The sequence below is a fragment of the Trichoplusia ni genome, chromosome 6 (assembly GCF_003590095.1).
Source record: "Trichoplusia ni isolate ovarian cell line Hi5 chromosome 6, tn1, whole genome shotgun sequence".
Classification (NCBI taxonomy): Eukaryota; Metazoa; Arthropoda; class Insecta; order Lepidoptera; family Noctuidae; genus Trichoplusia; species Trichoplusia ni.
In genome coordinates, this window is record NC_039483.1 from 16,317,801 (window position 1) to 16,382,388 (window position 64,588).

Below are 64,588 nucleotides of genomic sequence, written 5' to 3' on the forward strand. Positions count from 1 at the left end.
ATCATCATAAATAAGCTTTTTCTACTTACTTTTCTTCTGTTGAATAAGGATCCAGATCAATGACTCTTTCAAACATCATGAAGCGTCTTATAACTCTATAATCTTACAAAGACGAATATCTAACACACCATCATAAGGAAGCTTGGGTATCACACGTCCGGGATACTAACGATATGACACTGGTATATGACCTCTGCGGAGAAAGGGCTAGAGATCGTTATGTAGTTGCTAATGTTAGTAAAGATGTTACGGAAAGTATCCGGTCTTTTGCTCGGATTGGCCCGAGCTAGTTCCATCCTACTGCAGCACCCAGTTCTCTCTACTATATTTTAATGTAGTTTTTTCCTGGATATTTGGATCATGTAAATGGTCATGTTGTGATGAAGTATTCTAAAGGTCTAACGGCGTTTGTAATGGCTTTTGGCCGCACGAAGCGCAACAAAAAAGGTTTTTTTTTTGTTGGTGGCATTGCAACGCGTGTTCGGTGCAGTTAGTCTGTTGTAGTAATAGTACGTAGTATTTTTTGTTTGGAATAGAAAAACAGTGAAGTGTTTTTTTCGACTTCCTGCATTTAAAAGTGAAACTTTTTAATGCTGGATTTGGTTTATATTGATAATCTTAATAGTAGCAGAAGTCTTTTGTATCACAGATTTTATGCCATTTTGTGGGATCAAATTGCTTACTACTATATTTTTCTGTCTGTATAAACAGTAGCAAATAGCAGCGAAGATCAAATGTAATCAGAAACCGAACAGAGATATCAAAGTAATAAAGCTTAAAGTATTTAAATAATTGGTAGTTGGGAACTTGAACCTGCAAATTAACGGAGAATGCTCTGCTTCAGTCATTAGGTCAAGTTTTTATGTTGCTGAACTCGTAAAACTCGTTCGATACAATTTGGACTATATACTAACAAGTTTCTCCAAAGTGAAGGGTTCCCGTTAACTACTGTTGCATTCTTTAAACATGCTCCACAGTTTTTTGTTTCATGTCTAAAACTAATTGAGCTATGTCATACTCGTCGTCAATTGTTTTCCTTTCACTTTCTTATCCTAACACATACAAAACGTTTAAATTTCTAGCTCAAATTGTTCTCAAAATAATACCTAGTAACATAAAAAATGAAAACGTACAATTTGACAACATGAAAGAACTCAATCATTGTAACAGATGAGACCGTATCAATTGCGATATCAAAATCAAAATCGCATTAAGAACGCATAAAACAAGCACTTATCATTCGAAGAGTGAGAGCAAGGGATTTCCGAACGGCAATCTTTGGACCGAAGTATTTAGGACAACCAGCCGAGCGAAACACTTGCGACACAGTCTGGACAACACAGATGCAGCTTTCACACACAATTTTCACCTTTATTAACGTGTCATCAAGATCTTTTGCAACCGCACGTGCTAAACCTGTTGGTAAAGTCACAACCAGTTTGAAAGAGCTATGCAAATAGATGCGACACCCTGAAATGCTCTACGTAAGTGCGGTGCAAGGGGGAGAGGGATGTCAAATTGTTGTGGTCGGTGCTTGTAAGGCGTTTTACGATGTCGAGTATGAATGACTAGTTCCGTTGCAAAATTATATATGTGTAGTATGATGCAAAGGTTTGTTTTGGTTGTCGCGATCGCTGTTTCATCAAACAATCATGTCTTTAGCTTATTGATGTGAGGGCTATGTAACTCAATGCATTTTAGTCGACTCGGAACACTCCGCATATTTACTGCGGTGAGGAGATTTCAAAACCGTTTTACGTGGATACTTTACACCTGTTTGCTAGCCTACTGTTGCGGCATAGGTGCACTAAGTATGGTCAACACTAACAGTGAGTATTTCTGCATGTGCAAGGAACATTTCAATGACGTTCAAATACACGATCGAATAGAATCACTGTGGAATCGAATGAAAGCTGATTTGCCTTTTTATGGTCATCACAAAGTAATCATCTTAATGGACGGTGGTCTGTCTAAAAATTAAGGTTACGAAGTGTCTTTGCCAGTGTGGCATTTGCTCTACATTTTGTGTCTGTTAAAATGATGCGGTATGGTTAATACTTCGAGATGTCAGGTTGAATAGTCATCATTGGGTACATATTAGGTACGAAACTAGTAAACAGTTGTATCTTATAAGTAGCTTAAATGGGGTTATTCCTTGAAGCGAACTTACCAATATTTCAATAGCTAAGTAATCCTAATTAATGTTGACTAAAATAGCGAAATTTATACTAGAAAAATAGTTAAATCGAACAATTTGTTTGAAATCGATCGATTACTTTTCATTTTTACGCAAAGCCATACGCAACGTGGTTTATAAATTTTACATCAATTCATAAAGGCAATCGGAGGATGTTAGCACTTATTTGTTGCATTTCATCCGTTTGACTCCTTCGCGTTTAGGACTATTTGCTAACGTACTGTGTAATGAAAATATTAGTAACATATCGTTGGTCAATGAAAAAATATTCATATTATTGTCTGTTTTCTTTGCCAATAGCCTTTAACCATATTCATTTGTACATGAATATATTTGTATGACCTAAATAACTTTTGTTTGTCGGAGATTTGTGTGTATGTTAAACATTGTTTTCTGGGTCAACACTTTTGGTTTATTTCTTTGTTTATCTTTCTTGTTAATATTTGATGGAATTTCTTTTGAGACTTTTATGTGGAAATTGATAGTTTCCGTATGAAGTTTCGTTTCTTTTCTTTTCAATCTTCATTAACACTTTGGATTTCTTTAATGATTTTGCATACTTCCAACGTTTGGAATTCTTGAAAATGATTACCTACGGTCGTGTTCATAGCTCTGATTACTGGGTCAAATTATAATGCTCATTAAAAACACGTATGAATGGGCCGGATGGCTGCGGCAGGCAAATGGTCGGCGGTAACACCCCCGTACACAGGGGTAGTTCTATATCTACAATAATTATTATTTGTTTGATCGAGAGGACGTGACAATTGAGTAGGTTAAAAGGTGCTTCTTTGTAGATATTTGGAATCGACTTGTTTAATTTTTGGGTGCCGATATAACGTTATTCAACGCCAATGGCATTAGGCATAGAGTACTTGCTGAATTAATAACATTTGAAAATTTTTGAGAAAAAATAAGAATTCTGAATGACATTATGTTTGAACCGTCGCTATTATCAGTAGAGGAAGCGAGAGAACTGACACTTTTAACAAAAAAAAAAATATATGTTAAAATCAAACAAACAGCTGAAGCAACCCCTTTACAAAAGCAAACACCCTGTCGAAAACTTCACCCTTCGAATTTAACCCACCTCTTTATAAAGCAACACCCTCTGGCGGGTGGAGGGGGAAAAGCTCAGTCGCGCTACCGATTCCAAAGCGGACGCACGTCGCGCGCACGTCGTTAAGACAAAACAAATAGAAATAATATCATTTTAACATCATGACGTTGTGAAGATAACGAAGATAGTGCTTCCTGAAATGTCTTCCTTTAGTGATTCTTGGGTGAATAGAAATGTAGTGTCGTAGTATTTACTTAATATGCGTTAATAGATAGGCCTGCGGCGTTTCATCAGGTAAATGGGATCAATTTTGGCTATTGTTCCGCAGTGGACATAGATATAGATATTCCAATAGGATCGTTCCTATTTGCCATTTTGTTTGCGTATAAACAGCACAATGACGTCATATTTCTATGGCATATGTGATACTTACGTATTCTCTGATTATTTTCAGAATAATTTTATGGTTTTTATTTACTAAACTGTAAAAAGCATTGGCATATGAAATATAGTAATCGTAAGATTTATAGAGCGTAGAATGATAAGCCCGCCCGTTTGTAGATTAGGGAGAGAAATCAAAAGGTCAAAGGTCTTTGTACCGCGCAAGCGAAAGTAGAGGCTGTACGTCAGATGAGATCTATACTGAATATATCGTGTTACCGCCTTTTCAACCAATAAAATACAACTGGTAACATCTGCAACTATAAAAATTAGATAAATCACCAAAACGGAAATGAAAGCTTGCCTGAGTATAATATTTTTTGGTTTATCTTATTCGCTCTTAGTGGAACGTAGGAGACACTAAAATATGAATACGTATGGAATAATAACCAGTAGGGAATTCTCTAAAAAATATTATTACTAGATTTTTTTCTAGGTCATAAAGGCCGGACTAGACTGGACTGAACATTTTCTTTTGGCCAAGACTGCCGCCAAGCAAAATGAGTTTACCATAAGTCTGACGCTTTACGACATCATTTACTTTTAACGACTATGTCAATTAATTTATGTATTCATCGACATTGCATAAAAGCTATGTTTTTAAAGCATTTTTATAGTTTTCTCATTACCTTACATCATTTACAACTACTGTAATGGATTTAGTCTTTATTCATTAGTTTTTTTACACCAATAATAATATGTATCTAACAAATTGTTTTCTTTGTTTCAGATAAAACGGATATATTCAACTATAAAATGCGGGGGAGTCTCTCATGACAAGCGAATAGAAGCTTAGTAAACATTATTAGTACCTGAACCCTCACGAGATGGCGCTGTTCAACAATTCCTTCTCCAGAACCTACCATCACTTATTCGTTGAATTAGCAGGTAAGAACAGTATAGTTTTTGAGTTTTAGAATTGCAGTTGCGCTTCCATGACTTTAAAACCTCATTTAAAAGCAATTTTTATTGAGTCTTATTGAGAGTTGAGTTAGAGAGTAAATAGTAGGTATTATTTCTTTATTCAAAAAGGAAATAAATAACTGTAATGACTACTAATTAATGCCTACTTCAATAAGAATACTTTTAAATAAGAGTAAACTTTTAAATTAAAAAGATAAGTGGAACACCCCAAAACTGGCGAGCGATAAGCGCTGATAGGTTTTAAAAAGACCCTAAACAAGTTAATTGAATGAATTGGTTTTAATGGGTATGAAAATCAATTTTCAAACTTGTGATTTCCATTAAGACCTATTAGCTTACCACCGAGTTTTAAATAATCTATGTAAGCAAACATAATACTACCTCATTAATATTCCTGGCACTTTAAAATATACACACACATCGACCAAGACTAATGAATTGCAAAATATTTACAAAGGAGGAATACGCATAATTTTGGCAAATAAAACTTATTGGAAATACTTTCGAAACGGATCCCATGTGACATAATAGTAGGTGCGTTAATATTGCCCAAGAGTATTTCTATGAAAATAATATTTATTACTTGGAAGGGTCATGACATAAATGAGTAATTCGTTGAAGCAAACGGTTGACAAAATATCATCAATATTGTGTATTCTAATGAATGGGCTAGAGTTGATGAAAAAATTAATCAGGTTTTTTGTATTAGTCAGTCCATTTAGAAGATTAATAATAAAAGAAGAGAGATGTTGTTTTACATCAGAGTCAAATTAAAAACGTATCGAAATGAAAGGCTTAAAAATGACGTTATTGACTTTTAGTTATGCTAAATACAGTTCTAATTTTGGTTTTTATGGTATTGTAATTATATTTCTGTAGATTTGTTACGTGAAATTTATAGCTCTCAAAACAATATGCGAATTTTGCTTTTTTTAATTATTTCAAATTTTCGAATATGACGTGAAGTCTCTCGTTCCTCATATTCTTCTGTATATGGTTATAATTGAATACGTTACAATATGTTAGAATTGAATCGAATAGCTTGATATCGTCAAACACAGATTGTTTGAAATCATCCCTATTGTCAGTAGTACAATGTTTATTTTGGAATAATGTCACTTATTTCTCCTATTTTCCAGATCCGAGAACAAACGACTGGTTCCTGATAAAGAGCCCGGTCCCCGGACTGACGATCATCGGCCTGTACCTGTACTTCTCATTGAAATGGGGACCACGGTACATGACTGACAAGAAACCATTCCAACTACAGAAGACATTAATTATTTATAATTTCATACAAGTCGTCGTAAGCTGCTGGTTGTTCCATGAGGTTTGTTGAAACATAATATATTATAGCTTCTTAGATATTTTAAGTCCAAGGTTCGTAGTGACTATGGCGCTTGCTATGTACTCTTTAAGACATGCTCGCTTTGACTAGACTTTTTCCGACTGGAATAGTACAAGTCGCTAAACCGGCTATGCGACGCGCCACGCGGGTTAGATTCCCGGATAGAACAAGCATTTGTGTCATCTATGACAGCTTGTTATGAATCTGATTGTATCACAAATATAACACACTACATACAATAATAAAATTCGCAAGTGTGGGAATCGTTTATTAAAAAGATAAAAAGAAGAGCCGTTGCCATCGTTGAAGCGCAACGCTGTGACGCATAGTTTCAACGACATCTCACTTATACAATGCCAATATTCTTAATATAAGAATTTTCATAGCAGTGTTAAATCTATCCTCCATTTATGAAAGCTACGGCAAAATACTAAAGCAAGAGTCATTATGAATTGGCGGAAAATTGATATTTAATATGAAGATGGTGCTCATTGAGTCTAAATAATGGACAAAAACTCTGCAAAATGTCTTTTGGAATATTAGGACTTTAGTTATTGTGGTTTTTTTATGGTCATTAATGGATTCCTTTGTGTTTCAATTGCAGGGCCTCGCCGCTGGCTGGTTGAGGACTTACAGTTGGAAATGTCAACCTGTTGACTTCTCAAAAACGCCAGAAGCTATGAGAGTAAGTATTAAAAGACAGAAATTCTTGTATTTGCAAGTTGTGACTATAAAATTAATTTATCCATGCAAGGTGTAACCAGGAAGAGAATAAATAAGCGTCGCATGACGGATAATAGGAATAATAAAATCCTTCAGATATTATATGATCATATTATTTTCGCAATTAATTATTATGAATAAGAGGTATATATGATAAGCAGCATACTTACCTACCATACATAAATATAAACATAAATATATTGTTAATTACAGTCTAGTCTCCAGTTTGATTTACTGTCTATCAATAAAAACTGAAAACACATGTTCCACAAATTATAAAAAGCAATCAATTAACTTGTGACCCAGACACCCAGTCCCACAAACATGGTTATTTTAATTGCAAATATGAATAGAAAAAGTATGTCGCAATATAATTGTAGACAGTCTTTATTTTGGTTTTGCGGTAGTATCATATTAGATGCATGCTCCCTCGGCAGACGACGCGGGAAGTTTCAGACTCTTCGGCTTAAATTGAACTGTTGTGTTACGTCATCTATTTTTTTAGCGATGTATAGCGTTGCTATATCTTGACTGCATGTAGCCACTGAGCGGGTTGGATCCCCGCGTAGGACAAGCATTTGTGTGATTCTCAAATGCTAGTCTTGAGTCTGGGTGTCTTTGTGCATGTGACTTGAATGTTTGTGAAGGCCTCCGCGACTAGGATTAAGTTAGTTGGTGGTTAAGGTAGTGGAGTCGTAATTTTCGCGGTAGACTGTGAAAGCGTTCCCGCTTGGCCCCCGACTAAAGGAAGCGGGAAGCATTCCAGTGGTTTTAGCCGGTAGGAGTCCGGCACACCCCTTCGCCTTCCCCAGGGCGAAGGATGTCCATGAGGATTTCCACTGGACAAAAAAAAAAAGTGGAGTCGTAATTAGAAAATCTTTATGTAAAAACTAAACATCCTACGATCAACGGAAAGCCACGAACATCAATTACTTCATTGTCGTGATAATCGGTCATAGTCCCTTCCTATTACGCCGTATTTATTCCTATCAAGATGCATACGCAATTAAAAACAATGTTGTATAGTCTAAATAATACAGTAAGACAATGCGGCGCTGATACAATCACAGTATATGTATAATTTTGAAAGACTTTTAGGCTTTATCGTGGTTTATTCTCTATGTGGTTATGTGGAACATTTGCATTACGGAACAACTGAGAATTTTACTTCGTTCTTTTTCGAGGGAAATAATGAATGGTATCATAACACTGTTGGTAGCAAACTAGACACACTATATTTTCTTCTGAAAAATATTTATTCGGAGATAATTCAATACCTAACAAACATGAACAGGTTTTGCTACTTTCCCGATACTTAAAACAGGTTTTTGTTTCGGTCTAAAATTTAGAATGTTAACTTAGCGCTTGCTGTTGTCTAGATTTAGAGACGCCTAGATTTTAATAAATACCAGTTAACCAAAACTTGTCCTTAAAAAAATCTGTTGGTATACTGTAACCTGTACTCTGTGGCAAAAACATCCAGTTAGTTGAATATATCATTAGGCAAGATACTTGTAGCGATGAGCAGTGTAATTACAGTGTTCTCTTATTAGATGTTACGGTTGAGGTAAAAATTATGGTGATTTGTACACTACAAGGTAATATTTACGAGTAGGTAGTAAAAGGTACTGAATTTGTATGACTTACTTTAAATTAGGCCGATACGTCGATTGCATTATAATTGGCCGGTAACACTACATAATTATGCTAGAAAATAAATATCTCAATGTAATGAATGGGTTTATTTGAGGAATTTGATAATTGTTTTCATTGGATATTTGACTAAAACATCAGAAAAGTGATATTATTAGCCAAAATTCCATACATTTTTAATTCTAGATCTCATTGACCGTGATACCAAGACTCTTTCACGTCCACTTACCTCTCACTCTTTTTTAAAAGCACAAAATACCTCATGCCAATTTACCTCTATACCAATCTTAATTCACAGGTAGCACGAGGCGTCTACATATACTTCCTGGCGAAAATATCTGAACTACTCGACACGGTGTTCTTCGTGATCAGGAAAAAGGATAGGCAGATAACCTTCCTACACATGTACCACCATACAGTGATGCCCATGATATCATGGGGCGCTACCAAGTATTACCCCGGGGGGCACGGGACCCTGATCGGAGTGATAAACTCCTTCGTCCACATCATCATGTACACGTACTACATGTTCTCAGCTCTTGGACCCCAGTACCAGAAGTATCTGTTCTGGAAGAAGTACATCACTACACTTCAAATGGTGAGTTTATTAAATCTGTAATACTGTGTTGGTGATTAATTTTTTATGACTTTTCAAAGCAAATTAAGTCATGTAAATACAAATTTTACTTTTTGAAAAAATGATATATATTTAATATCATTATTTTCTTATTTTTATTCCAGCTCCAGTTCTGCATCGCCTTCCTCCATTCCTCTCAACTTCTGTTCTACGACTGCGGATACCCTCGCTGGTCCGTCGTCTTCACTCTTCCTAACTCAATCTTCTTCTACTACCTCTTCTACGACTTTTACTACAAGGCCTACGGCAAACCTGAAAAGAAGGGAGCGAAGGAAAAGACAACTGAAGTAAAAGAACTGAGCAATGGTTACGCAAATGGAAAGGTTAAATCCAATGGAGTTTCTAATGGAGTTTCCAACGGAGTTTCCAATGGAGTTTCCAACGGAATATCTAACGGCAATGGCATAAAGGTTGATTAAGCAAAACTGATCAAATCTTGTAAATATTTTCGTTATATAAGATCCAATACCAATTTTAGTTTAAGCTAATTTTGAATATTGATTAATTGTAAAAATCAATGCTGAACAAATTTTGCTTTATTTCCTTAGCTTTACTGAATGTCTGAATCTCATCTGTGGGATTTTCTTTTCTAATTTTGAAACTTCTGTTGGATTTTTGTTTCTCCTAATGTTAATGCCTTCTTTTAGAGTAAAAAATGTTACGGTGTATATAATATAGATTGTTATACCATGTATTTAAGGAATAACTGTTTAAAGTTAAGAAAATATGCCTGAGTGTATTGCCATGAAGTCGGAAATGCTGTGCTTTCAAAATATTTTTTGTACGCATCGTTTGTCTCAAAATTATATGGCACAAAAATCTTTGCCTCCAGAGGTTAAAACTTCATTTGATTTCAAGAGCTATATAAGAAAAATATTTTTTCAACATCTACAATCGGAGAGCAAAGAAAAAAAAATACTGTCAATTTAACAACTGTCGAAATCGTGATAAATATATAAATTGTCTTCCATTTTATTGATATTTCTTCCATGTATAATCTTGATTGCAGGTTAGCTGTCATTTAATTGATCATATTCGAGTTTCATTCGAACTATATTATTTAACTTAGGTAAGCCTCTTGACAAGACTCATTCCTACAAACGTCACTGATGGAATCGATCAATCATTTGAAAGTGTCGAGTCATTGAAAATCATCGGTAACGCTTGCAGAAATGAAACTTGTGTCGGGGAAAGTGTAGATACTTAAAAGGCGAACAATATTATTTAAGGTTGCGCCCCAAGATTGTTGGAAAAGTTATATATAGATACCCGTTTTTGAAATTTGCTAGAAATTACGTTTTCTTTTGTCAGAAACAACAAAGGTTCAAAATGTTCAAGAAATTTCGTTGTTTATGCAGATTTGGAAAGTAATAGAATTTGTCACACATTTGACTATCGCTAAAGCTATTTCTAGTTACCAATATAACATGTTAAACGAATTTAAAATAAGACTACTTACTTAATATTTTATACAATTAGCGAATGAATTAGCAATTTAGATTTCTTTACGCTTCATACCAAAATGTGACTATGAATATTCTAATGCACACATATTTGCTTGTAATGATGACGTCAATCATCAAATTCCAAAATTCAGAGGTACTTGTATTATGTCAGACTTCAACGGTTTGAAAACAGACTGTTTTGAATTAGGAACAAATTCAGATACACCGTGGAGTTACAGCTGAGTGTGCATTCTCTTCAACAAGTGCTTCTATTCAAGCATCTTTTTTAACTGTAGTTGCACGTTATACACTAAATAATTGTACATTTGCGTAATCGGGTTTGTAATGTTTAAAAATATATGTGACTACAATATTTTCGTCTTGTTTTTGTTTTCTTTCCTTTATACCTGGTTCCACTCGAAACATGAAATCCATCATTATTCTATTTGGTATTTTTCTTCTCTGTTTTGTGTCGATGGTAGAATTTTGACAGATCTTGAGCCAAGCCAAGTCCAAGCCAATGGGAGTGACACTGGATAATCCAATATGGCATTAGGATAAACTCAGCCATTTTTAAGAGTTAATTCAAACTGCTATTGAAAACTATCTATAATTTCCCATTCAAATAAATTATGTTAGGTCTAAATGACAAGCAATAATACAACTGATAAAAATATTTATTTTACGCTATAATGTATTGTTTTAAATAGTTTATTACAAATAATTTTGGTCCACATTCCAAATTTATCAAATCAAGTTTAATTATGATCATTAACAGTCGTCTGTTATTAGGTAATTAAATATTTACAATCGAAATGGCTACAAATTATATCGTCATAATTGAAAAAATAAGAGCTAAATCAAGAATTTTAGAAAATATTAGCAGGCTACTATGTATTGGTGTATGAAGGATTGTAATGCATTGCGATACACTGACACAAAAACACGGATGACATAGCACGGCGGTTCAGGTCTAGCCGGTAAGAGTCTGACACTATCCATTCACTCCCCCGAGGGAGTGGATGTCCATGAGGATTCTCCCACCGTACCAAAATATTAAATGTTACTATGTATTGGTACGAATGGTTATGCATCATCTATAAATTAATCAATCAACTCAGCGTATTGGGAGATCCTTGTTCTAGTTGTACCTGCACTTGCGTGGGTCCTCGCCCACACAAGTTACTCCAAGATACCGAGTCCATACCTTCCGCATTCAGTACATTCATAAAAATGCAAAATGAATTAGAACGTTACATCAAAGATGAATTACTTTTTCTTATTACTACAGGTACTATAAATATATTTTAATGAGTAGTTGGCAGCTTGCGACATCCTATTGGGTTTAAAGTGTAAGAATTCTTTAACAATTTTCAGACAACATTCTGTAGCCCGCAACAAATTCCAAAACCTTACATCATTTAAAGGTATGACAAAAAACCCAGTTACTCAATTCAGTTTTTATTCACCAATATCCTATCGTAGTCATTTCAGGGTATCCTTTTCTCAAATGCATTTTGAATACTAAGTTACAAAAGAAATGTATGAAGTACGTCTATAGGACCACAATATACAATATTCACAGCCTCGAAACACTTACCACACTAGTTTCCAATAATTTGTGTTCTGACAATAATTAATAGTCAACGAATATTTTTTGCTTTTCATTTAAATATTTAAAACACTGTACAACGTTCGTGATCTAACCTGATGTTAGTGAACCATGATCCAATTCAGTGCTGTATTAAGTACACTGTTTTTTTTGCAAATACAACCCTGTTCTTGCAAATAGTCTCTTTTCCGCACTCAATTTGCTAACCGTACACTAGTCCTCCTTTTGTAGGCATAATGATGGGAGAGCTTTCTTGACGGCTTGTCCTGATCTTCTCTTGTTGTAGTTCTGCCGGTAGAAGTTTAAAAAAAGAAGGAGAATGACTCCAGTGTTGCATGACACAAATATGGCCACGCCTTTCGCAGGAGGACAGTCTGACGTTCTTACAGTCGCAACGTATTGAATGATGATTGAGACGAATTGGATCTGGAAATTTAAATGAAAGTTTTATTAGACAACGGTTTTGTAGGATATAACACAAAGTAATTTGTAATTCATTCATAAGATAATGTTATTTTGGCATATTTCTTAAAAGACGAAACACGTGTGTTTCTCTGTGTTAATAGGTTAGCATCGAAAGTATAGTGTCGTTTGTAACTAGGTCATTTGGCTATCACGTTTTGGCTAAAAGCCAAACAAAATGAGAACTCACCAGTTGAAACTTTGTCATGTACTTTTTCCACCACAAATATTTGGCGACATTTGGCCCCAATGCTGACAGTCCATAATACGTGTACATGAACACATGCACCAACGAGTTGAGGAACCCGATGAATATGAGAGTATGTGACGGCCAATATTTGAGCAAAGCCCATGTCCCAATCACCATGACAGTATGATGATATAGGTGGAGGAATGTTATCTGGCTGTTCTTCTTCCTTAAGACGAAGAAGACTGTGTCTAATAGTTCTGAGAGCTTCGCTGCTAAGTACAGATACGTGTTCGTCAGGATCTGAAATGTTAAACAAGCATGATTAATATGAATAAAAGGCAAATGGAATAGTATACTGCCAATTGGAAAATTTATTCAGAATATTGGGCATCTAAAAGGTAGGGTTGTCGTGACAAAGTGCCTTACAAGATTCTCATAAACTTGAGGTTCGTCTCGCGTTGCAATAAAGTTTTTGGCAGGCGTTTTACGAATATTGACGGTTCCATATTGAATGTTGACAATTGAATGAATATATCATTCGTTCGATCTGAGCTTTGTATTCTGCCCGAAAAAACGGTTTATAGGCATTGATTTAGTCCAAGTGCGTATAAAAAATATACTTTACTATGTTAATAAAATTGTGGATCATACGTACTCTACTCCTCGAACTGGCTTCATTCATGTAACACTCTTTTGGCACTAAGCCCATGTGTATGAGATCTGACAAAAACTGTAAGAAAGGAAAAACATCTGCTTAGCACAAAATGCAAAACTATCAATGCCTGACCAAAATCAAACTATTACTAGCAATAAAATGTGTTGCTAACTCAAATGTAAAAGGCGCTGATATATTTTAATGGTAGACTCACCCTAAACACCATATAAATTGATAATCCGACTTGTATAGCATTGTATATTAGAAGTGAATGTGTTAGTTTGTAACCCTCTCGTTTTCTCATGAATACTGGTCCAATCTTTAGTACAAACACCAAATATACGGCTAAGATTGTTAAGACTGGTCCCAGCGATGCCATAAATGGTAGCTCGTCGATTTCCTCATCTGAAAAAATGGAAAAAGTATTTGATTTAGATGGAACTGAAAATAAGTGTATTCGTTTCGGTACGACTACTTATAGTTATTTTTCTATGCAGTTCTCACTTAAGTAAATTAATATTTTTGCGTGTGTGAAAAATGATTTACCTAAGAATCCGAAAAACAAATTGACTCAAAAATGGGTATACGGAAAAACATTTGATAAATTTAATGAAAAAATAAAATCTAAAGCAAAAAGCCAACGACACGCGGTATTCCCAGGCGGTCACCCATCCAAGTACTAACCGCGCCCGATGCTGCTTAACTTCGGTGATCGGACGAGAACCGGTGTATTCAACGTGGTATGGACGTTGGCGAATGTTTTATCGAAATAGACGTACAATATGTGTTAGTAGATGATGATGAGAAGTAAAACTTATGAGAAATATTAAAATCGGATTAAACACAAGAACAACACCTATGTACAGGCCTATGTCTAGAAATGGACAGCTATGGGCTAAGATGTTGATGATGATGAAAATCAAGAATACTTTTATCAGAAAAAATAAATAGAGAACTTGGAATTTCTGAATTATATTAAAACATCTCATTACATCTGAATGTCACATAAGATTCAATTTCGGGATGAAGTGCAGATGACACCACCGATGCACCGTGTCTGTAGTATAATATATGTATAACATGCAATATTAGCCACTACTTCAAAAAGCAGACTATTGTAATGTTCTACAAATACTTTTTACTGTAATTCCTAATAAAGATAATAACGTAATAGTACTTGATATTCCTAAGGGTCTTAATTGTTCTAATGTACTCACATTTGCTTTTGTTCAAATCCCAGCTGGGATTCTTTGGATTCAGACCAATGACGGAGTTCATGCTGATTTAGTTCCAACACGTCACCAACTTCGGGCTAGAACAATACAAAACGACTAGTTATTAGTAATAGTAAAATTCAATGTAAAGTATCAAAAAGACGAGTGGAAATTTGTTACAGCATACAAAAGTGATTAAATTCGAATGGAGACAGCGGTACAATGCAAGTATAATAATGTGTCCCACTTAGTTGGAGATAGCATTAACGTTGGAAAAAATAATGAAGAACAGACTTTCTATACAATACAAGTTAGTTGTCATCGTCGACCAATGTCTTTAATTTCGTGTGTATTACAAAGTATTTATCATATGTTGAAAACGGTAGAAGAAATTAACTTGGGGTAATAATCATCACATTGAAAAAAAAACTATGGGTTTATTAGAAATGTCAGAGGAATATTGGCGGTTTAAACTCTAAAATCATTTTGTACATCAAACTTATGAAAAGTAATCAATCATCAACCGTGATACAACGACTTAAACCGAACGGACAGATAATTTGAAAATTTCTAAAATTACCATAAAAATATCATTATTTCAGTCCTACCTGTCGTTAGATTAAAAACCCACAAAAAAGGTCCTGATGACGTAGGCACTACACAAAAATTACTCAATAAACATACTTTTAACACCGCGACACAAAGCAAAAACTGAGAACAAAAATCACCATGTAATTTGCACAATAAGAATTTTTAACGCACCAGAACATTCAAATGCTGCTCCAAATAGGTGAGACCCAACAGTCACTCGTTACTAAACTAAATATAATTTGGTGCTTAACAATCATTATCTAATGGGAAAAATGTTTCATCACGTTCTTGGCAAACGCGATTCACTATTCCGCGTACAACTCCATACTATTAATATTGGTATTATTAATATTTCTCATTGAATTTGTTATTTGTCACCATGTTTCCTGCTCCATCGTTTAGGATAAGTGTTGTGTGGTTTTGTTATCCTCGTTTTGTACTGACATCAGTTGCCTATAGGCTTACTTTTGTAATTGCTGTGGTATTTCCATGATTAATATCTGGGCGCCGGTTCTGCTATTTGCCATGGCCAATGGATGGCAATTGGATTAAATTTGAAACCATTCCTATTCTCTTAAGCATTTCGCCAATACAACAATTGGAAATTCATTGTAAATTTTTGGCCATTGGAGATCTTTATTCAAGTATATCGTTCTCCAAAACTGTGTATAATCATAGCCCATGAAGTGGAAATCTATTTCTTTAGACGTATATTCTTAGTAATTGTCGACTAGGTCATCATGTTAGATGTTGTTTATTAACAGTATGCTGGAAACATTAGTCAGGGAAGATAGAAGGCCTAATATAATAAGTGGGTAACTGCAGGGTAACAATAAAATTATGAATTATGGTTAATCGGGAGTTGTGATGGTGCCATAGAAAATGTTGACGCCCAAAACCGTCTGGATAATGTCTTATGCAAGTTAATTTAGTGAAGGTCATCAAACTAGTTTATTTCATTATCGGAGATAACGATAGGGTTAATTAAGTAGGTAATTATAAATTGGAATGCAGAGAATGCGTTACTATCGGTAAAAAAGTGGAAAACGAGCCATTTTTGCTTCTTTTTTTTGGATTTATAATTTGTATAAATTTGTTATTATTCTGTACATTTGGTCGCTTTTGGTAACGAATGACATTTCCATTATAAATACGTATACTTCAATCAAATCTAATAGCAATTTATGATTGTGATGTTTTCAAAGACAAATAGATGTTTTAAGCTAAGACTAACACGGAAGTAATCAGAAAACCTAGTTCAATCTAAAGGAACTATTATTTTAATTTATGCGACAGATGATTATTTATACAATAGAACTTAATCGCAGTTAATACTTGGGTCTGTAATATAAAATTTAACGATAAGAATTATAAGACGTACATCATATCAAACCGTAATAATACTTTAAATTTAGTCAGGTAATTTGCTCAATCACGGGAAATAAAAAAAAATGTACAACAATAAAATAAGTATCGGTGTTAATTGCAAAAAGCCAACGACACGCGGTATTCCCAGGCGGTCACCCATCCAAGTACTAACCGCGCCCGATGTTGCTTAACTTCGGTGATCGGACGAGAACCGGTGTATTCAACGTGGTATGGACGTTGGCGTTAGTATAATCGAAACAAACGTACACTAATGATTTTGTAGGTATTTCTATAAGAAACTATTTAATTGGGCATCAAAAACTGACTATCGTAAGTATTCTTAAACATAATATATGTAACTAAGTAAATGTTGAATTAAATAATTGGTTTTTATACATTGAACAATGTGATTAAAACGAAGTATCGTTTATTTAAATAATGAAATACTTCCAATTTATAAAACCTTGACATATTTTAGTTTATCGGGATTTTGATAATACACATGAATATCGCATCGTGGTCGATCAGTAGTGCCAAAAAAGCAATCCCGGTTTTAACTTCAACTTTCCCTTGACTTTGACATAACCCTTTAATGTGTGCCTGTAATTTAATGTCACGCCAAATATGCCGTGAAAATTCTTCCCTACGGCGAATTGAGGCCAGACTCTTTGCTAAGGCCAGAGTAAAAATTTCAGTAGCTGAAAAGACTATAATTAGAAAACTCTACACGATGGCATGTAGGTACTATCTCCCTTTCGCAACTGGGAGAGCAATATTCAAAAAGGTGTTGTTAGATTCAATTAATTTCCGACATTACGGTTCGTGGTGTCGTGATGTGGCGTGCACATAGAAATAATTCACTCCTTAGCACGCACATTATACGTTTGTAGCTATATAGGAACCAGGGGAGAGTTTCACTCTATTATCGAATCTCCAGTCTTCTTAATACACGATTAATACTTGATTACTATCAAGCAAATTATGTGAGTGAGGCTTTGATGAGATGCTCAAGAAACTCTCAATGTTCATGGGCGTGGCGGCTTACACATCTAGTGTTAACTTCTCGAGCAATAGATACAAATGCTCTACATTTTAATATATATTTTTCTTCACTCTATTCTTTACTTTTGACTGCACGGATTGAGTGGTTGAAGTCACCACGATAAACCCACTATGCGCGACGTTTTGCGGGTTCGCAAAGATGTCTTAACGAGGGAGGCGTTAAAAAACATGAATTATTTGAACAATACAGTCAACTAAACTTCATAGCCCTCCGATCACATTTGGTCACACAGTCAATTATATTGCACTCATCATAATTATGCCTTGTAACGATTGTTTGAGCGATGGAATGTCGTGGTGAACACGCTAACAAAATGAGCCCAAGAACATTATTGTTTTATAGTTTTTGCTATACATGTTTACCTAGCACCTATTGTTTTGATGGGAAGCGGTGTTTCCGCGTCGTCGATTCCTTGTCCTCATCAAATTATATTCATTATACTTAAAGGCTTTTTCTGTTACTGTATATAAACACTAAGAATTTTAGGTATGGAGTGTTAAACTATGCGATTGTATGTCGGGATCTTCAATCATTTTTGGGACTCTACAATTGGTATCGCATTAATGTGTCCAGAAATATAGAGTTCGAATTTTTCTTTATCGAGATACGATATAGCTTACAGATGCAAAATTTTGTGGTAAGGCCATGTGAATCATGATGAAGTAAAAATATCATATTTGCCTGATGGTCATCAGAAAAAAATAATCTTCCTTTTGAAACACAGCATTCCCCCATACCACTGAGTCATACGTATTTATATAATAACTATTTTAGTTCCAACATTTATGTAAGTACCTAGATATTTGTACACACACAAATATCTAGGTACTTACATAAAATTATGTGCACATTTCACAAAATCTATTTCTGATAAACAAAACAAAATATCTTAATCGGTATAATACGTACGTCAATTTCGACAATGTATTTGCCAACGTCCATACCACGTTGAATACACCGGTTCTCGTCCGATCACCGAAGTTAAGCAACATCGGGCGCGGTTAGTACTTGGATGGGTGACCGCCTGGGAATACCGCGTGTCGTTGGCTTTTTGGTCATTTTACTCCAAAAAATTATTCTTTTGGTATTATTCAGGATTTTTATATAATTATAACTTATGAAAAAAGATAAATTTTATTTTTGACTATTAATCAGTACTTAGTTGTTTTGAGACAAACTTCACATTATCACGATTCTTTATAATATACGGTTTCCTGAAAACTTATCTTCATAATTTATATTACAAGCACAAGATTACTGCGACTAAGTACTAAAGACTATTGTATAGAATATTACCTGCAGCATAATTTAAAATAATGATTCTCTTAGATTGTACTAGGTTTGTTAATTATTCCTATATACACCGTGATTTTTTAGTCGTCTTACAAAAGCAGCCAAGTTCATGTATCCAATGACTAGAACACGTTCATGATAAAAAAAATAGGTATTTATGAGATTTCAAAAAATAAATAAATGCAATTTTTATTCAATATTATGATGCAATTCGTAGTTTTTTAGAAACACAGCTCTGTTGCGAGCGCGGTCCGAGCCTTGTAACAATGGTGAGAGGCGCGGGCGGCGGCGTTTTTATCATTTTTAAGAGTATATCTCAGATTTCTCTTGTTTAATTTTCTTCGTACTTATTTTCTTATTTGATGATAAAAAAATAATAATCGCGCCTAGGGGTATTTTACGTCGGATACATGAACTGGGCTGCTTTTGTAAGACGACTACAAAATCACCGTGTATAACATTAAGTAGTGTGAATGTAACAAAAACCCGATTTTCTTGAAAATTTTCATTTTTCATAGGTTTTAATTATGTTTATACTTTGTGGCTATATTTAAATATTGTTTGAAGATATCTGCATGTCCGCTGTCTTTGGACTGCATTACCGGACTATTCGAATTTGCATATAATAAGTATATTTAACAAAAACCCATTTTAGAATTATCAATTGTATGAAATAATTGTCAAAAAAAAAACCCTTGTTTTGTATTTAAAAGAGATTGTCACCAGAACAAGCGCATTTCTGTTTAATCGGATACCTGAAAACTGACTTATTTATTATTATTATAATTTATAGACCTATAAAAAACCGCTAATGGGGAGCAACGAAGAACTTTTTTTCCTTACAAACATCTATTCACTTCCCACACAAATCCAATATTTACCTAACCGTTATTTGTGAACTATATGCATCTCATTTTCAACTTATATGGTAGACAACAACAGGATGCCGAAACCATTTAATGATAAATGGGCAGCATTTCTAAACACATTTCTAAATCGAGTAAAATAAAAGAGAGTAAATTTAGTATTTAATCAAATGAAAAACCATGCTATTTGTCACCTTATCAACTGTAATACACCCAAAATTAAGGCAAAAACTTATCAACAACGTACCTGTTCCTTATTCCGGAGATACACTAACTTCTGCTATTGCAGAAATTAGTAAACCAACTACCAAACCACAGTGTTCGCTAACATTATAACAAATATACAATTAAATAATTATCAAACAAAAAATAATATATCCTTTCAATATATCACAAACAGTAAATCGATACACAAAGAATGCTAGTGCACTTGAAGGGAAACACTGATTTATTGAAACTGACAGATTTGTGTGACAAGTTATGATTTCTTCATTATTGTTGAACTAAAGAGTTTTAGGGATTGTAGAATTCGTTCCAGAATCTAATTATATAGGGGAGAGGTTTGGGGGGCTATTACCACATCTTTGAGAAAGCGTCGTTATAAGTCACATCTCGTCTCTTTTTTTAGAATTTCAACTGTTTCTTAGGGGCGTTGACAGAGCTATATCGTCAATGCATCAAGTTTATAAAATGGCCCCCTGATTGAAATGAATACTTTGCTGAAGGTAGATTAGAATAGAATCGAGTATTCTGTACAACTCAATAGAACTACACGACTGAAAGATAAATTCAACATTAATATTACTTTACATTATTATAAAGTTTCGAATTATTTTAAAGTTCCTAGTTTCGGACCCAAACCGGAGCTGGGTCCGAAACTAGTCAGGCACTCCTGATAAATAGGCGTGAGTAAACCATTGTATCATTTAATAGCCTATTCATCATCATCATCATCCACAGCGTTTATCCTCCCACTGCTAGGCATAGGCCTCCCCTTTTTCGTGCCAATTTCTACGGTCCTATGCTAGACTCATCCAGATTCGACCCGAAACCTTAATAGCCTATGAGTAAGTTACTTTTATTTTCTTTTGAATAAGAAAGTATGTAGTTGCATTATACGCAGGCTATGACAGTTTCAGCGGACTAGGTCATGTATTTTCCAGTAGAGCTATACAGAAAATAGCTTCTTACATATATTTTTGGAATGAAGTAATATGTAACTATCAAAAGACCTCTATTTTTTAAATAAAATTAAGTATAACACGAGGATTTGGATAAAAACAAATCGACGTGACGATGTGTTCGACTGTTGTCTGTCTGACTACACATCACTGAAGCTTACGTCAGATTAAGGCTTGGCTCGGTTAACAATTACCCTATTTTAAATTAAAATACAGAATTTTCTCTACATGTTATTATTTCATTTTGACAAGGTTACACGTGGACGTAAGTGCGGTCTGGGCCCCGATTCTTCTATTTACAATGGCCGAAGAATTGAAGGTTATTGGATTAAATTTTGATAGAATAGGCTGCAATATTTTTTTGTAACTATCTCTATGAAACTCAACTAACTAAACTTGATTCTTCACAATGTCGTGACATCCATTGTAATTTTAGTCTAACTGTAGATTGTCTTTTATTTACTTACTCGTCCTGCCGCTTCAGTCTTCAGTGTTTTTTGTCCTTAATTAGATTAATAAAAGCAGTAAATTTAAGTAATAAAGAAATTATTCTTAGCAAATTAAAATATAAAACATCCTCTATAGTAGAAAAAAATGTTCTCACGTAGCGTCAACCTAAATATTAACGTAATTAGTATTTTTTTTACAAAGAAATTCTCTGCTTTACGCAAACGGGACTAAAGTTTTTGCAATCCCAGCCATGCGTCATAGCTCGTATCCATACGTCATATCTAGTATTATTTATGAGCTATTGGCCATTGATGACACTACATAATAATTTTGAGTCCATTTATACAGAATATGTCGTGATGGTCCAGCGTTTTAATGATCGGATTTTTCCTCGCCTCTGTTAATGTTTCCAACAGAGTTGGTTTTTATCTTTACTTTTGATTATTATTGATAGCTTGGAGAGTTAAGTAACCACTAAAACCCAAAATAAAAAGACAGGCTAACTTTTTAATTTAAAACTCTAAGTAGGACTATTTTCGTTGCGGAAGAAAAATGCCACTACACGTCGAGTATCGCCCCGTGTCGGTTCCCATTCGCCTGCGAAAATCCCAAAAGACATTTGTCCTTCTAGGAGGAGTTGAGATGGATGGACTAACCGCCCTGCTGAATGAGCCAATTACAGCCTAAATGCGGAAGAAGAGACCACCACAGACTGGTGGTCCCAGAGTAAGTAAGCAAATAGGCTCTCTCATCTAGATGCAACATCTCTTTCTCAATGACAACACTCCTGCTGTAGGAAACCATACAAGGTACGGAAATCGTAATCGACTTTTAAAATCTTTACCCAGAATACTCGAAGTCGGTATTATCACTATGACAATAATATCACTTACGCTAATAGCAGTGGTCTCGTGTTTTAGATAAGCAACAAATCTATAATGACTCACCAGGTGTGTCTAGACAAGGACACTTGTCTTCAAGGGTCTTTCTATTATGTTGCTGGTGAAAACTATCCGATTTCAAGTGTACCACTTGTTTTCATGCGATAATTTGATTATATTAGAGTATTTGCAATTATGTAAATTGTGAGTAGCACGTGTTTTTAAGAAATATGTGTCATTATTTCAGTTACTACTTATGCATGCATGCATATTAGTGCAAATACAACTATACTCCAACTAACTACAATACGTGTTTGTTTTTTATTTGAAGTATCACGCGTAGCTTTTTTTCTATGGCCATACATGAACATCTGTTTTTTCTTCAAGCATGGTGATCGTTGCTCACTTTATTTTCTTCTTTTCTTTCATTTTCTGGTGTTAGAGTTCTTTAGCCGACCCTAAGGCCTCTGATATGGCAAAAACACATTTAAGGTTTTTTTGTACACTGGTTTTCTCGCCGATAACAATTTTGTAATACGCTCACGAATTCGAAACTAAATTGGTGTGAGCCGAGATTCAAATTTACTTTTGTTTTAGCGGAAACCATCTCATTGGTCATACCACAAGGCTACAATTGTATAAAGACTAGCCTATACCGAACTGTGGGACATTAACACCCTAATAAATATCAGCACTTCACCCGAGTAAAACCACCGTTACATCTTGTATTTTTTGCAAATATTCACTGTTAGTTCAAAGTCAATATTATTCATCGCTTTGTGAACATTATACTATGTAGACACTGTCGGTCTCAGTACAACAGTGCGCTAAATAAAAAATAAATATTACAAGTCTAACAGCATAAATTAGAAAAAAAAAATGCCTATATGTGTTTATCGTTTTATGCTCATGTGATAATTAATATCAATTATTCAATTGCCGTACATTTAAGTAATGACCCTCTCCGCCAATTTTCATTAGACAATTTCTAATAAGCATTACCTCATTACAACAATAGTGTAAATATAAATTATTCATACATCATACGCTCACTGCTTCAACAAAACCACAAGGTCACCATTAATGTACTAGAAAACTACATTTCTAAGCATAAATGAATATTTTATTAGATCTTGAAACGCTTCAGTTGATTTGAAACAGTTGGTATGGAATCATTTAGTAGATGACATCCTAGCGTTATTGTCACATACATAGCAACTAGCAAACCTTGTCGGAAACTACAATAATACATTTGAAACAATAATTGACACAAGTATGACACAATCACTTCCTCCTGTTGCTCTTTTATATGCAACATTAGAATATAGTTCCTCTTTCTTTCGCGAATTGTCTTTGAAGCCACTAGCTTTAGCAGGACCTCTAGCAAAACTCTAGGCAGGTCTTGGTACAATGTTGCGATCATTCTACCAAATACTACAGCGTATTGGTACATTTCAGCTGCCCTATCAAAGTCCACAACAATAAACAGTACAAAAAATATCACTCTGTTTTGTCGTCTTGCTTTTTATAAGTAGTAACGCACTCGAGACCTCCATGTAAACTCTATATATCATCAACACCTTTGTAAGACTTTATGACCATGATCATAACCATGTTGCAGTAGTTAAGCTACATACTAAGGTACAGAGCACAGGTGCGATGCGATACGATACGATGATGTCATAAAAAACTATGTGTCATGTATTAGTAAGGCGTTGTTTATTCTATGGGAACATATGTCTCAAGATAACTTAAAATTTATTTGAAAAATTCCTTCGCCTGAAAAGTTCCCATTTTTTGGGTAGGCTTCTTTCAGTATAAGCCTACAAAATAATTATTCTAGGGATAAGAACATAAACAGATTGTCAAATGGCAGACTAACTCTACTTAATTTCTGTATGCAAAGAAACGATACTTCATCAATATTTAATTTAGTTTTAAACTAATATTTAATGGGTTTTTCTAAACAATTATGTATGCTAATGACATTTACTTATTAATTCCAATAGTTTGAATTATCATCTAAGACTTCTTTGGACGCCCTTAATTTTATAACCTTAACAACATGTTAAAAATTCACTCGATCAATACTAAAATATTTTTATTGCAATACCGCGCATGTTATCTCCGAAAATACCAGTTAGATGTTAACCCTCAGAGACCGTACCGTAAGGAATTGAGAAAAGACAATCTGATCATTTTGCTCAACATGCCCTGGCTTACCTAAAGAAAGTTCTTTAATTACGAAATGTTAACTTTATACTAGCAGTAAAGTAATAGGTCTACTTTGCTCTTTGACTATCGGGCACTGCTCGTTGTATGGATCTACTTGCAATGGACCTGTTAATTTGGTATCGCCTGTCAACTACGGAAAAGTCCAAAATTGTTCGAGAGCTCTCCCTATTTGTAGATCTAAATGTGACATAGTTTAATATGATAAGCTGTACGTTGCGACAAATTTATATTGTTACATCCTCCGGTATTGGGGCCACAAGTCACTTAGGAGTAACAACAGAAAAGTTGTCGAGTTCAATCATTGTTTTTGCGTCGGCTTGAACTAATTGTCTAGTGGAAATATTTTGATGACGTCTTCATTGGTTAGGCAATGAAGAGTGGATTTCAAATTGAAATCCGTGAAAGGAGCGTATGATACCTTAGTATTTAATGCGATTGAATAGTCATATGTTATACGTCATGTTAAAAGTGCATAATATACAGGGTGTGGCGTAAATAATGGATAACCCCGAAAGTGTCGACTGGCCAGATAGTCATCTATCATTTCCCCAACTTATATCAGATTATGCCCATGGATGACCAAATTATTGATATTTTCAATAAAACTCGTACTTGCTTATACAAAATCAGCTGCCATTTCTACTATTGCTGACTATTTTTCGTTCTGTTTTTTTTATATCACTCCTACATATCTGTATCATCAGAACAGCATCAAATTTTTTTAATACAATCTAAGATAACTTGGAAAAAAATAATTTTTCTCAATTTTTAATATTTTTTCTTAAGAATTATGGAATTTCGAGCCACTGTATCGAAAAAAAATGTTCTACTCTGTGGTAGCCCATTATCTTTAAAACTTGCCCATTTAATGCAGATTCTAAAATGGTATAATAATCACCAGTATCTTAACAAAGCACCAAGTTATTGCTGTTCGAATCTAAAAAGAGAATTGTCATACAAAATTGATTTTTAAATTAAATTTTTTAACACTGCTGTAACTAATTTTAAACTCAAAGGGAATGCAATTTTCCTTAAAATTTGATCGTTATGGGTTGGTTGACACAATAAAATACATTAATATTTAATAACATTTATTGTAAAAATTTACACAAGATGTTCAAAATGGGCTCCTTCAGCTGCTATGCAAGCTCTACATCTTCTTATAAACGACCGTTTTAATCGATTCGCAAATCTTGCTGACGATATTTCGTCAGCAGCCGAACGTATGCTTTGTCGTAGCTGTTCAATTGAAGTTATTTCTTTTTTGTAAATCTTCTCCTTCAAGCAGCCCCAGTAAAAGAAATCGAGTGGGTTTAAATCTGGCAACCTAGGTGGCCATAGTATTGGCCCTAGACGTCCTATCCACCTCTCTGGATAGGTCTCGTTTAAATATTACCGTCGTTTTGAAACCACATGAAAATGGTACGGGTATAATTCGAGCCGTTTTAATATGCGATGTACCGTCCTGGTTGACATGCCAGCACGACGAGATAACACACGAACTGATATGCTGGGATCTTCGTTCACTATGTTCAAAACTGCTTCATCGTTGCTGATACGCGGTCTTCCTTCACTCGCACCGCCCACACCGCTGCCAGGTATTCTGCCTTCAGAGTATGCATTGTGTACTCGAATAAAAACTCTGTAATCGGGGTGGCGATTGTTTGGATATCTCTCCCGATAAAGTGCAGCTGCTTGGTTAGCATTACCTCTACATTCACCATAAATGTAGTGCATATTGGCATATTCTAACGGTGTGTAACGTTGAGGCATTGTCGCCGAGCGCCAAGTCGTCAGTAACAATATCACAGGTTAAAAATGTCTAAATCACTGAGCAAATCACAGTCCAGATGGAAACAGCAATGTCGTCGAGATCACTCAAAAAACAAGTCCAATACACGGGCAAAACGGAGTCCAGTAAGAAAAGCAGTAAGTCACAAATAAACAATAATAACAGCGAGGAACGAGATACGGGTGCGTGCGTCTAAGTCCGAGAATGTTAGTGCACTGAAGGTCGCATTTGCATAAAATCATAGACCGTCTCTTTCTTTCTTACAAAAAAATGTAATCTGTCCACTAGCATTGCAATAATAACTCTTTTGTTTATTGAATACGACTAGGATTCCAGGTAGTCGTCCATTAAAAAATAGGTATTTGGGTTGGGTGCGGTGAGTTTTTTATTACCTGAATCGAGTTTTTGCACTTCCATAACGCCCATAACATGATTTTAGATAATGACATTACTGTTTTTTGTAAGTAATAACAGAAGCAAGAGAATAATTTTAATATCGTTATTTTCAAAATTAAGACCCTTGTAGATTCAAAACACTATAATATGGTGCTTTGTTAAGATACTGGTTATTATTATACCATTTCAGAATCTGCATTAAATGGGCAAGTTTTAAAGATAATGGGCTACCACAGGGTAGAACATTTTTTTTCGATACATGGGCCCGAAATTCCATAATTCTTAAGAAAATTTTTTTTAAATATGAGAATAAGTATTTGTTTCCAAGTTATCTTAGATTTTAATAAAAAATCTTGATGCTAGTCTGATGATACAGATATGTAGGAGTGATATACAAAAAACAGAACGAAAAATAGTCAGCAATAGTAGAAATGGCAGCTGATTTTGTATAAGCAAGTACGAGTTTTATTGAAAATATCAAAAATATCAATAATTTGGTCATCCATGGGCATAATCTGATATAAGTTGGGGAAATGATAGATGACTATCTGGCCAGTCGACACTTTCGGGGTTATCCATTATTTACGCCACACCCTGTATATTATGTTATACCTATGTCTTGCTAAATGATGGATTTTAACGTAGCATGCGTGGAATATATTGGCAAACGGCGAATCTAGTTACCACAATACCGCTGCAGCTCTATTTGTTGAAGAGGTACGAGGAACTAGGCATCCAGATCGAAAACTTTTTATCCAGAACAAACCACTATTTATAAAACCTTGAGCTACTGTTTTGTCAAATTAACACAACAAGCAAAATAATGATTGCAAATAAAAATAAAACTACGTTGAGAGAGGCAGAGTGTCACCCCGCTATCACTACTGCAGCAATCTTCTTTAAAAATATAGTAACTATGTCACCTGGTTCAGTTTGCCTAAAAACCTATTAATTATTGCATTCAAAAATTTGCAAATATTTCATGTGACAAAAATATGACACATACGACATACCACTCTATATACTACTATCTCCACCCACGAACCAGAAACATCTTCTGAAAAAACAGTTGCTCTCTCTTTCAAGCCAATTGGGTATTTGTCTAAATCTAAAAATGTACATTTGTTTAGCCCAACAGTTAGGTTTCAAAATTGTAAACATTTTTTTAACCAAAAAATAGGGCTAAAATATCACTTTCTAGTGAAAAACGTACTGGTAAGTGCGTCATACGAGATATCGAGTCACTGTATCTCATTCATTTTTAGTTAACGAGAGAAAATAAAAAATACTTATCCAATATTTTTTTTAAATCTGTCTCATGGAGTTATCAGTTTATTTTATCCAAAAAATCTTAAGAAGGTAGATATTATTTAGATTAGCTGATAACAAAATTTTATTAGCGAACTCTTAATGTGACTCACGTTTCGCGAGAAGTCAAGAACCAAATAAATCTTGAATAAATAACTAAGATATTCATTAATTGAATGAGATCGTTTCAATCAATATTAATTGCTTACCATTACCACATATTCGATTTAATTAGATTCAGTATACCTACTGTCATCATTAGTACAAGTACCACTTGTATTTGTAGTTTCAATATTCATAATTAATTACTCTAATCGGTTTTACATTGCTGAGGGCAAGTCCTTTGGGAAATTTACTGAAATATCCGTTACACACTCAAAGATAATAGTTTGAAGTTATATATTCGAGTTTCTATATTTTTCGATTTTGATATTTCTAGTTTTCATTTTTTCTGTACCTACATCCTTTAGATTGTAACCTTAAAAAAGTAGCTGACCAGCTAACGCTATTTTGCCATATTAAGAATTTATGTTGGGGGTAAACATTTAGTGGTATGAAAAATAGATGTCCGATTCTCACATCTGCCCAATATGCACACAAAATTTCATGAGAATCGTTCAAGCCAATTCGAGGGAGTCTTAAACACCGCGACACGAAAATTTTAAATATTATTTTATTCCAACTCTTAAATTGTTTATTTACCCTATAAAAACAACGTGGAAAAGATTTCGTTTTGCGGGCGAAATCCTATTGAACTACCTATATCTTCTCTTTAACTTCAGTCTATCTCAATACGATTAAGCTATTAAAATATCATAACATAAACAAGCAGTATTCGCATTAAAATATTAGTAAGGATACGCTTTGCTTGCATATTTTATACTGCAGTGTACAAAATCATAGAAATTATAAGATAATTTCCACGCTTATTCAAAATAGCAAACTGTACAATTTTTTGGCAACAAAATATAATATTTTCAGTCATTGACCGTTTTTTATTACACCTAGTAACTATGTGATAATACTTAAGTATATATTTAAAGTATTTTAATTAAACGCGAAATACATAGGTATTATTCAAGTCTCGACAGATAAGTAAGATTCATTTAAATTTAAGTATTGTATTCAAAATTTATATTCGCTACCTAATTCAAACAACATCTCATTCATGTGGATACGAAAAGCTTTTATTTTTAATTATTATCTCACACCGGAATTCATCACTACATTTGGCTCACGAGTCCATGTTATTATTACACTATCGTGTAACATAGTAACTATCTATTGAGACTTATTTCCACCGCTTACACACGTCATTCTGACAGGGACTAATATTGGGGCCTGGTGAAAAAAAGATCAACTATGTAGTATTAAAACCTACTTTCTACTCTTTAACTACTGGCCATATAACATGACATATAATACTTAAAAAAAAAGAAGTACTCACATAGAAAAAACAAAACACAGTTCACTTTCACTAAACAAAATAACACCGAAATGTATTCCAATTACATTTGAATTTCGAATATTAAAAAATGACCGCCCTGTCCCGAGTCTGTTTGCAATGTGATGAAAAATATGGTAACCACTTATTAATACATTAACTGATACCGTACACTACCGAGCACATATATACGTTGAGTGCGTAATTAATTTCGCGAATTCTTGTAAATACAAATCTCGGAATTTACATTACAATTCCGAGATTTGTTTACTAAAGGCTTAGGGGGTAACAAGGTTTTTTTTAACATTTTAGTTATTTATAGATTTTTTGTTTATTAAAGTTCTTTTATATCTATTTTCAATAGGGATGATGACTGGGTATAAAAGAAAATTAGTTTAAAACTTATTACTCCCTCAGTTAGATAATTGAAAAGTGCCAAACACGATTTTTTTCCTTTTTTGGTAAAAACTAAATTGACAAAATTGCTTTAAAGTTTATGAGAGGGGGCTTGTGACGTAACGATATGGTAAAATTTATACTCAATAGTGATGTCATGTGAAGTTTCATTCACTTTAATTTGGGATTTATTTTTAAATATGATGGATTTAATTTAAAATATGTAAATATCCACTATCACACAATCAACTACAGGACGGCCCTTGGAAAAATGTCATCATACCTATTGTTCGAAGTCTTGTAACACATGTATTCTACCACTCATCATACTAACCGTTATCTCCGCATTTGCCATATCTTTCTCATTGCATCTCTTTTAGAACAGTAAACCGATCTTTTTCTTGTCATCTTCTATTACATTCACTGTCACGCTCATTGGTTAAGTCTTTACTGTCCGGGTAATGTGACTAAAAAGCCATTCTAAAAATGATTCTGCTCTAGTATTGTTTACACATTTAATCACCTTGTCTTACTTTTTACATTTATTATGATAAGATTACATTGTGCGTACAGTGATCGTGTATGTTGACTAAGCTTCATTACGTATTATTACTCAGGTACTCAATAAACTAGTTTTTAAGGCAAATTTTCTAGCCTTGATGTGATTTGATATAGGGATGAGGGAAAAGTTTCTCCATCCTGTATCTTAATGAATACATCGTTTTCTTTTGTACGGCAAACATCAATTTAATCTCATACCAGTGAATTAAATTCACGAGTGACGTCACTTTTGTGTATAAATTTTGCGAAGTTTTTACGTCACAAGGGCCGTCTCCTAAACTTTAAAGCATTTTTTTTTAGATTGGGCAGAAATATTCGTCATACTTTTTAGTGATCTATCTGACGGACAAAAAATAATTTATAATTTTACTAGTCATCATCGTTATGCATAAGTATCAGAAAAATAATAAAGAAACAATTAAAACTTATTAAAACTGAAAACGTTGTTAAACTGCGCTTTGTTTGTCATTCTAGAATATTTAATTTCCTATTGTACGACATTTTTGTGGCCAAATGTGTAATTGTGTGGTAGAAAAGTATTCATATTTGTGAAACTATAACGATAGCATTACTCATGAAAAACAAAACGTAAGGGAATATGGGCGTTCCCCAGAACTTTAAGTAATTATATTACATTTACGAGCGCACTTTTTTACTTATAATGTCCATAATAATTAAAACAATTTTATTCGTGCTTGTGAAACAATCGAATTTGATCTTTATGAAGTTGTGATTAGATTGTAACTCTCTCTCTCTCAGATTCAGTTTAAACCTTATGTTTTTTGCTTTCCTTCTCCTGGCCTACGTTCAGTTGGTGTTGCTTCTACTTTCTGCCGGATTCAGCAGAATACTGTCGTTATACGGAATCATTGCCTATCTGAGCTCCACAACCTGCTTTTCTGTATACAAAATATAGTAATTCATTGAAACCTGGATTATTATCACAATAATAATATATGTATTCCATGACAAATAAAACTGAAGCACTCATTTCGACGATACGACAAACATCGTAAGGGTCGCAATACATTGCCAGCGCGCCCAACTCAAGTATCAAATGTAATATAACATCGCTTGCAATGTATAGCAAACTATATTTTCGGTACAATATTACTCAGTTCTATGAAAAGGATATTACGTAAGATATTTCCAGCTTGAAGTAGAGCAGAAAAATAAACACCTTTAATGGCTAAAAATTTAAATAATTTTCTACAAAACTGTAGAACTACATTGATGAAGATACCGATGTAGGAATTTAATTAGATTTTTTTCTTTTATTTTTATAGCTTTACTAATTAATTCACCTTTTTACCTTTTTATGTAATTGTAAACAATTTATGTTTATATAAATGTAAATTTTAAATTATATAAATTATTTGCGTATACCTACACATAAATGCGTATGCCATAGCTCGTGCCTATCATGGGGTTCGTAATTATAAGAATTATAAGTACTTTTAAAATGCTCAAAAATTACTATGACGGCAAAGTCAAAACGTCAGTTTATCCAGTTATGCTTTATTTTTATTTTTTTACTCCTTTGTGTAAACCGTACGTGAAAAAAGAACTAAAAAGTAAGCTTGGGCGTTATCCATTTTTTAACTACTCGTTCACAAAAGAATGAAAAATCTTTGTATTACAAAGTTTTACAGACATTCAAATCACATGCATAAAGACATCTAGACTAGAGACAAGCATTCATAAATGATACAAACGCTTGTCCTACACAGGTATCGATTCTACGATACGTCGCGCTCAGTAGGTTTGGCGTATACCGCTCCGATATCCGTGCAATCAGAGTAGGTATGATAGCTTTTTCCGAAAACTCCTAAAGCCAAGTTAACAGATTATAAACAAACAATAATGTCATGTTTTATGTCAAACTAGCCGTTGCCCGAGACTCCGTCCGCGTGGTAAAAGATATAAGTTAGGAATTTTTGAACGGAAGCAGTCGATGATCAATATTTTTCCCCGTTTTAGCTACACTTTTCATTGTATCTTCGGTCCTATTAGTTGCAGCTTGATGGTATATAGCCTATAACCTTCCGATGAATGGTCTATTCAACACAAAAATAATTTTTCAATTGGGACCAGTAGTTCCTGAGATAAGCGCGTTCAAAGAAACAAACTCTTCAGGTTTATATATTCGTATAGATTGAACTGCTTTTTTAAGCTCAGAATAGAAATTCTAAAGATTATCAAGATGATTCATAACAATAACCCCGAATTTAGAAACAAAGTTTGTTTCCAAATTCCCAGCAAGTATAAGAATTCACACCAGTATTTCTGCGGTCAAAGCAATCATGGCAAACAATTTGGGGCAACCTATGACGTCATTTCCATCTTTTTCCCCGTACTATACAATAGAGCTACTAAGTATATCTTTATCACACGCGCTTGTAACAATGTTTACAGTAGACCGCATGTGTGTTTAGTTGTTATCATGAGTTTTATTCTTTGAATAATAAGGCTGAGGTTTTTTTTTATTCGGTAATAGCCATCATTAGCCTTCTGTAATAGGGGCATGCCAGTGATGTCATTAAGGTAAGGTTTTCCTTGGTGTTTTGACAGGATCTTTATTTTTATGATATTACTGACACCCCTTTCTGCCCATCTATCCTTACGTTTGGCTGTATCTCATAAATAGTGAGTAACTTTACCTATAGTTGAAATTTCACAAATGTATTTTTATTGCTGAACTGTTTTTACATTTAGGGCTGATTTTTCAATCTCCAGATAACTTTTATCTGACGGATATATTTGACGTTTTGACAGCTTTTGTATAGTAAATATGTCAAACGGCCATATTTATTCCTCAGATGAAAGTTATCTGGCGATTGAAAAACCGGCCCTTAGAAATTTATTCAAAACAAAAGATACTTAATTTTTTTTTTATGTCAAATGGTACTAAGTATTAGGTAAAATTAGTGTGTATGTGAAGTTTTTTTTCATGTTTACGCTTTGCTACGCTCGTGTAGTCCGCTAAACAGATTAATCAAATTTAATACAGGCAACAAGCAGGCAAAACCGTGAGCCAAAACTAAAAGTTGTAAAATCTCCTTCTTAAATCCTTTCCCTTACTCAATGTAGTTAGGTATTTGATTACCTATTCAAGGCAATTAATTACCTGTGTGGCTATATATTGTTCCATTGTTTTAATAATAATGTTCATTATGAGGTAGTTAGGCATTAACGAAAATAACTTTAGGTACTATGAGACACTCGTCATCATCATGTCCTTGTCATTTTATAGCTGCTAGTATAGGGGTCCTATGAAGGACAGAGGTAGTGTGGAACTCAATTTGTTCACTCAGACTGCACCGGTAGCCTTGTGGTTGGGTCACCGCGCCAAACATAGCGTGGGCGACGTGTTGCGAGTTCAATCCCCGTGACGCAAGGAGGAGTGACTGAGGAAGTTGTTTTTTGATAAAAAGAAAGAAATCTTAATCGTATGTAATATTTAAATCCACGATTACGATTCTAGACTTATTACCAACGGAATCGACTTGTATTAAAATCGAATTGAAATCGAGTTGGTATTCTGGACACACTAGCGCCCAGTCGTGCAACTTTTTATCACAACTCTACTTTGTTTGAGTCCGTTTTTACCATTTCAGCGCCTAATTAAATTCAAACCCTGAATAAAACTTCTTTCAGAACTAAACCTGCAGATTGATCTGATCCAAAATAGGTTGAAAGTTTTGGATTTTGATCTTAGATCATAGATCAAGATGAAGCATAGTAGCGCATCGCTTCACTACGGTACAACGGGGTGAATAGAGGTATTTTGGGTTTAGAGAATCCGAACTTTTATTAAGATTTGGAGTTTGGGCGTTTAACAAATATAAAGATTATAAAAAAAAAATCTGCATGTTAAGCCATTTCAGGTGTTAAGCCACTTTATGTAAGCAAGCGAGCCCCTAAAAAACACTATTTTTAATGCACTCCGTGAAACTCTAATCACCTCGTTCTATGGTACTGAAATTGCAAGTCTGAAAATAAGAGACAGCGGCAGGCCCCCAGATGTAAATATACTCGACAATACACATCACACGTCATCCAAAAATGATCACACTTCTGGTCTATTTACATACACTAGTGACTGCCGTTACGAAAATACTTTGTCGCTTGTTAATAGCACAAAAATGAATTAATGACGTACGGTGTCTCATGCGTAGAGCTTACGTACATACATACGTACATATGATACATTCGAAAATCAATATTGGGATGGTTAATAGCAATGTAGTTAACTGTTAAGTATTATACAGTTAATGTTTTTGGTTTAACTTCTAAATATGAATGGCCTCTTTAAACATTTTGCTATTTTCAAAATTGTTCGTCGTGTTTTGTAAAGCACTCAATGTCTTTCTTTCTTTTTGGTGTACCTATCACGTATCATCTTTAATATTGTCTACTCTCTATGTGATATTTGTACAACTAGATAAAGTGATTTGAACGAGTAAAATCAATGGTAGGTAGCATTTTTTTGGGAAAAATGAAACAAAACGTATGAATTAATATAATTTATTAAACACTTATGCCCATTTCTTTGAATCGAAATTTACTTTTATTCTATAGGTATTGTTCAGACTAATGGAAGCACTTTTACAGCAGTCTTCATCGCCCTCATCATTACAAACTTTTACCTGTTGGTACATATTTTTATCCATTTCATCAACAGCAGGTTTAATTTTGTCAGAAACTTCAGGTTTTTGTTTCTTATTATAAGTATTTTTGTAAAACTTGCCGAACAGATATAAGAAGAAGAATACATGGAAGAAGAATGTTACAGCTAGGATGTACGATGGGGAACAGTCTGACACCATTGTGGCTACTATGAAATGGATAAACACCGTCACGAATTGGATCTGGAAACAAAAAAAAATCTTTTTAGTTCATGAAAACTATAATTGTAAATGAGATTATCGAGGCCACTGACTTTGTGAATGCAGTCCAAGAATAAATGGCTCTACAGTTAGTGTACTACATACTACGTTATCTCACGGATGAATTTGTCTATCATATATCGACTATTTTAAGCAGTCCATGTGTGACTGGACTAACAACATAATGTATAGTATTGTGAACATTCTAATGGTTATACATATCAACATTTACTTTAAACACCATTTTCAGAAATTACTGTTGTCTTGACGACTAAGCTTTCAATCAACTTAAGATGAACCAAACATTTTAACAGTAGGTTGTCCTTTTTTGATGAGATCGCCTTCTAAACTCCAAAAAAAAAAAGAAATTAATGAAAAGCTTACCAGTTGCATGCTTGTTATATACTTCTTCCACCACAGGTACTTCGTCAAGCTTGGGAACGATGCCAAAGCATAGTACGTGTACATGATGATATGCACAAATGAGTTCAGGAATCCTATGAACACCAGTCTATATGACGGCTCATACTTCAGGGCTGTCCATGTGACGAACACCATGATGCTGTGGTGGTAAACGTGGAGGAAGCTTTGTTGCTTCTCCTTCTTACGAAGAACGAAGAATACTGTGTCCAGGAGTTCAGTGATTTTGGCTAGGAAGTAGTAGTACATGAGTGCGGCTGACTGGAAGAATTTGAATTTATTAGAACGTTGTATGATGGGAAGTTGATGTTGCGTACTGGTGGGAAAATGCGGGTAGAAATACCTTGAGGCAATTTGGACATTATTTTGCTTATCTGTAAAAATATAGGGGATGTAAAAATGTCCAGGCAGGTATTCTAGGATTTTAATAAAGTGATGTTTCTGTAAATTTTATAAGCTTATAAAATGTATTTTTAATCATTGTAAGTAACTTACTACAGTTAAAGATAATAATGTAAATTTCACTGCATAAATTCTTACTTGCATAAACGATTCTGTTAAAGTACATAAATAAATTTTAATGATAATTGACACTTACACGACTTCTTCGATTTTCTGTCTCCATAACACATGTTTTGGGAAAACATCCGTAAGTAGACAACATTTGAACTGTCTGTAAATAAAAATATCATGCTATACGGTAGGTACGTTAAGAATACTGTTATTTGTCTGTATGTCCCTCTAAGAATAAATAAATAAATGGTAAAATAATTAATATTTATTCATGGAAAGTTTTTAAGGAAGCAGTGTACCTCGTGTTATTTTATGAATAATTTGTACTTGTTTATTCGAGTTAAATTACTTGTATTATATATGGACTATTTCAAAAACTAAACAAGAAATCACTCACCCCATAATTTAAAAGACAAGATATTACTATTTGTATAACATTGTAAACTGTTATCACAGTTGTAAGTTTGTATGGTTGTCGATTTTTCATATGATTTGGACCTAATTTGAAGACGAATAGGAAATAAGACGCTAGGATGATGAAAACTGTGTATCCAGATCCCATCAGGAACCAGTCGTTGATGAAATCCACTGAAAAGTTCAAGCATAAGTTATTTAATTGTTTAATACAGTATAAAGGAACATTTGAGATATAAGTTATTTGTCAACTATTATTTAAGAATATAATAAAAATTTGCATGCTCACGGGGGCTCGAGGGGCCACTTTAAAAATTCAGTTTCAGTCATGAAATAGTTTCTTTTCTCGCACCAAAGGCATCTGTGTTCTATCAATTGTAAATTGACCTTCAAAAAGTGCGACGTGGTAGTTTAATTTGAATAATGAATGACTTTAGATTAAAAAAAAATGCTCTGACCACTGGGGATTACAGCCAGTTGTAGTTTTGGATCAAGCATATTACAACTTACAACAAACAACGAATATACGTGAATATCAAAATTAAGTAAAACTTTGTTTACTGAGGAGGTAATTATTTTTTCGTAGTTACAGAAAAACAATAATGATTCTAAAGTATCCATATCATGACTTATGAGTCTTAATTTTTTCACACTGACATTATGACTTGGTAAGAACAACAATTATGATAATTAAGATTTAAAATAATATACTTATGGATATGTAATTTTTAACGAGTGTTATATTTTATTCGGGGTTATTAGGTTAATTATTCTTAAACTTGACCCAAATACATGAAGATTGAACTAAATAAAATAAAAATCTGGATCAAGTGCGCCTCAGGTATTATACAGTAAAATGAAGAATAATTATGAATAACATTATTCATATTTATTCTTTTTTCTACATTCAGTATATTATCCCAGCTTGAGCTTGTCCCAAATTCTTCTAAGATTTCTTTTCTGAGCAACTTGATACCAGTCCATGCGTTACGCGTTCAGATCATCACCACTTCCAGGGCCAAATTAAAATAGGAATCAACTAAATGTGAATTTCCAATATTTTCCTTATATTAAACGCTTTAAACAATAATTACTCACTATTTCCATTTTTTGTTTCAGCTGGAGAGTCATTTTCCTCAGCGATGTAAAAACCCTTATTAACTTCCTCCATTATTTTCGAATAAATATTCACACTACCGACACTGCCTTGCTCATCCATTGCCAAAAGACGATTAACACAAGTATTGCGCATAAGTATCATTTGTAAAATATTGTTCATGAATAATATTATCGCGTGGTGCTAATAATGAGCCTTGTTAAAACATCTCTGGTAGATGTCAAGGTACTCACGGGTCTTTCCAAAAAAAAGGTGACACAGCTTGAATGTGATTATTAGTTAAATAAATATTAAGATTTCTACGGTAATCTCTTGATAAAGTAATTATAATGATCTCGACCTAATGGGTGTGTATGGAGGAAAATCCTTTTTCGATATAGTGAAGGTTTGAGAATGGATCACCACGGTAGTCGGCGATTTCAGATTCCTGTGTTTGCCATGATGTTTTCCTTCGCTAGTTGCCGGGGGAGTTTTAAAATATTTATGGAAAAGTTAATCGCTACTACTGGTGATGGTTACCTTTTTCCGCACGTAGGCTCCAAGTCGGATTATTATGCGTAGGGTGGCTTTGGGAGGCTGTTAGTCTTGTCATTGCAAGTTGCCGATCTCGTGTATTCAAATATACTTTGCAAAATCGATTAAAGTCTTAACAATAGGAGTCGTTATAGGTAGACGCAATTCTTTCGTAGTTTAATGAGAAACAAACATTAAATATTTAACAAGATTATATCTTCATTATTACTAAGGCTCTAATGAGTTATGTAACTGAAAAAAAGGTCAATGTACTGAAAACGTCCCGACCGAGTTCTGTGCCACTTGTTTGGGAACAACCTATCATTATTGTTTTTGTAGTGTGACTTTTGCAAAAGTAGAAGTTAATTATACCTATTATATCTAAAAAAAACTAAATGCTTGTTGACGTCTTCTAAACCGAAAGGTTATGGTTAAGGCTTAATGGTGATTAACCTTGTTTTTATATTTGCCAAAGAGGGTAAAAACATCGAGGACATTGAAGTTTAAATTCAACGTAATATTTGGAGCTTTCTTCAAAATCTAATATACTAAGATCTACATGGCTTACTACTGAATTTGAGTGTGTTCAAAATTAACTTTAGAAATACCTACGCTAATGTAATCGCTCAATACCGCCACAACTTTTTTATTAAAAAATTGACTATTTTTCTTAGGAAAACAGTGTGTAATGGGGTTCTTGATAATTTGTATTGTTAATGTTTATTCTCGAGCGGGTACTGCAGAAGAGTACAGGTACTGTACTCGTCGGCCGTGGTCAGTCTAGTCGTTGGTAACTCGAAGTAAAGGTTTTGTTGAATTCTTAATTTTGTAGGACAAACTGGCAGGCATACACTATAGATAACTGAAACTGTACGATTGGATCATCAGGTACAAAAAAAATAGTTTTCAGTAGTGTTAATTATAAAGACGAAACTAAAATATTTTTTAAGGAAAGTATATATTTTGTATTGAAAATATCTTTTATTTAGTATATTATTTTTCCTTACCGTTCTATAATTACAGTATAAATAGTATTAACAGTATGAATTTGTCTTTACAATACTGCATCTGGTGTACCAACACAACTTATCCCACCTCCTTGTTACCTCTGGTTGACTTATAGAGAATGCCTAAGGCATGAAATCCACCATCGTACATATTTTCTTTTACAAATAATTAAATGTCTGCTAATGTTAAATCTATTCAAATACCAAAAAGCTAAACATTCTAAATAAAATGGCTATTCAAAAATAATTAAATGTAATTAGGTATTACAATCAGCATTCATATATTATAAAGTACGTTCCATTCAGTTGCTATGCGAAACAATTAAAATAAAACATAATTATATAGTTACATTACTTATAGATATATATATACGGGCCCATAAGTATAAATAAACTATACACTTATAAATATAAGCGTTACCAGTGACAGAAATTGCTCTTATTTATGGAGATACTTCTGTTAATAAATCAAGTACTTTATTTGCGATTTTAATACATATTATGTCACCGATTGGATCAGCGTCATAGCTTCTAGAAAAAAAAACGAAAACTAACATTCACAAGAAGGTAAAAACAGTTAGCAAGTAAAAGATAAGTACAAATAAAAAATCATGTAATAAATATTAAATTATTTATTAATTTAAATCCTTAAAATATTCCTCTACACTTTATCAATTACCATTCATTATAGTTTTTCTATTCTTCAAATGATTTCCATTCAAGGTTACGTTATCATCATTATTCATTTTATCATTCATGACTCTATTTTTATTGTCCTTTAGGTTTTTCTTCTGCTTGTAAGTCTTGACATAGAATTGTCTGAACAGATGTAAGAAGAGTGTTGTGTTCATGATAACAACCAGACAGACGCCGTAAGACGGTTTGCATTCTGATTGAATGCACGTCATCACGAACTGAATTAAAATTAATGAGAATTGGACCTGTAAAAAAAATTATAGAAGTTTAGAATGAAAAATTCGATATCAATGGGTTTCACATAGTTATTTTGTAAAAAAAATTGTCAGCTTGTTAAGTTTGTTGGAATCGTAAAATAGCTGCACAAGAGATAATGATAAGACTGAAGACCACTTATTAGAGTGATTTGTTTTCTGTATTTAAGATGACTATTACATATTAAATGATGTAACGGTTTACTCACGCGTATTTATCGGGGTAGCCCGACTAGTTTCGGACCCAACCGGAGTCCTTAATCGGAGTTCGACTCGCGACTCTCCCGCCGCGTTACATCATTTAATAATGAATCAGTCTCACGATAGTTATTATAAAAAAAAAGACTATTACATATTTGACTTTCACTTAAATGGAGAGTGCAACTGGATAAGAAAAATTCTCCATTACTTTGAATGATATAAATATTGTCACCCACCAAAAAGTGAAAAATGTAGGTACATCAGGAAAATTACTTAGTAAGAAAAATAAAATAAGTGAAGAAAATTTATTTCAATTGTGTCCACTTACCAGTTGCATACTTGTAATATATTTCTTCCACCACAAATATTTCGCCAAGCTTGGGAACGCGGCCAATCCGTAGTAAGTATACATCACTATATGGACAAACGAGTTTATATTCCTTATGAATATCGTCGTATACGTCGGCTCGTACTTCAAGAAAGCCCAGCTGGTGATTATCATGAGCGCGTGGTGGTATACATGGAGGAACGTCACTTGTTTATCCTTCTTCCTCAACACGAAAAATATCGTGTCCAAAAGTTCACTGACCTTTGCCAGATGGTAGTAATACATGGCCGTTGGGATCTGGAAGAAATTCAAAGAATGCATTAAATACATAAGTTTATATGCTAAAAGAGGAAACAATTAGCTAGATGGTTGATTGAAATTGAGATAGTTAATTGCCATAGTGAATGAATCTTCGTTGAATAATACTGTTTTTATCATAAACAATAGATTTTTCTTTCTCTTGTATTTTTCTCTTTCATCTATGACATTCGTAATTCGTACCAAGTCTCACTAGGGAGTATCGTGCTGCCGAGGTAACTGGATTGAGGAGGTAGGCAGTCGCTCCTTGTAAAACATTGGTACTAAGCTGCTTTTTTTTAGACTGTTAGTCGACCCCAATATAATTTAGGATGATGTTCATACAAAATGGATAAATTTAGTAAATTAACAATAGTTACAGCATATCTGGTGTCTTCTTTCTCCAAGAGGCACGTTCGGCTCACAAAACCATTGGGGATCATTATTTTGGTACACTGAAAGAAATATTATTGGAAAATTAAAACATAAATCACAATTATAAAAGTAAAGCCTGTTTATTGAAAGCCAGTATCATTAACGTCAACTCGGATTTGGGAGATGCAAAATCGGCATTAATCTCAAATACACCTGCATAAAAAAATCTACTTCCTGCAATTTGCTTTGAATTAGCCTGTTTGATAGCCTACGTCCATCTAGCAGTCTCTTAATTGTTGATGCAAAATAGAGATGCCACTGTACGCCTTGTAGTGCGCTCTCACGCTTCCACAACTGGCCTTCACATAATTCAAGCTTTACTTAGTTCGAGACTAGATGGCGTTGTGTGAAACTTGTGGAACATTACATTACATAATATGTATTAAGATGGCTGTTCAGTTACATATAGTATTCAAAGTGAAGTTTGACATAAAAACTTACCAAGTAAACTAAATAAGCAGAAGCTAATACTTGGAAAGCATTGTACGCCACTAAAATGTTTTTTAATACAAATGGCGGTCTCTTCTTCATATATTCAGGCCCTATTTTCAGAACAAACAGGAGATACATAGCTGTGATGGCCAGCATGGGATATGGAGTACTCATCATAAACCAATTGTCAACAAAGTCCACTGGAAAAATAAAAAAAAGTATCATCAGAATAATTGTTTTGAATTTTCGTCTAATTTACATTGTCGTTAAATAGGTTAAGGTTATTGTTTTGGCGACTTTATGGATTGAGTTCCGTTTATAATTATACCAGCTCAACCGGGCAACGTTATTTGTCATATAGAAAAAAAACATAAACGTGATAAGGGTTTTGCATCTTGAAAAACTGATAATATGTTTTTCCCAAGCACGAGGTTGTAAACATCATTTCACTTAGTTCCTTGAACTCAGTTAAACGAAGAAAGTGTGTTTCAGGATTCCGTAGGTACCCAAACGATAAAACTAAGTCTAACCTACACCGGACTTGCACTTGGCCGGTATCCGGTATTTTTTACAAAAACATCCAAAAACCTTTTTTTGTTAAAGCTCGTGCCAGACCCGGTATTAGAACCCAAAATTTTGTGGCCATAATTGCGCTTGCGACCACTAAACGCAAGGTCTACTTAATTTGAGTATCAACGATTTACGTATTATACCTACTTGATACGAGTACTTTAAATGATCAAAAGTCAAGGTTTGTGACGAAAACATTACTTCATTTTCATAATGAATTTTAATTTTGGTAATTTTTTGTTACTAAAGTCCATGCTATAATCAAGGGATTTTGATACATGGAAACATTTCCATAAACTTATATCTCTAGATTCATTGATGTATTAAAGGAACTAGCATTATCATTTGGCTCCGAAGTAAAAAAAACAAAAAAGGAAGGGACATCTTTATAGTTTATCCATCTCATTGCTCATGATTTGGATGACTGTCCGATATTCTTCGAGAGGTTAAAATACATACTGATTACTATAATATTAGCTACACGATGTGTCAAATAAAGATAATTTATGCGAGTTAAACTGTATTCGAATTTACCGGTCGAATAGAAACCCGACTCAACAGATTTAACCAAGTGTAAACGTTCTTTGTTGAAGTTGTTGACTAGAGTTATAATTTGTTTATATTATGCATGTATTTAGAAATATAAAAATATTTTTACCAGTTGTCTAGTACTCATAATACAAATTTGCTTAGTTTGAGACTAGATGGCGTTGTGTCAAAGTTGTGTAATGGTTGACTTTTGTAAAATATTATGTTAATTGGAGGCTGCGGCAGTGCTGCCTACTGGTTCGCGGTAGTTTGCAGGCGCATTCACATCTGACTCCCGACAGTACGACAACTACCTTCCGCTTTCCCAGGTTAAAGAAAGTTGATGAGTATTTCGACTGGGTCACAAAAAAAGATAAAGATACTTTTATGTCCTAATAAAAAATTGCTAAACTTGAAGATTAAACCAGCTGATGAGTTTTTAGAGTGCTATTATATTCATAAGTTATCCTGTGGTTTAGGTAGGTAATTAAGCATGTTATGGGAGATGATTATAATTATAAATCGAACACGGACAACTGAATATCGACATTAAAATTTGTTGATTAAAATTGTCAACAAAGCTGAATTTAATTTTAAATATAATTTAATACAACAAAAAATCAATCAATAATCTAGTAAACATCATACCCACCACGTCATAATGGATTCACCCGTATAAACACATTGTTTGCGTCAAATTTACAATAATGTAAGTATGTTATTATTATACTTACAATGCCCTTTGAAATCCCAAAAAGAAACCGATTCCATACTGCTGTCACACGTTCCATTTATATCACAATTCATTTTAATAAACTTAACCTTCAATATAAGCTATACTACCTTTGAAAGATGTTACACGAAAAGAACTACATAACTTCACTTGCTGAAATAGTTGAAAAGGGGTGTGGTCCCACTGACAGCGTTGTTCAAAATATAAAAGGTCGATGATAGCTGATTAGGTTGTGTTTTCTCTTAGGGCTAAATCATTTCATGTATTTAGTAGTATATTATTTGCGTTTTTCCACTCTTTCTCTATCTTATAACCTAAAACTATAGCTATTATATTTACAAAGTAATCTAATCAAATGTAAAAACTTAGAACAGTGCAGTAAAAATCACTTTGCAGTGATGAGGATAATTTTTACTGGGAGTATGCAGGGAGTGTGCCTGGCTTAGTACTTAGTAGTTTATCAAAAAAAGAAATCATTAATATTTTTTTAAATAATTAATTTATTGATATTTACAGTCTTTCTGTGTCTTGAATAAAACACATGACTTTTGCAATGAATGGAAAATTTGAACACGAATGATTCGCTCATATTGGAACCACAACTTTAAATGAATATTCAGAATTGTTTTAATTACGCGGGACTACATAATTACATTAAATTGTTTTAGTTTATTTACTTTAGTGTCCATCAAGAATCTCTTTTACATCGAATCAATTGTATTTGACAATATTACTTTACGCATTTAAATGTAGAATTTTGGGTAAAGTTGTACGTCATGTTGTGATTACGCATACGATTAGCCCATCCATGGGGGCCTAGTCATGTTAAATGAACTCAGTCTAGGGCAAGTCGGACTCACGACTTTGAGGATTCTGTACAATTAGGAGAAGGAAAACCAACAAAAAACAAATGTTTTAACAATATTACCTACCCCGATCTATTATATTATCTACTTTTGATTTTAACGTCAACAAAATACATCATCTGTGAAAATTTCTACTGCCTAGCTGAAACGTTTCATAAAATATATCCTGGTTACGGACAGATAGACAGAAAGACAGCGTTGCCTCAGTATAGCGTTACATTTTTATCCATTTTGGTACAAAACTCAAAAAGTAGTATTATTATGGGGTAGTAGGTCTTCCACAATTGCAATAGTATTTATGTTATGAGGTGGGCCTCTGGTACTAAGTTTTCTGTGCTTCTAGGCTAACTATCTGAACCGCCACTGAGCGTGGATTAAGTACTAAAATTTTATAAGGATCTGTCATTTATATTATAACTAGGGGTCGGAACCCTAATCTCATACTGACAAATAAGACACGCTTTGCACAGATAGTGGATAGTAATACACAATAGCTGCAGCGGCCGTTCTCATAGGAAGGTTTAATGTAATTTCGACTAATTAAATAAGCGTGAATATCAATGACTAACCAAAATTAGTAGGCACTGAGTACCTATTAGATGACTGAATTATTATCATGCATCGTTAGGTCAACTACCTCTGGAGGTTCTCGATCTAAAATAAAAACAAGGAGTGAGTTTTGGATTTTAGGACATGCACAAATAAAATTACAGAATATTATTTAAACTTTATTAGTTTCTTAAAATTAACTTTATTTTGTACTATTGTTAATTGCATTAAAAGTACAAAATCAAACTATGCTAATCGAAAAATTAATTATGTTAAAATAACTAATAGTAGTACTTAATACGACAACAAAATTACGGGTCCTTGAATACGAAACATATTCTGGCACAGTTTCCTTAAAACAATTGTACTTAAATTGATAATTTATGAGGCTTTTCATACACATCACTACTTCCTTAGATTTTACACATTCGGTGAACAGATAAGTGGTCCCGCGCTACTAAAAGCTATAATATGCCACGGAGAAGAAAATAAATGGAGTGAAATTTCGTAAGCTCGGTAGTAAAGTCAAATTTCCCATTGAGGCACAGATCTACTCTTCGTGTATAACAACTATTCGTATAAACACTCCATTGATTTATTATTCCGTGATTCCAAAGTATAGTCCATTGCCGGCTCTTAAAAGCTATGATCCAGTTTGCAAAAGCATTCGTATGCTTATACTAAAGGCAAAATATTATTTATAAAATGGATAGAAAATATATCATAATTACCATGTCTTTATTTTTGAAATATTTAGAACATACCCCGTTATTACTTTTGTTGAATTTAATGAAAGCATGAAAGGAAATGAAGAGGAAAATGCTAGAATTGATGCTAGCTCTAATTGGCATGATTTCAAATTGAAAAATGGAAAATCTTATCATTCGAGTGGACGGCTGCTGTTTGATTCGACTGAAGTGATGTGGGGTACTTTATGTCACTGCATAGTATTATAACCGTCACCTATATTTAAGCACTATTTTATATATTTGCATCCTTTAGAGCCCTTAAGTTCTTCACAAAACAACATTAAAAGCAACGTAGTTACCGCCACTATTGATGTTAAATTTACCATGTATGAAAGGTCTCAATCTAAATTAAATCTGGCTGCATCGAATTAGTGCACGATTATACTTCACGTATTATATTTACAGCAAATGCTTAACCTTAAAATCTACATTAACAATTGTGCGGTTGGCAATTTATTGTAAATTTAAAGCGTCTTCTCACTGGTACGATAATTTTTAAATTCAATAATTTTGCAATACGAACTACGATATGCTGTAATTTTAGACTCCACTTTTTTTCGAAAATTAACGGCTCTAACAAATGATATAGCACCAAACATGGTCCTTTCTTCAATTTGAAAGAGTCCTAGTGAAGCGATTACTTAAGCGTACTTATCTAAGTTCCAAACTCCACAAAAATCTTAGGCTTTAACAATACCAATGTCATCACATACATCAGTCTCAATAGAACCGCTAGCTGTAGTCTTTGACCTTGACGAATCATTTATTTATTATACTATCGAAGTCGAATTCGGCTCCGAATGCGGACTTTGTCGTTCGTCGCGTAAGAAGTAGTTTTCCATCTTTGATGTAATCACCGCAAGCCTTGTTCACTTCGCAGGGGTTCTCCTCTATATTGGGAGCACTCTTGCAATCATTCCCATGCAGCCCGTTCTCTTTCTTCTGGTTGACTCCGTTTTTGCAGACACCATTAGTTTTGACACCATTGTGAGCTCTCTCGTATTCTTCTTTAATTTCCTTTTCGACATTTTTCTTTTCCATGTTTCTCTTCTTGTAACTCTTAGTATAGAAATTGAGGAATAGAAATAAGAATATGGTGATGTTGGAGCAGATGAAGTATGTGAAGCCAGAGGCGTACTGACAGCGAGGGGAGAAGTGAGTCCAGGCGCAGTACGTCAGCATCAGGATGAATTGGATCTGGAAGGAGATATTTAAGATGTTAGGACTAAATATCTTTTACAAAAATGAAATTATACATAAAAGACATTATATCCCACAGCTGGGCTAAAAGCCCATTCTCTCCAAAATTCTGTGTTCTGGCCTAAACTACTTCATGAATTAATACAATTAGACTATAAATTTTAAATTTAAGTCATAGAAAACGTCTCTCCCTAAGTTTTATCTAGAAAGCAAAGTCTCATGAAGAGCTCATTGCTATGAGAATTACGTAAGTTTCCCAAAACTACGTAGAATTACAACGACTAAATCAATTTGGGTTTACGCGTACCGTTTAGCAGATTATATTATTATACTGTTACTTAAAATGAGCGCGTGGCTAAGCTATTATTGCGTAAGTTGATTGACCACAGGTTAAGCTACGCCTGACACGGTCAGTCCGTAGACGGGTGGCCATCTTTGTCATTTTTGGCTACAAATTCAAGAATCATCACAATTGTCGGAATGAACAATGATGAAAAAAATATCAGCCGAATTGAGAACTTCTCCTTTTTTGTACTCGGTAATAACACGATTATCAGAACCTTGAATACAATTAGGGACAGAAAAACCCTCAAAAATTCCAAATTCTTACCAGCTGCAGCTTCGTCACGTACTTCTTCCACCAGAGGTACTTCTGGAAGCGGGGCCCGAGCCCCGACAGCAGGTAGTACGAGTACATAACGACGTGGACGACAGAGTTGAGCAGCGCCAGGACTGCGCCCTCCCCGCCCGCCGCGAACTTCAGGTAGCTCCACGAGTAGAGAGCCATGATCACGTGGTGGTACACGTGGAGGAAGGTCACCTGGGGATTGGGAATTTTATGTTCTTGACCATATTGTCATGTGTAACTGGGTATTTTCCCAAATAAAATAAAATTTTATACATTACGTGGTAATGCAATGGGAAGAAGGTTACCTGGAGTTTAGGAATATAAATTGTTGTATAGTATCTACTGCAATGGAAATGTATGGATTCTGTGAAAATAGCTCACAGAATTGACCTTTAAACTACTCATCAGCTGGGTTGTTAGTAAGTGTTTCTTTTGCTCCGAGACACTAGGGGTAGAAGGACTATGGGTGAGTTTTAGTCAGTCAAAGTGTGACATTCCCTTCTGTTGATGATTTTCCATCCGGAATAAATCGCTCATCCAGCACGGTATGAGTGTGCTAAAGTTTCCAGTATTTTAGATAATTTACCTAAAGAGCAATGTAGAGGTTTTGCTGCTTATTGAAATCCATAGGTTAATTGCGTCTCAAAATGGAGGAATACTCTATTTAATACTTTTCTGAATATAAAGTATTTTAATGATTATCTTACCTGCTTATCTTTCTTACGGAGAACAAAAAATACGGTGTCTAGTAGCTCTGTGAATTTTGCGAAGAAATACCACCAACCCAAGTCTAGTAACTGAAAATTAAAAACGGTTAATTTAAACATCAAAAATCCAAAGAATAAAAAGATAAGTTTAGTATCCATTAGATAAATCTCCTCTTTAAATAAATTGACCCGAATTTATTGGACTCCTTGAATTTTTTAGATCAATCAGAGTGAAGTGCCTCACCATTGAATTTTGCGTATTGGACGGATAACGGCAACCTGCATAAATTATCCCATCTCTGAAGAGATTCAACTTGAAAACCTGGAATAATGAAAACCGAAAACTAATTAGAGTTAAGTTTAATCGTAAAAGTAAGTTTCGGATGTAGGCATTAACTTTAAAAAGTTTCTAGTAGTGCCATCTATGTAGTCGGACATAAAATAAACGGATAGAATTATTATAAAACTACAAAACGCCTTTAAACAATGCGCTATGCCTTTGCCTTGTGACTAGTTAACAGATATTTTTAATTGTAATAATGAATATGATAAATAATATTATACATATAAGTTTTTTTTTTACGCAAGTTTTTTTATTTTTTATTGTTTTATATTGAATTATATTAAATTTTTATTTAAACGGCTCAACCAAAAAAACTTGTCAGTAAAATCTAAAGTCGCTTAGGACGCAATAAAAAAAAACAGATCTCACCTTAAAACAAATCATAGTAGCTAAGAAAACTTGCGAGGCGTTGTAATACGCGATCAGCCTGTTCATCTGCAGTGGCTGGCGATTCTTCATGATTCTCGGCCCGATGCGGATGAGGATCAAATAGGCAACGACCACAGAAAGAATGGGCATCGGACTTGACATCATAAACCAGGAGTCTACCATGGCACCTGGAAATATTGTTACGAAGGAAATTATAAAAATACCTATTATTTTTCTTAAATGGGTATTGGATTTTTCCCAGCCGTAGAGCATTAGTAGTTTGGTAATTTTGTTTTTAAAAGTTAAAGGAAATTGCTAGATTGCTAAAACATATTTCGCATATTATTATGCCATTCAATTAAGTTCAAAGTTAGAAAATTGACCATTCGAGGTGATCAATTAATAAAAGGTCATGGTCACCTTTTATAGGTAACGTTAAGGGTGACATATGACATTTTGACAAACACGTTATATTTTTTTTATATTTTTGTAATTTGTTTACGCTGGAAATACGGGAAAATTTGTTTATTTTTATATTTTTAATCAGAAATCTTACAGAGCTTTACAAAATTCAATGTATATTATTGTTGCCTAATGACTTGCCTACATTTACTCTAAAACTATTTAAACCTATTCCAAGAAAATTCTAGGAACAGACGCTATAGAAAAACAACATTTGAAAAAGAATTAGATAAACTTACTCTTCCCAACTTTGAGAGAGTCCAGGTAACGGTCGACCTTCTCCAAATAACTCATGTTTGCGATGTTTCCTGAAAATAAATAAAGAAGCAAGATTAAAAACAAAATCCACGAGCAAATTTCGTTTTTGGCAGACATCTTTTTCAATTTAGTTTTTAATTTTGTTCAGCCGTGCCAGTAACGTGAAACATCAATATGAAGTGTTGAGCAAAAAGTTTGAACATAAAAAAGTTGCATTCGAATTTTAAAAGGAGGTTTCGTTACATTCGCTTTTTTTTCAAAAGAGGATTTATTCATTTTGATAATTTATAATATTGTCAACTAATCACGTTAGGTTGTTTATATGTTTTATTTGTCAGGATTTGGTAAACATTTTTAGAACCTTATTATCTAACTTGATTACATAACAACAAACGAAGTGTTCTAAAAAGATTGTCTATTGTGTACAAATGTTTCAACCCACTTCCCTAAATCAGTTTGTGTGACCTTCGCATGATATTCAGGCGGGCAAAACTATTGATTTTTACTAAATTCGCAGTTCATGTTATACAGTGATACGTTAAACACGAAAACGTGACCTGACTTAATGCTGTTTCTTAATAAGGTTTACCTATTTTTAATGGTTTCGTCTACTGCTTTAGTAATTTGGTCACTATTTTTAATCACAGTTTTTTGCCGCTGAAAATAAATAGAATCAGTATAATTACTGGTTTTCAGAATTTTATGGATTTGACTTAGCACAAAAATAGATTTCCACTGTTGAAATTACGACGATATTATTATATTTTCAGAATACAAAAATACAGAGTCATTACACTTTTACTCAGTAGGTTCAAAACACGTTATATAAGGCTTTTCATACATTATACTCCACCCTGTACCACCGAATCCATAAAAAAGTGTTTCGTTTCGCAGAAGCTCTCGGATAATATTTTCCTTTCGTTTTAGTACTAAAGGGGATTGCTAAGGCGATAAAACAAGGGACTACACGTCTCCAAATTTTCCGCTTGTGGCTACTAGAGGCAATAAAAACTTGTCGCGCAAATACTCGAAAGCGGTCCTTGAGGCCCACGTCCGTACACAAAGCACTTTAGGTTTAAAACGTGTGACAACCCTTTATGTGCCCTACAGACAAGTGTAGAATAATTTTTGAAACATTTGAAGATGATTTCTTAAAGATGAATAAAAGTTATGAAACAGTTTTTTGTTTATTTTTACTGGCATTGTGTTCGCCAGACGCCTCATAGTTTTTAGTCACGTTAACTACTTAATGCTTAGTTAATTTTTGTCCCGAGAGGTGGTCTGACGACCCTTTTGGCTAGAAGAAGAAGAATTGAAAGAGAAGGGGAGGCCTTTCAGGCGAATTAAAAACCATAAGCTAGTCAAATAACTTGAGTGCGAAAAAAATATGTTTGAAAAAATCTAAAAATAGAAAAGATAGCTAAGGATCAAACATTATTGACTCAAACCAAAAACGACGTGCCTGACGCAAACATTTTGTTTTATCGTCTTACCTAAGACGCGATCAGTTTCTAAAGAAAGCCTTACGTAAAACGTTGATAGAATGTTATCTAAAAATACGATATTCTCACACATTTTATGCGTATATCTTATAAGCCTAAAGATTTCATAAAACCAGGTTATTTCCCTACGGCTGTATGGTTATGAAGATTTTATGTGTAAGCGATGTATTTAATTTGAAAGACGCGAGACTGAAGGCTTTATAGCTGCCTCGCGAGACGTAGGTATATTTTTTAAGTTACATATTGCCTTATATAGGTTACGTATCAGGTACAGATACAGATATTGGTATGAGGTATTTTCATATTAACATTTAGAATTTTTGTTCTCAAAAAGTAAAAACGGAACTCTTTTACGAATTCTCCGCTGCCTGTCCGATTGGTCGTCGTACTATTTGTCTGTCATGATCTCATTATCCATGATAGCTAGACAGCTGATTTTTTTACAGATGACGTATAATGTTACCACAGAAAAATTAGACTCGCACCAATATTTTTAAAGTAAGTATGTTTAAATATTTTAATTAAACAGTTTTGTATTTTCTACCTAGCTTCAATTCTGGCTTCAATTTACGCCTGGCACGCCCTATGCTTTTAACCGCTAACGATCTTGCTGACCGACCAATATCGCCACCACAGTTTGGCGAATGCCAGACAAAGGCAATCGATCTAACCTTATCTGATCAAAAAATATTGCTGGCCGAGTCAACAGAAAAATTGCTGCTATCTGAACCATTTGTCTTGAAATTTAATTTGTTAGAAGCTTCTTTATCAGTATTTAGGAGTTTTCTATTAGTCTTTTTTGATTAAAAAGCAATATCAAAGTATGACAGGGTTGCAAACCGAAATGGTTAGTTTACAAACAATTTCAATCTATATAGGTTTTTTATTTTATCAAATCATAAAAAAAACGCATAAAAGATGGTAAAACGTACAAAAGTCACTTGTCGTTAATAAGTGACGTCACACAAGATTTCAACTTACAATATTAGCATTACTTTGTGTATTACATACACATACATACACATACACTTACATGACAAAAGAAAATGCCTCATACTTAGAAATACATCTATCAGATAGCTAGATTTTTTTATTCAAATACCCAATTGTCAAAGAAAAACGTGCCTCAATTTAATGAATCTCCAAATATAAAAGTGCCATGTAAAAACACACCAGCTAATATAATGTCATTCACACATGTCGGGCGTGTTAGGGCAGGTCACCTGTTCAAGACTTAAATGGCTTCAGTCTAGCCAGCGATAAGTCCTAGTTACATCACTCCATTTGACCTAAATTACCTTTTTCTATCCTTGATCGAATATAATGGAATATACCTAGATTGTATTAGAATTTTGTCATAGTGCGCCAAAAACATGAGCCGAGTAATTGTTTCCTTACGAATTTTATGGTTTCCTTGAGTGATTACAATTCATTAGTATGAGATGTTTTAGTATGTGTACTTGTTTTGTCGGTAGTATACCTTCATAAAAAAAGATTAGCATTATTTAGATTGAATTGCCTACTCACAATTTTACGCCGTAGTTATTTTACAGACAAAGGTATGTAGGTGTTTATGAAGACTTCGACTATCAGCGCGATTAATTTGAGTTTTCGTCACCTTTTTTTTTGTCACACAGGTATCACAGGTCTACAAATCGACTACCACGATCTCATCATATTTCTTATTTATTTAATATGCACAACGTTTCACATCACCTAATCAGCAAAGATAATGTAATAAAAAATCGCATAAATATGACGCAAACCAATTTCAATTCTATCTCATCTTAGATAAAGATCTAATTGCAAATAAGGAAACCTTTACAGCCTCTTCGTTGAATTGGATCGACTGACTAGTTGAATAAGTGCCAGTAAACTTGTAATGTAATTTAAAGTTGTTGATACAAGTTACTGTCCTTATCTGGGGATATTGGGCTTTAAAGTTCGGGAGATACCAGGTCCGGACAAAGTTTGAAATACCTACCGAATAGCAACGTGCTTAAGCAATTTTGAATATTTCGATGTGGGTGATTATTCACGTACCATAACTTTAAACTAATAATCTGTAATACAAAATCTAAATATTTAGCATCCTCCTCTATTCTACATTGCCGTGCCCTACAGGGTCCATAGTACTTATATTATGTAACACCTGTTTAACATATGGAGTGCAATAAAAGTATTGAGTATTGAGTATAATATATCATGTTGGTAAGAATCCGCCACCCGAATGTATGTAATTAAACAAGTGCAAGACAAGGCACGATTCAGACAAATACAAGAGGCATGTTAAATAATAACAATATAATTCTGCTGTACGTGTGTATGTCACTGAACTTTTACCTTAATGCAGGACCGAATTGAATGAGATTTTTGCATGCGTTTGGGTAGCGCCCTGCTGAGCCCCGGCAGAACGAAGTTCGTAGGATAAACTATCATTATGAATTCAACGAATGCCACAGTTCCAAATTTCCACAGAGCCAGCACATCAAAATTAATCATGTTCACTGAAAATCTTTGAAAGCATAATGTTGTAAAGGTACGAAAACGACACAGAACTATGTCAGACCTACCCACTAATCGGCTTTGGGATTACAAATATATTCTACAGCGCCGTCTGAAATAACAAAAGACGTCTTACCCTTGACGCTAAGGTACGTTGTAACATTCTTGTGTGTAACTCGAGACCAAATACCTTTATTTTAAAACTAGCTATTTCCCGCGGTTTCACCCGCGTAGTACCCGATCGAAGTAATTTTCCGGTTTTTTTCGCAAAAAAAATTAGACATCAAAATATGAACAAAGTTTGACAAGAAAGTAGGTAGACTAGTTTACATGAGAAATAAATAAATATAATAAATTTGTTTTTTTTTTGTCTTTTACGAAATTTTGCTTACCGTTTACAGCTTTTTTGGACTGCTACGAATATTACAAGACTAAAATAAACTAAATCGATTCAGCCGTTCTCGAGTTTTAGCAGGACTAACGAACAGCAATTAATTTTTATGGAGATAGATAAAAGGATCAGATTAGTTTAAAGTACACAAACTCAAGAATTACCTACCTGTATTATCGCAATCAAGTTACTTAAACTCTAAGTCAACAGTTCACTGCTAACTCTATTGTCAGAATGTAGAGTCGGCTTTATTGTTACATTTTGTCTACAATTTTCGATCATTACCAAAAAGGTTTGTCCTCCATACAACGGTAATTATGAACTAATACTCAAACAATATAACTTAACTCACGTATCTTCCGTATAAGGTACTGGAATCAATCATAAAACTCTACCTTAAATACTTTTTGGTTTTCAAGCATCGACAGGCCATAGTTACAAATGAGATGACATGTGACCGTTAGTCAATTGCTTTTGTTGTTGTTTGACTATTTCTTTGTTATGTATTGACAACTGTTAATATGGTTACACTAAGCACTAAAGTAACTTTTCTCTTCATTGTAGATACATATGTAGTTGTTTAATTCTATTCGAGATCTCTATATTAAAAACTTTTTTTTCCTGTCATCTGAGAATTTATTTTTTTCCATTGTATCTTCGCTCCTATTAGTCGCAGAGTGATGGTTTATAGCCTAAAGCCTTCCTCGATGAATGGTCTATTCAACACAAAGAGAATTTTTCAATTTGGACCAGTTGTTCCTGAGATTAGCGCGTTCAAACAAGCAAACTCTTCAGCTTTATATATTAGTATAGATTAATGTACGACATTGAAATAATATTTACGTTGTAGAATTGCTAACTGTCTACAGTATTATCAATACAAATCAGGCACAGTACTCAGAACTGTTTGAATTCCCTTCAATCGTTTTCCAACTATCAACACAGTTACGCTCAGACACAATAAGTTGTTCATGATTGGTGATACATCTTGACACGGTGCTTCCGTGACATCGATTTCCTTTGATGCATAAATTCATTCTAATCCATTCAATTTCTAACCTAATTTCCTCACGGATAAAGTCGCATTTTCCTTTGTTGGCGCTATTGTTGCTTTAAAGTAATTCTGAAGTGTTTTTGTTGCAATGTGAACTATTGTAGGTTAATTCCCTTAGGTCTCTCACATCGTCCTACTTAGTATGTGTGTCAATGTCCTCGTTGGTTCACGTATTCAGGTGTGGGATGTTTTGTGAACGAATGAATGAGCAAGGTAGTTGAAGACGGATTCCTTCAATTATTGGGCTACTCCAAGAATGTAATTCTACTTTGATTGTTTAAGTAGAAATTTTGTATGTATACAGCGTGCTTATACAAACTCTGAAGGCATTTAAAGTTCATATTTTTATCAAGGCTATATACTTCTGAGGTATTTTTGTTATCAGCTAGGTGATATTTTTTCCTAAGGACGAATAATTTTTCGTTATAAACTTGGCCATAAAATAAACTTAGTTTATTTTCGGGCACAGAAGCAGAATATATTATAACAGGTAAGGTACTGGTTATAACTGAAACCTCCATTTGACGCCCAATTTGACAGACAGATCGATACGTTTATTGCATTAGTTTCAGTTTGCAACATTTTTGTTTCTTTTTCACTTAAATTTCATCCGTTAATGTATAAAAATTAAGGTTACCATTTAAGTTAATCTCTCTCGAGTTATATTAATGTGTCTTGTTGAGTTTGTAGGCATTAAACCGAAGCATGTGTGATAAAATCAATGCTTGAACAACGTAACTGAAAATATAGCTACCTACATGCTAGGGTAAAAGACCTTTCAAAGGCAAGGTCATAAAATGTCTCTAATGTCAAAATTTCCGTAGCTTATAAAATGAAAATCTTCAATACAGCTTTCCTTTTAAACTTTTCTGGCAACTTGCCACAATTTAGACGTTAAATGAAATATGCAGGGAAGCACATGTCTGGAAACTAAATCTAGAAATAATCTGTCTCTTTTTAATGTATCAGATCGCTTTATAAAAGAGGGGGATGTATATATGTAGCACCGATTTTTAATTTTGTACAAGGATTGCGAGTTGGGTTGGAAAAGGGACATTTACGAGACTTTACGATCCTTTGTGTTGGATCCAAATGATTTGAAATTCGATATTGAATTCACGGTCTTGTTTTTTGTGATACGATGTCTCTAGACTTTTATTTGAACCAATAAGTTATATTTCAGACGACCTTTGGTGAGAGAAGGAGAACGGTAAGTGCAGTTATGTGTTAGAAAACTCAAAAACTATGGGCTATGAATTCAAACATGGATTGAAAATGAATAAAGAAAATGCAACCTTCAAAAGCCTTCATTGATCCTATCCCTCATCAATAAATAAATAAAATAAAATAAATGCGGACAACATCACATACATTGTTCTGAACCCAAAGTAAGTTGCTGCAGCACTTGTGTTATGGAATTCAGATACAACGAAGGTACCACAAACACCCAGACCCGAGACAATGTAGAAATAAGAATTCTTACATTGACCCGACCGGGGATCGAACCCGGGACCTCAGAGCTAGCGACACCTTGAAACCGGTGCGTACGCCACTCGACCACGGAGGCCGTCAAAATCAATTGAACCGTAGTCAATTATAAACTTGTAAAATGATATTTAAGTTATGATTTTAACAAACCAAAAAGTCTATTATCAAAAGAAAAGTACCTACTTATTAATAGACATATTAATTTATTTTAATTGTCATAATTACTTATTCATGGATCAAAACCACTAAAATTGGTGTTCATCATTATCGTATTATAATTACTGATTAATGCTTAAGCTATAAAAAATGACATATTCAATTAAAACTAAATAGAAAGTGTTACGTTAATGTTTAATACGTGCTCAACAGCATGTAGCACGCGCGTCTTGAGGGAGGCCTATGTCCAGCAGTGGACTCCAAGGCTGGTAAAATGACTGATTGAAATAACATTCTAATAGAAAGCACAATCAAAAATAAGAATCACCAGCAGCTTGCTTAAACAATTCTTGAGGATTTTTACAAGATTGAGAGACTAGAAGAAAATACAACAGCCGAGCATTAAGACACCGATATAAAATGGCGAAACAACTTAATTTTGCTGTAAAACTGCAACTGGGCTTGAACTGACACTTCTAGACTGCAAAATATTTGTACGCTTGAATCAGAAGATTTTTGCAGTTAAATAAATATTCTATACGTTTCATTCAATATTCGATAGCATTTTTTTACTTTATAAAACTACATTTTATTCATTGATCGTCGTCGTTAACTGTGCCAAGACACAGCAGTAATCAGAACGTCGAAATTACGTTAAATCCTGAAGCTATTACGTCATGAAATCCGAAGCCACACTCATTCCTAATGTAAGTAGGTTTAATCCTACAGCATATAGGAGTGACGATGTAACATCGTGTTTTAGTTGCTCGAATTCGGAGATAATTAATTTTGCGTATAGCGGTTGTAGCGGTGTTCAAATAATCTATACTAATATACAAAAGCTGAAGAGTTTGTTTGTTTGTTTGAACGCGCTAATCTCAGGAACTACTGGTTCAAATTAAAAAAAATAATTATATAACAAACATTCAAATCACTTTCACAAAGACACTCAGGACAAGCATTCGTGGATCACAGAAATTCTTCTCCTACGCGAGGATCAAACCCGCGACACGTTGCACTCGACTACGACTCGTGCGGTCGTAACAATTGATTTACTAAGAGTTTGTTAAGCTATGAGCTATGTTTTATGCCAAAGGATATATGTAAACTTATTACTGCGAGTTTACTGTACTGCATACCTATTTACCAAAAACGTTTTCACCTTAATCTAAAATGTTACCTACAGACCAGAAAGTGAATCCAGAACGAAAAACTAGTTACCTTATCCCATATTTCGAGATTCAACATCAAAACTAAAACCGCAACTCATCGCTACCAAGTAACCAGTAAGTACTAGTACCTACCTACATTTCATAGTTGTATCCATACTTAAGGTCCGTAATAGGGACTCGGGAGTAGGTCGACATCTCGTCAGTGGAGATTGCATTGACATTGAAGTCTTGAAAGGCTGTAACGAGCACTTTATACCGCATTACATGTCGACGATTGCAATTCAAAGACTTTCCTTGATGTCTTTATAGTGTAAGGTTTTATGGTAGCGACCCTGTTTCGTTGTGTCTAAGTGCTTTTCACTTTTCGTTCAGAATGTTTGATGATGTTAGGGTTTTTCGGTTTAGCTAGGTTTTACGTACCAACCAAGTTCATCCGTATTCTATTCAGATGTGTTTCTTATGTTTTTTATTTAAAATTAAAGAGAAATGCAATAAATTATTTAAAAATAAGGGTTTTTATAATCAATGGGATAATCTATGACTATTTATTTTATTTTTAAAACTGTACATTTAGCATGTCTGTATATGAAAAACATGTTTAAACATAGCTTTATAAATAACTATAACTATCTTTTATTTTTAGCTAGTTTCCAAGAAAAAACATTTCGGAAAAATTGCTTTAAAATATAAGTCAGTGAAACTTTTAGCTCAATAGGTAAAGGAGAACAACATGACCATCCCAAGTCCAAAGAGCTTTCAAAGAAAACACTACACAAACTTATACCAATATTTTCTTCCCCAAAAGAAACTCTACTATCACCTTTCAACAATTAATAACATTTGAACTTGTTGACCTTTAAGAAACCTGAGCGTATTGTCTTTTACCTGAAATAACCTTTTATTGATTACGCGGCTACAACATGAAGTTTCCATAAATAGTTTATATGTACGTCATTGTTACGTCATCGATGGTCAAGCTTTGCTAGGTTTTAGTTTCACGACGATACTAATATTATTAAGGTAAATATTTGTCTCTGTTCGCGAGTTTCTTACTCCGCCGATAATTTGAAGTTCAGATCTGTGAATTGTTGACTACAGTTTTGGACTTCCCTACGGGTAAAGCGTATTTAAAGTATTATTTTTATTAAAATCATAGCACAAAATATTCATTAAAACAAAACACCATGCAAATATTAAGCCCAAAAGACGCTACTGTTAGAGAAATTTTTGAGAGAAAGATTTCGGTAAAAAAAAAACTAGTTGAACCATTACTATACTTGAACGTTTTAAAAAGGAAGAAGTAACGAAAGTAATTCTTAAAAAATAAATTCTAAATACAACAATTTATTTAAACGACAGCTTATTTTTAGCCGAGGATTGAAGATGATTGAAATAGCCACTAGAACCAAATACCTTTATAAGTATAAGTAAATTATAGTGAAAATTACTAAAACACGTAATCGTAATGAGAATTATTTATAACAAGAATTTCCTATTTATAGGTTCAGTAATAAAAACGATTTTCAAACCGTAGGACGAAATAATTGCTCCCTTGTACAACTAAAATAGACACTTATAGTTTAAGAAACAAAATACAAATTACCTTGTCATTAAGTCGTCAGTTTCGTTCCCATTCAATTAAAGTAATGGATGTTGTAGTAGTTAGTATTTATATTTGATTGAATATGAAATTTTAATGTAATTGCTTTCAGTAGCATGAAGTTTTCACTTCGAATTCGTAATGGTTGTTTATTTTTGGCTGAAATTATTCCGTCGAAATTTTATACGTATTAAATTTAGGACAGACAAAGACTGCTTGAATCAGTCTCGTGTGATGACTGTTGCGAGGAGTTATTCAGTTCTTTTTGTACTGGAGTTTCCAACACCTCTTAAAGTCAGCCGGAGAGAGCGAGGCAGCGCATTACACGGCGAATAGGGCCGTCTTACTTTAAAAGAAGTCTGCATGGTCTTGAACTGCTTCAAGCTAAGGCGTATTCATACATTGAAGGCCCATATATCAACGTTACTTAGGAAACAACCAGATAGACACGAATTGAATGAAACTTTTAATAGCCAGTAACTTTTTATACTTGCCCATAGTAAGTAAAACTAATACTTACTATGCCTAGTCCGTAAAAGAAAACTACCGAGTATAAACCTTCTCCCTGAAACCAGAATATACACCCGCAATACATTGTAATCTTTAGTGAATCTTTATTACGGTACAATATCCCTAAACACCTAAACTTGTCTTGTTTTCCGAGCCTTAATGGGCTCAAAGTGACTTTTATAGGATATTTAAGCTTGTTACCTTACTCCATCTCCTCGCCAAATCTTAAGGACATTTTATAACTTCTAAATCCATTTATTATGTAAAAAGGTCATAATCTGAATACCGCACTTAATATTATGACATGTTTATACAACATTCGCGTGATCATCTGCAATAAGAAAGTATAACACTGAAAACAGCGAAGAATGGAAGACGCAAAACGAATTAACTCGAAGTTAGTTTTGAGATGGATAAATGCTTCTATGACCTAGTTGAGTAGTTGTTGGCTGGAACGTCGCGTTTCGTGTACAAAGTCACTATATCGTATTGAGTCTGAAATAATAAAAGAACGTCGAGTGCGACTTCAAACTAGGTAAGAAAGAACTTGGTGAAGACGGTGCACGATCCAACAAGGTCCTATGTATGGGTTCCGCAGTCATGGCACAAAAGTGCTCGATCATCAATAGTAAAAACCTAAAAATTACGGTCGAAAAGCTTAAGTGTTTCAAACGTCCATCGATTACAATTGTCTAAGTTCCTTTACTATTTAACTCGGCCTTTAAACTCTACCTTAGCCTTAAAAGTTCAAGCCCCGATGCAATTGTAGCTTAATAATTCAACACTGAAGTAGTCAAGGCTGTTGAATGGGCAAGAACTACAGGCACCGACAATAGGGGTGGTACAATACAATTTATACCTGAAGGCCTATAAATGAATGATGTATGGAAAATTAATGATGATGTTGAGGACGACATATATAATAGGACATGGAGTGATGAAGAATAACATTGGGTTGGAAAAGAAGGTAATAGATGTTTTGTTGAAAAAACGTTCTAGGTAGAGGGTACTTAGCAGTTGTGTATTCGGTGAAAGGGGTAGTAGTTGCTGCTGAATGGGTAAATTTCTGATTCCAAATCAGAAATTCATACCGCATCAGAAAACTAACTAAGTATAACAGGAAAAACATTAATCAGAAAATACAACAACAACTTGAATCTCAAGAAATCCAGCGACTTATCATGAAAATAATAAAACAGATCAGTAATAATGCTTAAACACGTAAAAACAAATTGAATTTGAACTCCTCAAAACATTTGTCCAAGTAACTATACAAGCTGTACCTCATTCAAAGAAAGCCTTTCATTTGATTCAAGTGGAAGCACTCGATTCACAATAGATATTACTAGAAACGACGTAAGTATTGTTGATATTCCTTTAGCACTTGATGTTGGTAGACTAGAACCTTCTTTTGTTAAGGCAGAAAGCAAATTATTATGGAATAATCTTGATTGGAATATTGAATTTCGGTAAGAGGATTAGAGAGCTAAGTTTATTCATGATAAAAAATATGGGTAATATTTCGACCTCTATTTTCTAAGAGACATTAAATTTGATAAGTTTTGTCTTTCAGGTATTTATTTTATCAACGTAATAGAAAATTGAAAGATTTAGGATATTTTTTTCTCCATAATTTTACAAAGATGTAAAGACATCTGCAAGAGACAATACTATAGTAGCAATAATGAATCGTGAGATTATGGCTAACTTTATGAGCTGATTGATACAATTTATTTTCGTGTTTCTACTTTTATCGAAATAAAATTGTGGGAATACCAAGGATTGAAACTCGTAATCGTAAACAAGTCCAAGTACCTAATATTTTATTTTTCAATTGATGTGTATGCCACAGACAGTTAAAACACCATAGTGAGAATACTTGAACGAAATGGTGTGTTCAAATTCACGTGAGAGGCCTACGGCGGACTCTACCGGAAAACTCTGTTACCCAGTGACCATCATCCATACCAAAACACAGTAAAAATGTATTTCCATGCATGACTGGAGCGTCTTTACTTTTATGACAAACTGACATGCCTGCGCATTAAAGTATAATTTCGTTGTAATAATTAATTTAACCAATATTGTTACAAACAATGGTAATTTTGACCTGTAGTAATACAAAGTAAAACATCGCATTTGTTTTTTTAGTTATGTTTACGTTATACACAAATATTTACATGGTTAAGTTATTCTGTAATGCTTGAAAAGCCTAGGTTACACTAGAATGTTACTGGTCAATCAAACTACATTTAACGAAAATATCTCTTTAAAAAAATTAAGATAATAATCTTCTATTGAAAATAGCCGAAAATGTTACTTTTAAGGGTAAATCAAAACTGCTACTCTAATGGAAAATTTATCATAGCCGAGTGCTAGCGGCTACAATGCCAACCTCATAGTGCGCGAAGTGAAGCGGATTCGAACCCCGTAAACGACAAATCATTTGTGAGATTACGAATACTTGTATTTGCCAATAGGTACTTTTTCATCCGATTCTAGAGTTTGAGCGGTTTTTGTTTCCAAAATAACCTTCTTAATCGTCTCTGGAACCTATAATATTTTACTTTTATTTCTCTCTTTGAAAATAGTAAAGTGTTAGAATCTTTACTCTAGTCATAAGTACTATCCATTAGTTATCTGCGGATGACGGAGTTAAAGCTGACGCCTGAACCATTCGTCATTTCACAGTATTGTTGATGAGACCTGCCACCGAACAGAAAAGCCCTTCATATTTTATAAGAGATAAAACTGTGGAAAGGATTTGTTGGAAGTATTTTTTATGATGAGTACGAAATAAATCACTTTATAGATATTTCCCAAAACTTTTTTTGATTGCTTGCCATTTTAAATTTCAATAATCATTTGAACTAAGTGTTTCGTTTTGTCATATCTTTGCTACATGATTATAGCAGGCGTTGGTAGTTTTTGTGGCAATTCTTTGGAAGGTTGAGCAATTTATTTTAAAAGATTAGCAAGTTAATAGTGGTAAGAACTACTTATAAGTCCTTGATTTTTTTATGTATTAAGATTTAATTATAATTAAAATCGGAGTAGTTCTGTTTTAACTCCACATATTCCAATCTGTAATAACATTTTTTTAGGACAGATTTAATAAATAACCGTAAAGCTAAACTGAACATCTTTTGAATAAAACATAAGTATATTGCAAAAAGTAAGAAATTCAATTACGAAAAGTTTATCGTTAGCCCTCAAAGCACAACATTGCCCTAAATTGCAAAACCGCCACAGGTGCTAAACCTACCCTAGATCCTAGATAATTATGGAAGGTATCACGTATGGATTTCCCATAAAGCTACGGATTCCCCATAGATATTGATTTATGTTAGACACATTGGTTTTGCGTGCCCGGGGCAGAATTCGCGACGTCGCGACATCGCGTGTTGTTTCTTGCACCGAACCTCTATAACTCTCAACTAAATTAAGATCCTTATGTCATCGAATTAGGTAAATATTTATCTCCTATTGACTATATCTTTTCCTAATATAAGATGGTGATGGTGTCGCATTATAAACTTAAACCTTGATAGAGGTCAGGATTGAACTTGTTAATACTCAGGCATAATTGTCAGTAAGGATGAGTCTTACGCAAGAGATCTTCGACCATTAGTAAATCGTGTATAACTCACGACTAGTTAACGGGTTCGCCCGACTAGTTTCGGACCCAACCGGAGACCTTAATCATGAGCAAACGCGGCAATAGGGCTGCAGTTTGAACTGAACTAGTCAGACCATCCCGATAAATACACGTGGGTAACCTTTGCATCATTTTAGTATAATTCCCAGCGTTCTTGGGGTAAAACAGTATCATTTAATACAACTTTATTACGATGATATGCAATTTTCGTTACTTAAAAAAGCACGATTTCTGCGCTAAGGAATTAAATTCTTATATGGCGGGAGGTTTCACAAACATTCAAATCACATGCACAAAGACACCCAGACTCAGGACAAGCATTTAATGTAGCACGCTGGTATGATTTGGCTTGGTGACCTCAACCATTCGGCTATCCATGCAGTCAAAATGTTGTTGTTCAGTAAGCCACAATATTACTGAATTTGAATGAAATACTGAACCTATTTGGAGTTACTTTCGAAACAAAGCTCTACATTCAGAGCCTCGATATCTCCATCCGTAATTCTTTCACGAAATTGCTTCTATGATACCAAACAATGTAATGAACTATTAAACTGCTAGCCAGATGTATAGAGCCAACATTGTGTGGGATATAGAATAGCTCATAAACATTTATGGCGATTGAATAAGAAAAGTTTCTAAAGTGGTGATTAAAAAATTGCAACATCTTGGTATTTTATTTCCTTAT

General features: G+C 34.0%; 5 protein-coding genes and 3 non-coding genes across 11 annotated transcripts in view; 2 read left to right on the forward strand and 6 right to left on the reverse strand.

The window, feature by feature from the left end:
* Nucleotides 1-1,441: 1,441 nt before the first annotated feature.
* On the forward strand, nucleotides 1,442-10,803 carry LOC113495283 (elongation of very long chain fatty acids protein 7-like). 2 transcript variants are annotated; one of them, XM_026873949.1, is made up of 6 exons: nucleotides 1,442-1,829; nucleotides 4,429-4,586; nucleotides 5,762-5,952; nucleotides 6,575-6,655; nucleotides 8,645-8,944; nucleotides 9,088-10,803. In XM_026873949.1, the coding sequence occupies exons 2-6, from the start codon at nucleotides 4,526-4,528 to the stop codon at nucleotides 9,400-9,402; spliced, it is 948 nt and encodes a 315-aa protein (XP_026729750.1). In that variant the 5' UTR covers nucleotides 1,442-1,829; nucleotides 4,429-4,525; the 3' UTR covers nucleotides 9,403-10,803. The 2 variants fall into 2 exon arrangements, with proteins under 2 accessions (XP_026729750.1, XP_026729751.1); XM_026873950.1 differs by lacking the exon at nucleotides 1,442-1,829 and adding an exon at nucleotides 3,344-3,551.
* Nucleotides 10,804-11,087: 284 nt separating this feature from the next.
* Nucleotides 11,088-29,621, reverse strand: LOC113495284 (elongation of very long chain fatty acids protein 7-like). 2 transcript variants are annotated; one of them, XM_026873951.1, is made up of 6 exons: nucleotides 29,433-29,621; nucleotides 14,565-14,659; nucleotides 13,562-13,752; nucleotides 13,348-13,422; nucleotides 12,693-12,992; nucleotides 11,088-12,466 (listed from the first exon to the last, which is right to left on the reverse strand). In XM_026873951.1, the coding sequence occupies exons 2-6, from the start codon at nucleotides 14,623-14,625 to the stop codon at nucleotides 12,254-12,256; spliced, it is 840 nt and encodes a 279-aa protein (XP_026729752.1). In that variant the 5' UTR covers nucleotides 14,626-14,659; nucleotides 29,433-29,621; the 3' UTR covers nucleotides 11,088-12,253. The 2 variants fall into 2 exon arrangements, with proteins under 2 accessions (XP_026729752.1, XP_026729753.1); XM_026873952.1 differs by lacking the exon at nucleotides 29,433-29,621 and adding an exon at nucleotides 15,170-15,299.
* Nucleotides 13,983-14,101, reverse strand: LOC113495509. The gene has a single exon (XR_003400732.1). It is a non-coding gene; the product is annotated as a 5S ribosomal RNA (ribosomal RNA).
* LOC113495507 lies at nucleotides 16,644-16,762 on the reverse strand. The gene has a single exon (XR_003400730.1). It is a non-coding gene; the product is annotated as a 5S ribosomal RNA (ribosomal RNA).
* LOC113495508 lies at nucleotides 18,514-18,632 on the forward strand. Its single transcript, XR_003400731.1, has one exon. It is a non-coding gene; the product is annotated as a 5S ribosomal RNA (ribosomal RNA).
* Nucleotides 29,622-34,897: 5,276 nt separating the features above from the next.
* Nucleotides 34,898-37,983, reverse strand: LOC113495032 (elongation of very long chain fatty acids protein 7-like). The gene is made up of 5 exons (XM_026873597.1): nucleotides 37,721-37,983; nucleotides 36,606-36,796; nucleotides 36,294-36,368; nucleotides 35,660-35,956; nucleotides 34,898-35,257 (listed from the first exon to the last, which is right to left on the reverse strand). Exons 1-5 carry the CDS (start codon nucleotides 37,899-37,901, stop codon nucleotides 34,925-34,927), a joined length of 1,077 nt encoding a protein of 358 aa, XP_026729398.1. The 5' UTR covers nucleotides 37,902-37,983; the 3' UTR covers nucleotides 34,898-34,924.
* A 1,890-nt stretch (nucleotides 37,984-39,873) lies between these two features.
* LOC113495018 (elongation of very long chain fatty acids protein 7-like) lies at nucleotides 39,874-44,111 on the reverse strand. The gene is made up of 5 exons (XM_026873578.1): nucleotides 43,735-44,111; nucleotides 41,912-42,102; nucleotides 41,416-41,490; nucleotides 40,739-41,035; nucleotides 39,874-40,200 (listed from the first exon to the last, which is right to left on the reverse strand). The coding sequence occupies exons 1-5, from the start codon at nucleotides 43,805-43,807 to the stop codon at nucleotides 39,931-39,933; spliced, it is 906 nt and encodes a 301-aa protein (XP_026729379.1). The 5' UTR covers nucleotides 43,808-44,111; the 3' UTR covers nucleotides 39,874-39,930.
* Nucleotides 44,112-45,923: 1,812 nt separating this feature from the next.
* The window catches only part of LOC113495285 (elongation of very long chain fatty acids protein 7-like), a 42,424-nt gene continuing 23,759 nt past the window's right edge, over nucleotides 45,924-64,588 (reverse strand). Inside the window, exons 2-7 of one of the 2 annotated variants that reach the window (XM_026873954.1) lie at nucleotides 49,846-49,914; nucleotides 49,145-49,332; nucleotides 48,677-48,754; nucleotides 48,433-48,522; nucleotides 47,708-47,917; nucleotides 45,924-47,094 (exon numbers count right to left, since the gene is read on the reverse strand). In XM_026873954.1, coding sequence (XP_026729755.1) covers nucleotides 46,657-47,094; nucleotides 47,708-47,917; nucleotides 48,433-48,522; nucleotides 48,677-48,754; nucleotides 49,145-49,332; nucleotides 49,846-49,900 — 1,059 coding nt within the window. In that variant the 5' untranslated portion in view covers nucleotides 49,901-49,914 and the 3' untranslated portion in view covers nucleotides 45,924-46,656. Of the gene's footprint in view, nucleotides 47,095-47,707; nucleotides 47,918-48,432; nucleotides 48,523-48,676; nucleotides 48,755-49,144; nucleotides 49,333-49,845; nucleotides 50,117-64,588 lie in introns of those variants that run through there. The other variant, XM_026873953.1, reaches the window with a different exon arrangement.

Coding starts and splice junctions, on each gene's coding strand:
- LOC113495032 (XM_026873597.1), bottom strand. CDS start 37,901: ATGAACAATATTTTACAAATGATACTTATGCGCAATACTTGTGTTAAT. Junction 35,957..36,293: donor CAGAAAATCGAAGAAGTCGT/GTAAGTGTCAAT, acceptor AAATTCTTCCAG/TCAGCCGCACTCATGTACTA. Junction 35,258..35,659: donor ATATAACAAGCATGCAACTG/GTAAGCTTTTCA, acceptor TTTTGTTTCCAG/ATCCAATTCGTGACGGTGTT.
- LOC113495283 (XM_026873949.1), top strand. CDS start 4,526: ATGGCGCTGTTCAACAATTCCTTCTCCAGAACCTACCATCACTTATTC. Junction 4,587..5,761: donor CTTATTCGTTGAATTAGCAG/GTAAGAACAGTA, acceptor CCTATTTTCCAG/ATCCGAGAACAAACGACTGG. Junction 6,656..8,644: donor AAACGCCAGAAGCTATGAGA/GTAAGTATTAAA, acceptor CTTAATTCACAG/GTAGCACGAGGCGTCTACAT.
- LOC113495284 (XM_026873951.1), bottom strand. CDS start 14,625: ATGAACTCCGTCATTGGTCTGAATCCAAAGAATCCCAGCTGGGATTTG. Junction 12,993..13,347: donor AAGCCAGTTCGAGGAGTAGA/GTACGTATGATC, acceptor TTAACATTTCAG/ATCCTGACGAACACGTATCT. Junction 12,467..12,692: donor ACATGACAAAGTTTCAACTG/GTGAGTTCTCAT, acceptor TTAAATTTCCAG/ATCCAATTCGTCTCAATCAT.
- LOC113495018 (XM_026873578.1), bottom strand. CDS start 43,807: ATGAATTGTGATATAAATGGAACGTGTGACAGCAGTATGGAATCGGTT. Junction 41,491..41,911: donor CTGCTTATTTAGTTTACTTG/GTAAGTTTTTAT, acceptor TATTTCTTTCAG/TGTACCAAAATAATGATCCC. Junction 40,201..40,738: donor ATATTACAAGTATGCAACTG/GTAAGTGGACAC, acceptor TTTTTTTTACAG/GTCCAATTCTCATTAATTTT.